This window comes from Ambystoma mexicanum, chromosome 3q (genome assembly GCF_040938575.1).
Source record: "Ambystoma mexicanum isolate Mex_15411 chromosome 3q, UKY_AmexF1_1, whole genome shotgun sequence".
Lineage (NCBI taxonomy): Eukaryota > Metazoa > Chordata > Amphibia > Caudata > Ambystomatidae > Ambystoma > Ambystoma mexicanum.
The window spans coordinates 432,485,946-432,558,034 of NC_090926.1; positions in this window are offsets into that span (position 1 = coordinate 432,485,946).

Here is a 72,089-nt window from a genome sequence, read left to right on the forward strand (position 1 = left end):
TACATGGTTATTCACAGTGAAATTCTATGGCAGGATTTCTATACAGAATATGTAGACAGTGGCAATAAAAACATTCAGTAATGACATCAAAGAAGCCTGTACAGTATATACAAGTTATAGCTATGTCTAGCTTAATGTTAGTTTTTTGTCAGTAACCATCCAATGGCAAGTTTCCTGAAGGATTGGAAGGATTTGGATGACTTGATGTTCAGAGGCAGGGAGTTCCAGAGTAGGGATGCGAGGATAGTGAAGCTCGAGCCTCCGACTCTTTTAAAAGTGAATCTGGGCACTGTGAGACATAGGGTATTAGAGGATCTAGTAGTTCTAATGGACTGTTTCATGGTGAGTTTGTTGATGAGGTAAGGGGGGGCTAGGTGGTTGAGAGCTTTGTAGGTGAGGCAGAGGGTTTTTAGGTCGATTTTTTGTTGAATGGTAAGCCATTTACATGTGATTCTGGTAGCAGAGATATGCTCTTGCCTATGAATGTTTAGAGCTACTCGTAACGCATTATTTTGAAGGACTTGGAGTTTATTAATTAAAGCTTGGTTGGCACCTAGGTAGAGGCTGTTGCAGTAGTCTAACTTAGATTGTATGAGAGCTCTAGCTAGCGTGAGGCAGCTGTTGGTGGAGAGAAATGGTCTGCAAGCTCGAATTAGCTTTCCTGTATAAGCGGTGGCTGATGCGGTCGAATTTGCTTGCTTAGTAAGGTTGGTGTTGGCATCAAGATAGAAGCGAAGTGTTTTCACATATTTGGCGACAGGGATGGTGTTGCCATTGATAATGATTTTGGAATAGTTGGGGCTCAATTTTTGTAAGTTCAGTGAACCAACAATGAGCAATTCAGTCTTCTCGTCATTCAGACAGAGGCCATGTGTGGCCATCCATGCCTGAATGACGGAGAAGATTTCATTGATCCTGGAAACATCAGTATTGTAGTTGCCAGAGATAGTGAGGAGTATCTGGGTGTCATCCGCGTAGTTTGTATAGGTGACACCCAGGCGATCCAATTTATCAAAGAGAGGCTTTGTAAAGATATTATATAGGGAGGGGGAAACGCAAGAGCCCTGTGGGACACCGCAGGTGATGGGGATAGGGTCTGCTGCTGCCACAGGGGAGAAGACTCTCATAGTTCTGTTGGCTAAGAAGGACTGTATTCACGTTACAGCAGAGGGGGAGAAATGGGCGGCAGAAGAGAGGTGGTTACAAAGTATTTTGTGGTCGACCAGGTCGAAGGCTGCAGAAAGGTCTAGGAGGAGTAGAATGGCAGCCTTACCCTTGTCTTTGATGTCGTCGATCTGACTCTTGAGATGAATAAGGGCGGTCGAAAGCCAGATTGACGCAATCCAAGTAATTGGTTGGACTCCAAGTGATTCTGGATTTTCAAGTAGGCAACTCTGTCCAGGATTTTTAGCAGGAAGGGAACAGTGGTGATGGGCCTGTAATTAGTAGGAATGGCTGGGTCCAGGGTCTGTTTTTTTAGAAGAGGGAGGACCCATGACTGTTTCAGATTATTAGGTACTGAGTTGGTAGAGAATGAGGCGTTTATAAGTTTAGAAATGAATGGGGAGTGGTCTCTTGCTGCATCTTTTACAATCTGTGCGGGGCAACTGTCCCCTTTGCAGTTTGACGGTTTGAGAGAAGTTATAATTTTTTGTACTTCTAGTGCAGTTACCTTTTTGAAGGTGAAGCCAAGGTTGGTATTGGAGATGATGGGTGGACTGGAGGTGGGGGGGTTACTATTGAAAAGTTGTAATCTTTTGTGTTCAATTTCGTTTGTAGGCCAGTGATTTTGTTCGCAAGGGCATTTTGGATGTTTGTGCACCATAATTGGTCCTTCACGGACATGTCCTTCGGTGGATTGGGGTTTTCTCGCTCCTTCAGGATAGTGAATAGTTCTTTAGCATTGGAGCTAGCATTATTTATTCTTACATTGTAAGCTTCCTTTTTGGTACGGATTATTTCTTTCTTATAGAGAGAAGAAGCCATGGTAAGATTGATTTTATGTTCCTCAGAGGGATTCATTTTCCAAAGGGTTTCCATTTTAGTTTTCTTCTTTCTTAGTATTTTAAGTTCTGGTGTGTACCAGGAGTTAAGATGGGCTCTAGGTTTGCCTTTACGTAATTTTAGGGGGGCAATGGTGTCGATAGCTTTAGTCATGGCGTCATTGTAGGTGTCTACTAGTAAGTTATGGTCCAGAGTGTCTGGGATCGTGTTTAGTGTAGGTAGAACCAATGGGATGAGGGCTTCTGCTGTAATATTACTCTTATTTCTAGTCAGACATGCTGGAGCAGGGGGGCACTGAATGTGGTATGGGTTGTTAGTGCTAATGTCAAATAACAGTAGGAGATGATCGGTCCATATGAGTGGTTGGGGATCCTTGCAGACGATGTTACAATTATGGGCAGCGAGCCAGTCTAGGGTTCTGCCTTTCTGATGCGTAGGTGGGGTGATAAGTTGAGTGTAGTTGTGTTCACTGAAGGCATTGGCAAGGGAAGATGCATGGGTGTCGTTAGGATCATTGGTTCCCAGGTTAAAGTCACCCAGGATAATGTTTTGTGAGAGAAGTTTAGCTTTCTCTACTATGAGGGAGGTTATATCGTCCTCAAAGGTATCTGTAGGTCCAAGGGGTCTGTATATTAGTTCCAGGGTGATGGTGGTCTTAGGAGTGGTTTGTATTTTAATGGACAGGTGTTCGCAAGAATTTAGTAGGGGGGAGGTAACAGATCTGATGTCAAGCAAAGATTTGAATATGAGAGCTACTCCTCCTCCGTTAGCATTAGGTCTGTCTGCCCTGAGAATGGAGTAGTTATCTGGAATTGCAAGGGTTAGATAGGGGCCAGCTGCAGCTTGAAGCCAGGTTTCTGTGGTGGCAAGGAAGTCCAGGTCTTCTGAATGGATGAGGTTGGCGATTTCAGTGGGGTGAGCAACAAGGGATCTGACGTTAAGTAAGGCTCCTTTGAGTGATCCGGTGTTAGCCTTGATATTTTTGTTGGGGTCTTTGGTCGTGGGAGTAGTGTGTATTTTACTCTGTAAGGTGAGAAGTCTACAACCTAGTCTATTATTGCGGGTGGTGATGTTGGGGTAGGCTGTGGGGCGGTGTTCTGTTGATTTGAGTGAGTTCTGGTTGGTGTCAGAGTGGGCATCTTTGGTGCGGTCAGTGAAGTTGGGTAGAGTGTTACCTAGTGTGGAACTAATTTTAGCAGTGTGGTCTGTAGGTGCCCTATAGGGGAAGGGAGGTGTTCTTGTTAATGAGAGTAAATTTATTGACAAGTAAAGGAACACTCTTTAGTTCTTGTTCAGATTCTTGATATATACAACTTGTGTTCTATAACTCCTAATACAAAAAATTATGTACAGGGTATAGTTCTCAACATGTTTCTTTTCACAGTTTTTAGTCTGGAACATTTGTCAGGAGAAAGAATAATGGTCACATAGGCTATCAGGAATGTAGCTGTAATAGTCCCTTCCTTCAGCTATATCTGTGTTGACTCTTTGAAGTGTTAATAAAAACAAACAATAGGGAGAGCTATTAGTGCTCAGATTGCTAATGTAGTCAATAATGACTGAAAAACGAATATGAAAGGTACAGTTGCCTGATATAATCAGTGGGTGCAGGTAACTCCTAGTTGGTTGGAGTTTCTTCAAAAGAACTTTTAATTAGTATCATTCATCAATAGCATCTATGGAAAGATACATTTTAATGTGTTTGAATCGCAAATTACTCTTGTTGGCCCCTCATTTTTCCTCTCGCGTGTGCACAGTAGTTTAAATATCTGTAACCTACTAACATCTGATTAGGTTCTAAAGACCTGCATCAGCGGTAATCTGAACATGATGTGTGTTATCTCATGGATAGACTGGCCTACATTGGTGCAGCTAGTCTAGATATATTTTCTAAAAGAGGCATGGCCTTTTCTACATGCAAAACCAATGAGTGCATGTTCTTTTATGGTCATTTTGGCATGTATTAGTGCAGCCTGCATGGGCATCTATAGACACAGCCAGCATTTCAAATTTCTCTATACTGGGATATTTTTTGGGCAAAGCCATTATACAAATTAGTTGTAATATGCTCTTTTCACTGTTGGTGACTTGCATTTGATGGATGTTTTTAATTTGTTACCCAACAAAACCAAATGTAAACTGTGTGGCTTTTAAACCAATTTCTGACAGGAAGTATGATGCAAAATGGACCATTTTAACCCAAAATTTTAAAACATTTCTTGGGGGAGAACCCCTTGAACCACCCTTGGTTGGATCGGGTTCCATTACTATGTTCCATCGCTTACAAACTTTCCTGTGAACTATTTATACCCTCCAACTAAAATATTCACTAGCTACCACTGAACTTTTCAGTTATCTAGGACATCACTTAGAGTGCATATGTGCAATATATCTCTGTGTTTATAGCAAGCCAGCAATAATTCAACATGTAATCTACAAAAAATGTAATGCTGTCATGTTGTGCTTTTCTGGACCATGTCACCTGACCCCCTACGCCTCAGTTGCTTTCCCAATGGACCAATATTGCATGGGATGGGGAGGGGAGGAATGATAGTTGTTATTGACCAGAATATTCTCCCTTTCCAATCCTATCAGGTAAACCAACACCTGGCATCCTGCCCCCACCACCATAATTATGTATTTCCCAACCAGGCGAAATTATAACTGGCATTTTGTTCGTACCCACATCAACATACTGCCATATTACCTTATTTTTTTGTAAGTGCTCCCCTATCGCGCCATTATGAAAACAAACAAAACAATTTCCTGGGGACCTGCCACGCTCACCCACTACTCACACCCCCACAACCACTCTGTGATGCCTGTGGACCTGACGGTTTGTCGCAACTGTGGTTACCCAACTGACAAGGACAGTGTGGAAGCCATATATCTCACAAATGGTCCTCCACAGTATCAGGGAACAGCTGATTGAAAGGTTTGGCCAATTGGCTTCCTCTTATTTGTTATGATCTCAGGAAACCTATTGGCAGGACAGTAAAGGATAATAACATATTCCCTTGCCAGCAATGCATTAAAAATAATGTCATCCTCTGCTGTCACCTGACAGTAAAAGAATACAGCATTGTAAAACATGATTTGCTTCTGGTAGCTTCCAATGGAAGGAACACATATTGTGAGCATATGTAGAATGACGGTAAATGCATATCTGATCCAACTAAACAACATACTGAAGATCCATTCAAATTATAATACCTTAAATCCCCCACCTTCTCATGATTTGATCAGATAGGAATCTGTTTAAAGTCTTAACAATGTGGTAGATTTGTTTTTAATGTGGATCAGGAGATGCAGTTCAGGGGGAGTTGCACGCAGAAAGAGGTACTCGCGATGAGGATTGAGGCTTGTTTGCATCAATCACCAACAGTTCTTAACTGGAAGCATAGGGCACGTACAGTGTGGATGGTCAGTAGTCAAAGGGTGGGGATGGTGAAACAGTCTGGGGACATCTCAACCCACTCTCTCTGGCCGACAAGACAGGGTGTAAGGTGGCATGATTCAAATCCCTGATCTGCCCCAAGCTGCTAAAAGAAGCCAAATAACTTGGAGGTAGGGGCTTTCTGTTCTATTCTTTACCTCTCATTCTCACAGGGTGGGAATGTATTTACTGCAATATTACAAGATTAAATTAAATGAGTTTCGAAGTAGGTCATTGCTCCCATCTCACATACGTGTTTGGGATAAGCATATTTATGTATGTATTTATTATTGATTTATTATGTATGAATTATGTATTTGAATTTGATTTATTCATTGATTAGTTTATGTATTTATTTATTTATTTTTGTATATTCCTTTTTATAAGGCCCAAAGGCGAGCAATGTCATTTCTTAGCATCCTTGGAGCAAAAAGGGAAGGAGTCTGGGAATATGATCATTTGCAATCTCAAGGAATATTCCGATCAGTGTCAGTCAGAATGCATTATCAATCTTTCATTGACTCTGTACCACATCCACAGGCCTGAATAAAGCACACATAGTATACATAAAATATAAAATGGCTCACGATGAGTACATATCTGAATGCACAGACAAATCTTCGTATGTCAATGCGACATGGACAGACATACTGCAAAGCTGTACGGGTCAGGTTGCCACTCCTAAACAAAACAATCCTAGACATTTTCAAAACAAAGGTGTAGACTGACAGTTGTAAGATGCCGAAAAGCCTATTTGTATTTTTTTTAATTTTCTTTATTGATATGGTTGACTTGCAACCTTTCAACATTTACAGTTTAAATATACACATTTAATTATCTATATAAAGGAAGGTAAAACAATCTTCTAAAATTAATGTTGAGAGAATTACACATTAGCACATAAGACACTTAAAAAACTTGTTAAAATTAATATCTTCAGTTATGTTAAACTAGTATGAGACAGCTTGTTCATCACTCAAGGATTTAGTATACAGTCAAATAAGAATTTAAAAAAGTGCAGATGATATTTCAACCATATGTCTAAATTTTGATCTTTAACACTTGTTCAAGAGGAAAATGTCTATTATCGATTTGGTCAAGTTGCAGAGAATTCAAAAAAGTAATTGCTGCTATGAATATTGAACTGTAATTTCCTTTGAAAATACTGACCTATATTGTGTTATGTGTGATAAATGAGTACTTCCGATATAAATGCTCTAGGTCGAACCTTCTTTTGTGGCGCAAAGCAGGACAATGTACTCTAAGTGTTTCAGGTTCCATAGGGTTTTTACAAAAGCAACATACTCTTCATCCTTTAACCTCATGAGTTGGGCATATATTAAGCTTAAAGCAATGAAACATGGTTCTTAATTTAGGGTCTGGAAATTGTATTAAATATAGCTCAGGATTATTCATATTCTTAATTCACAGTATACAACCTTTTAAATCTGCATATTGCATACATTGTTGTTCACTTAAAATCCAATCATAGAGCCATAGCTATCTCTTTGCCCGATCTGGATTTGTCGTCAACAATTCTAATGTAATACCTGCTGCTAGCATGACAGCTGATCTATGATTCTTCCATGGAGTCAACTTTTTTACTGTAGCTGTTTTGTAATAAACCGATAACATCGATAGGAGGAAACCCCTAATGTTATTGTTAAAACATGTCTTGTATAAATTAAGCATTTTCCAAGTGCATATTTCTCTAAGAGAGAGCAGTCCCAGTTCATATCGAATTATGCACATTGGCTGACTTGTAGGAAGCAATAACACCTTTTTCCAAAAACAACCTTCTAGCCGAGTCCAGTACTTTGTATCTTTGAAGGCTCTAGTTTCTGTGACATACATTAGGCTGCAACTGACTTTTGCCTATAAAACATATAGGCCCTCATTACGACCCTGGCGGAAAGTGACTGACATGACCGCCATAGCGTAAATAGCGTTTCCGCCACGGCACGACGGAGGAAAGTGCGGCCAATTCCGACCCATCGGGCACGAGCATCACGCCATGGCGGAAGTGCAAAGTCTGCGATGGCGGAAATGACCCCAAAACGCCCCTTACCGCCGTCGTACTTCGCCCTAGGTGCAATTCCGCCACCCATCCAAGCGGACACCGTAATGAGCAGTCAGCGCAAAATACGGTCACCGTAAATATACGGAAACGGAAGTAAAAACATGGGGCCGGAACGGGAAACTGCACGCCGTACACCTATAAATAGAGAATCCCAACACAACCATTAAAAATCCGACCCTGAGACACATCCCAACCCGTTAGCCACCCCAGGTAAAATAATAAATATGGGCAAAGTTGCAAAAAAAGCGTGCGACCGCAAGCGGCAGGTCCACTTCTCCCACGAGGAACTCACCGTGCTCACTGAGACCCTCCAGGAGAATGCTGCCGTCGTCTTCTCCACGCAAATGACCAGGACGTCACTTGCGAACAAGAAGGCTATATGGGCCCTGGTGGCACAGCGGGTAAGTGCGGTGGGGACCGCACCCCGCAACCCACAGCAATGCAGAAAGCGATGGGACGACCTACGGATACGCGTCCGGAGCATACTCTATGCCAACCGGAACATTGCCACAGCTACCGGGGGAGGATCGGAATCACCCATCAAGTTGACCCCTGGGACGAAATCTGTGCCTCCACCATTGGAATGGAGAGCATAGAGGGAGTCGGAGGGATGGAGAAAGGAGTGCAGACATCAGAAGAATCAGGTAGGTGGCCCAAATTAAACTATGCCAAATCCACATTCACCAACCATGTGAAGTACCACGTGTCCCCATAGTGCAACAGAAACACATGTCCAGGAGAACGACCACATACATTGCCATGACAGCGACCCTTAAAAGCCAGATTAAAGAAATAAATAATTAAAAATCCCACAAACACACTCTACATGTGCACCATGCAGACCCTAACTGCAGACTGCAAAATAACTGCATCCCCAATCCACACAGAAATGAGACCACCCCCAAGGCCCTGACCCAAATCACCCCCAGGTACCACCCCAATGCATGTGATGCAATTGCCATTCCAATACCACAGACCCATGAATAACGCTCGCCCTCCTTTACTCCACCACAGGGTCCGATTCCAACGACGAGCTCCAGGACACCCCTACCAGCACACCTGCAAAGAGGGCCAAGACCAACGGCCAAAGACCCTCCACCTCAGCTGCACGGATCAAGACACGGCAGCTGCACAAATCGAGTGGCAGCACACTGGAGGGGACTCCAACAGGCACCCCAGCAGCCAGCATGTCCACAACATCAGCACCACAGGTACCCCCAATGGATGCCACAGAAGGCACTGCTTCTGGTGGCAGCAGCACCCCAGGTGACACTGCATACATGCCAGCATGCTCCGACACAGAAAACGGTGCTGTCGAAGCAGGACACAGCCATGACCTGTCACAATCCCCCTGTTTGTTCCATCCCGTACACCATGAGGAAACCACGCAGGGGCACCCGCAAGACGACGACTGGCCAACCCCCACAAGGCCTGTTGCAAGGCAACATGAGGCGTCCAGCCCCTCTGTGACACCACCGCAAATGGGCATGGCCCAGCAGAGGCAACAGTCACTCGAGCAGATGGTAGAGCAACAGCAGCAACTGGCCACGCTCCTCAAGGAGCATGCTGCTGAATGTGGGGGTACCAAGGCAGCCATTGAAACCTCTACTGAGACACTTAGGGCAGAAATGGAGAGAAGTACCGAGAGCCTGAGGGCAGAAATGCAGGGAAGCACCGAGAGCCTGAGGGGGGAACTGCATGCGACGTCCAAAGACGTATGTGGTGAACTTGCCGCTGTGCGCCGTGTGCTCACTGAGCTCTCACAAACCCTCAGGGACATGCATGGACGTGAGCAGGCAGAGACATCATCCGTAGCAAGTTCCGTCCAGGGCAGCCCCCAACGTAGATCTGGGAGGACCCGCCGCTCCACAGGCAGGGGTGCCCCTGATACCCGGAAAGGGGGCTTGCAATAGCGTCAGCCCTCTGACATTGAGCGCCATTGGACACTGGTGTGTGTGGGGGGGGGTAGGAGGGTGGAGGGGGTGTGTTGTGCTTCATCGGGTGGCGGGACGATTGGGTGTGTAATGTCATTTCACATCTGCAATACAAATCTTCACATCCATCAAATGAGTAGCGTGGACATTGATCTCTGTGTACGAGGCCTATCTTGGCGTACAGTCCACATTGTGCATGTTCCAGACACACACAGCGCCACAAGTCCCGTGTCCATGTAACAGCCACCAGGCGTGAGTGCTAGAAGCATACATCTATGAGATTTTGACGGATCTCACGGGCCTCCTGTGCCTCGTGGACCCCTTGAGGTGCTGCCACATCCCCACCCTCATCATGACCATCTTCAGGTGCTAGCAGTTCTGCGTCGGGGGGCATGGCCACATTCCTACGTACGCACATGTTGTGTAGCATGACACATGCCATGACCATCTTTGCCACCTTCTCATGGCGGTACAGGAGTGCCCCACCAGACCTGCTGAGGCAGCGGAAACGACCCTTCAGTAGGCCGAATGCCTGTTCTATGACCACACGGGTACGTGAGTGGGCATGGTTGTAGTCCTCCTCATGCTGGTCCCGTGGGTTCCGGATTGGTGTAAGGAGCCATCTCTTCAGTGGATCGGCGCCCTGCGTGTCGCTCCATGTAGCGTGGTATTCTAGAGTTCCGCAAGACCATAGAATCATGTGTTGATCCTGGAAATCGGGCAGAACAATGTGTGAAGATCCTGTTGGAGTCACACACCATTTGTACATTGATAGAATGATATTGCTTCCGGTTGCGGTACTGGGCCTCCATGGCATGTGGGACAACCAATTCCACATGGGTGCAGTCGATGGCACCAATGCAACCCGGTATGCCGCCAAGTGCATGGAATCCCACTTTTGTGTTTGTAAGCTCTTGCTCCGTGCGTGGTAAAGTAATGTAGTCGTCTGAGTGCTTCAGGAGGGCATCAAGTACTTGGAATAGTGTCCGTGAGAATAGTGGCTGTGAAATGCCATGCAACTGTCCGACTGTGTGCTGGTAGGTGCCTGTGGCCAGGAAGTGTAGTACAGACACCACCTTCAGTAGGGGTGGGATGGCGGTTGGGCTATCTATCATGCTGACAAGGTCAGCGTGTGTCATGTCGACAATGGCGGTTATGGTGTCCCGGTCCAAACGGTAGAGGGTGTGGATCTGCTCAGCTGTGAGGTTGAACGGATTAGCTCGGAGGCGTGGGATTGTGGGCTGCCTGCGTGGTGGTAGTGGCTGTGCTGGTGGGGCTTGCTGGCCATGCCTTGCCCTCCTCCTTCTCCTCCTCCTCCTGCGTCTCCTCTGTGCGGCCGCTTGTTGTAGTAGTTGGCGTTCGTCTTCTTCTTCAAGTTGGAGTACTTGCAGTGCAATCAGGTTCCCCAGGCCCAAAATCGCTAGTCCTGCCGGTAGCATTCTGGAGTGGGTGTGGTTGTGGGAGGGGGTTGGGTGTGCAATTTATGTGTTTACAGGCTGTATTGCCTTCACCTGTGGTGATTCATTCCACCTGTGTCAGCTGCAATGCCTTTCGTGCGAGCACGTCCCGCACACGACGCTGCAATTAGACGCATGGCATCTTGCTTTTGCATTCATGTTCTTAATCCCGATGGCAGTGGAATATTGGTTTATACGCTAATTCTGCTATGGTCACATTGTTGCACATACTACATTTGCATTTGCGAGCAGACTTCTGAAGGGTCGGTGGAATGTAGTGCCCGATCAGCGGTGGACCCTCATGCAGCACTGCACCGACGTTAACCGACGGCGGGGAGTCCCATCAGTGATTGTGGCCAGTTACCATTTTCACACACAGCCGCACTGCATAGATGTATTTGTGGATGCAAGCGTTCACAGCTGCCTTTTGAACGTGATGTTGCAAATTAGGAATTCGAAGGGCAGCGCTTTCGGTTTTCGACTAGTGGCGTGGAGACGCCCACAGGTCTGACTGGAAAAGTAACGTTCTATTGTTGAATGTCCTTGGGACAGGGCCCATGACGGGAATGCAATGAATGATATGATTTGAATGGGATGCGCTATAGCGTAGTGGACGATAAGGCAGGACGTTCCCAAATACATGTGACTTCACTACACAAGGAATCCGGCCAGGAGCACAGTGGATTTTGAAGGCTGCATTACGCACAGACTCAATGGAAATTTCGAATGTAATGTGAGTGAATATTCAGGCGTCTTCATAACGGGATGAGGGAATGATGAATGGATGCATGGACAGTTAATTTAATTGGGAGTCTGCCATGTACATGACTATTTGGAATCTATCCCCTTCCCCTGCGCTATGTGATGCAAGGCTGCCATGGTGGGACGATCGTCTGTCTGCCCTTGTTGTACCCTCCCTGTCTCGACGCGCCTTCAATCACTTGTGTCTATGCACGTTGATGATCCCATCTGATGCATCCTGTTCTGACAGGCGCATGCACACAGACACTCGTTTGTAATGGAGTATTCACATCGATTTGGGTCGTTATGATTCGCTAGTGGTTTTTGGGTGCAATTGGTCCTTATGAGTGGGCTAACATGCATGTGGTTGTAGGTTTGGTGTGTTGAATGATGTGAGTGATACATAAGAAGTTCGGATGCCCATTCTATCTTCTTTTTTCTTTTGGGTGACAGGTATCTCCTCCCCTTCTGCCGCTGCCATCTGTACGCCACTCCTGCAGATGGCTTCTACAGTCGACACCTGCATCTTCGAGTTAATCAGTGGAGCACCAGTACGATCTTATGGGACGATCGCCAATGGCCCACATGCCCTTACGCAGTACTTGTGGCTAGGTGCAGCATACCTAGCTTCCAGCTGGACTAGTGCCTACCTCATGGGACGGCCCTGCGGTCCTAGGCGCTTCCATGTTGCCTTTTTGGAGGTTGATGTTGCCCCTGTGTGCCATGAGGGTACAGGGCGTCACACTTGGGGTAGCTGGTCATTTATTGCGGATGCAGCCCACAGTAATGCTGATCATTTGTGAGTTCATGTTCTAATGGCTGTATGGCCTTGGTGATTTCGATGTGCATTAAATTTGTATTCAGATGTTAACCGTGTAGCGTTATTCTTTGCTAGTAATGTGGCATATTCCGTTTTGTGGCGCGATGTTTTGTGAGGTGTTCTGCATTGGGTTCCGGCTCCTGGGTACAGTTGTGTGGTACCTGCTTATGCTGATGGTCGGTTTGACTACTGGCATGTGTACAGGGCTGGTGCAGTCTCCCTCAGGTTGCTGCTTTGGATGTTGATTTGCACTGGTGGCAGGAGATGGGGGACAGTTGTTGTTTTGTGTCATGATGGTATCTTCAGTTCATTTTGGTGTACTTGCACCTTCAGATGCCTGTGCTGCATCGGTACGGCAATGGTGTGTTGCCAATTGTGGGTGGCCACTCACAGGGCACTTGGGGCCCCTGCATGCATTTGTTCGTTGGCATGCTTGGGTGACTTGTGCATTTCACTGGTTGCATGGTGTGACTGCATTGCGCCTACGAGGAGTTGTGCAATGTGGGCAGGGAGTGGAGTACAGGCACTCAGTAGGGCCATTTACGGTTGGTTCGCGATGCCGTATTTCTCACCATGGCGGAATGGTACTTTCCGCCATGCTTGATGGCGTAAGGTACATGTACGCTAGGGTCGGAATTCGCGTACCGTTGCGCCATGGAGGTAATTACGGTTTTGCAAGGCGCCGCGTGCGCGTACTTGATGCAGTTAGCGTTGGCGTTCACTGCGGTGTCGCTAATGGCATCGTACTTTACGGTGACGGGTCATGATCGCAACGGGCGCTATTCGATGGCGGTATTACATTTCCGCCATCGTTTTTCCTATTCCGCCAGGGTCGTAATGAGGGCCATAATAGGTTGCAGCGAGAATTTTCTGTATTTTTGAGAATTACTGTTGCTTGGGCTGCTGCAATACAGACTTTTCTTAGTCTCTCCAGCTTTTATGGCACGTTGCAGGAATGATCATTGGTGCTGATGCCTAAGTAGCATTATTCTTATATGGTCTCTATCTGATTGCCATTTAAATGCCATTTATAATTGGAATATGCACTTTTATTAGTTTTACCGCAGGTCAGAATCTTAGTCTTGCTCAAGTTAATTGATTCTAAAGTTGTGAGTATATTTTTCAAACCTTTCAGTTTAAAAAAGGAGCATCAAGTCATCTGCATACAAAAGCCACGGAAGCTCATATGCTCCGATTTTCGGTGGATCTGCCAATAATGTTCTAAATTGATGCCCTATGTCAGATATGAAGAAATTAAATAAAGAAGCACCATTATACAACCCTGTTTGAGGCCACAATTAGTCATTATGGGCTCTGAAAGTTTGGCATCAATAGTTAGGTTAAATTTGAATCAAGATGTTTGTATGCATTTGGTAGATCTAGGCTAGTATGTAGGATGGACAATCAGCTCTTTCCAATTTCTCTACAATATACTCTAGATATCGAGTCAAAACCTGCTTTAAAATCAATAAAGGCCATGAAGATTGGATGCCTAGTCTGTTGTCCATTGCTCTTACATACCCATAGTGCAAACCTATATAGCAGTTCGCAAACCTGGGACCAATCCAGTTTGATGAATATCGAGACCGTTAGTTTATTTGACCCACTTTGAGAAATCTCTCAGCAGCGATCTCGCAATAGTCTTACCCGGAATATCTAGGAGGGCAATGGGACGGTAATTCCCAGGTAGTTCCCAATCTCCCTTTTCGAAAATTGGTAGAATGATTGACTTTTTCCAAGACGGAGGAATAGACCATTGGTTTATGACCCTTGAAAAGATGGCATATAGCACTGCAGCCCACTCCCTTGGGTGAGCTTTCAGCATGTAATTATTAAGTCCTTCAGGACCAGGTGCACAGGAGGTGCTTAGCTTTGTTACTTGACAAAGTATATCCGCTTTATCAAACATCCAATTACAAATGTTCGTCCAAATGGCTCGATCGCGAGAACTCGATATCGTATGTGAAACATAAGTCCTCAAAGTGTTTCATCCACATCTGTTTAGGCACACAATTCACGTGGTAAGGAGACTGAGATAAATGATTTGCAGCATTTAAAATCTTAAAAATATCTGCACTATTTTTGGATGCTGTAGTGGACAACATTAGCTCAGAGTTTTTTGATAGATATTTTCTCAATATGCTTTCTGCCAGTTTTTGTGTTTCATTTTGAGTACTCGATGCTTTCTAGTCATTCATTTTAATGGGAGCAGCCTTGCTCCTCCTATGGAGGCTTGTAGTTCAGTTTTCTTCACGGCCGGTTCCTGGTTATATACATGCTTATTTCTATATTTTGGTTTTTGATTAAGCGAAGCACATAACTTAAAGAGCTTCATGACTGCTACAAAATGACTGTCAGACAAACTCAAATCTGGATTAAGGTCTCTGTGGTTTATTAAAAGGGCCCGCGCAAACATACGAAGTTCATCCGAAGACCACCAAAATCTGTTACCACCATTTCAGATGTCTGATGCAGGCATGTAACATTCACAGCTAGTTTGTTGGATTGCCCAGTACCATGACATTTCTAATAAATCATGATCACTATGTGGATGTGGGAGTACTTGAAAATCTTGGGTAATATTAAACATGCTTCGGTCCACACATATATAATCAATAATGGAAGATTGTTTGGCCCTCTTCCAAGTGGGTTTTGGAGGATTATCTTCTTTCCGACACCATTGTCAGCCATGTGTGTGTTGTACGATCCATCTTAGAGGGGCAATCTGGAAAGCAGTGTATATTTAAATCCCCTGCAGGATCGTGAAGGACATGGAAGGATCTAAGACATTAAGTTTGAATATTTGTTCCAGATCTTGCATAAAGACGTACTCAGTAATGCCAACATGGTTCCAATAGAGATTCAATATTACAAAATTGCCAGCTGGAACCTTTATTTTAACCAATTGTACATAAATGTTGGGGGTAACCCAGGGCTCCTGAATATAATTCTGATTTGCTTTGACAGCTACCAATAGACCAGCAGATGGTCGACATTGGCTCAGAGTTTTCACTGGCAGTATGGATATGTCATATCCATGCCACAGCTGGGTGCTAACAAGCCACGTTTCTTGTAGTAAGATAATGTCAAAGTTGTTAAGAGAATAATTTACCGGATAGAATAAGTGCTTAAATCCTCGTGGATACCAGCTGGCTAGCTTGCAATTGGACAATTGCACAATATTTGATTGCTATGATATGATATGATATGATATGTCATTTATAATGCTCCAATACACAAGTGTTTCAAAGCACGACGAAGCAAGGGAGGAGGAACAGAGGGAATACAGAGACAAGGATCTTACTAGCCCAGGTGACATTGAGATTGTGCAATTGAAGGAGATGGGGGAGGAGAAAAGAGCAGGGGAAAAGGGTGAGTTGACAGTGCAGTACATGGGATGAACAGTAAAATAATAAATAAAAATAAATAAAAACAATAAGTAAATAGTGCGGCCAGTTGGTGGCAAGGGTAAGGGCAGACATCAAGTGTGAAGTGCTGGTAGGGGACTGTAGGGATACAGAAACAGCCCCCGAGTGAAATGGTTGCAAGGGGGCAGTGCAGGTGTGCAACTGGTGGGGAGGGGACCTGGGCCAGAGATCAGAGGGTGGCCAGATGTCCAGTACAGTTTTAGTTTCAGCCAGGAGTTCAGCAGGGGAGAGGATGAGAGAAAGCAGAAGCAAAGAAGAAGGTCTTGAAGTTATTCTGGAACCGGAGATGGTTCTCCTCAACTTTCAGAGAGGCAGGGAGTCTGTTCCAGAGGGAGGCCCCAACCGAAGAAAGAGATCTACCACCAACTTGTTGCTTGGAGAAGCGAATGACCCTGAGGTAGTTGGAGGCAGATGAGCGAAGAGCTTGGATGAGTTGCAGAGGGCAGAGCGTAGAGGAAGGCAGATTTAGAAAGACCCTGTTGCAGTAGCTTCTGGGGGAAGGAGGGGAAAGGAAGAATACCTTGGAGGAGGTGCAGCTGGTAGTGTGGCTTCTTAGAGACGTCAGAGATGTGATGAGAGAAGGAGAGTGTGGAGTGGAAGATGCCCTGGGGTTTGTAGCCTCACAGGTGGGAGCAGGACGAGGGCTAAGAGAGGCCAGCCAGAGAGCACCAGGAAAGGAGGGAGCAGATTTGCCAATGAGAAGAATCTCAGTCTTGCTGGCATTAAGGCAGAGATCATTGGTGGCACACCACTCCTGGATAGCAGACAGACAGTCAGAAATGAGAGAAGGAGAAGAGGTGGAGGAAGAGAGCCCGAAAATGAGCTGAGTGTCATCTGCATAGCACTGAAAGTTGGGGCAGAGAGTGGCAATGCGGTGGGCAAGAAGTGACAGGTATTGGTTGAAGAACCAGGGAGAGAGTGTAGACCTCTTGGGACCACCACAGGTAGAGAGAAAGATGTAGGAGAGGAAGGACCCAAGTTGCACCTGGGATGGTCTATCAGAGAGGAAAGAGGTCAGCCAGGCCAGGGCCTGATCGGTGATACTCAGGTTATCACGAAGACAGTTGAGCAGGATGGCATGGTTGACCCTGTCAAATACAGAAGAGAGATCAAGTAAGATGAGGACACAGGGGGTATTGGAATCGAGGGTGGAGAGCAGGTCTTCATGGATGTTCAGGAGAGCAGTTTCTGTGCTTCTGGCAGCTCTGAAGCCAGAACGATGGTCATGGAGACAACCAACAGATTCAGTGTGAAGATTAAGCTGAAAGATGGCCAGCTTTTCCAGGAGTCTTCCCAGTAAACGAGCGATAGAGATTGGGCGATAGTTAGCCGGGCAGGAGGGGTCGGCTGAGGTTTTCCTAAGAAGAGGGTGGACAAGGGAGTGCTTCAGGGGGAAGGAAAGACTCCAATGGCAAAGGAGTGGTTGCAAAAGTCAGCCGGAGCAAGAGCCAGGGTGTCAATGTGGTCCTTGATGGTTTGGGAGGAACAAGGGAGAATCTGTTTTGACAAGACTTTCATAGATCAGACTTATCTAGAAACCTTGCCTGGGGAGAACAGGGGAAATGCAGAGAAAGAGGTTTGAGAGGTGGCCAAAGAAGGGCCAGAGGAAAAGAGGGGAGTAGAGGGAGGAGTTGGAGAGGAAAAGAGAGAGGACAGGATGTCGTGAGTTTAAGAGATGAAATGAGAAGCCAGGACCATGCAGAGGGTCTGGGAGGGGACATGAGAGGTAGAGACTTCAGCAGGATTGGTCAGCTCCTTGCAGATTTTAAAGAGTGTGGCCAAGTTGTTAGATGCTGCAGAGACACAGGCTTAGATGTGGGCTCTCTTCTTGGTGTGGACAGAGAGCCGGTATTGCTTTTGGATCAGGCGGCAGCCAGTTTGTCAGAGGATGTACCGAAGCATGACATTTCCTCATACATCAGTTATATCATTGATTGGGTAGGAAGTTCTATTATGTTTTGAATTGGCATGAATAAATAATGAGCCTAGAGTAATTCTTAACATCAGCTCTAGGCATTTTTCTGGAGTGTCTATATTTTGTAATTCTAATTGATCATCTGCCACTCATACTTTGCTCTTGTCGTCTTGTTTTTAAAATAAAGCCCATACGAAAAAGATCAGCGTTTTCTTTCCATATGGTATTTAATACTATGCCAGACGTGATCCATAATCTAGTTTATGTTAGGTCATCATCGTAAATAAAGAAAATTTGAAATTTATCAGAAGAGCCTTGGTCTTCAAGTGTTTCTATATCACAAAAAATTGATAATATACTAGTTCTGTTTAGAGTTAATGTTTGATAGCATCCTCCCCTGCATATCAGTAGTAAAGAGTGATGGTTTTTATATTGATTCAGATGTTGATTCAGATGGGCTACCGGGTTGTCTGTAGGGCTTTTCATAGAGGTTTTCAACTGAGTATAATTGTATTTAGCACCTCCAATCTTTGTATTTTGAGCTATTTCTTGCGACAATTTGGGCTGGATGAATAATTGTGTGTTTAAACTATCTGAAGGATTGCAGGCAGTAAGAAATGTAACAGTCTTTGTTCTTTGCTGCTCTAATGAAAGGTATGGATAGATAGGTGTTAATACATCGTTTGGTGGATTAACATATAAGTTCAACACCACTTATGCTATTTCTGCAGCACACATCTCAGTGTCAGGAGAAGGTTCTGATAAGAATTTGTTGTTATCCAAAGTTCAGCTTCCTGTACTAAATTATCAAGTGGTTTATATGTCAATATTTTTGGCAATATATTAGAACTAGCTTTTGTCATAGCTTTTTGTGCTTTAACCATTTTGAGGTACTTTTCTTAATGTTGTTACTAGTTGTCTGTGTTTGAGTAACTGGAAGTGTTAAAGACTGGATAAAGTTTTCAGATCTACTCCAGGACTATTTAGGAGGTGCTTTCTGATTTTTGGGATTTTTCACCATTGGGGATTCGAGGTAGAGGTTTTACTATTGGTACATTTCTTGAATGGAAAGCACAAGGCTTTAATATTAGATGAGTTTAGCTTAAATAGAAAATATTAGCCCCAACCGGGCTATACCAATTCTATTTAAATCAATTGGTATAGCCCGGTTGGGGCTAATATTTTCTATTTGGCTGCCCAGGTTTGATGTTTTAACAGAGTTTGGTTTTGCCTCATGAGACATGAGTAATTTGGACAGTAACTCATTGTTTATATTTACCTTCTCATGTAAGGTTTTGTAATGTTTTGTTAGCAACATCAATGCTGTATTCATAGCTCCTAGTGTAATCTTGAGAAAAGGAGCAGAACCTTGGCTTGGTAGAGAAATTCTAAGTGGCATTTGATTGCCAAATGAAATTGAGAGAGGAGAGGACGTGTCGGAGGATGACGATTTGGAAAACATAATAGGTGATTGCGACAACTATGGAGATAAGTGTGGCAAATTCACAATGTCCTCGGTATGCATCTGAAATTTTGATGTTCTCTTTGCAACTGCTCCACCGATAGCAGCTGATGTTATTTGAGGTGATGTTAAGACATTTGCATACATAGTGGCAGAGTGTGAATTGGGCAAATTAACAGATGTCATCTGTTGTGCCGGGTTGTCTAACTGTGAGTGTAATGGGGACAAATGAGCATGTTGTTCAGAGATGATGATATCATCTGCATTGGGAATCGCAAATCTAAGAGCAGGCTGTAATATCGGAATGGAAACCAAAGAGGGGAGGTTAAAAACAAGGTTGGATTATAGAACAACGGACCCCACAAGATCAATCAGCACTTGATCTGGAATTTCAACAGTCAGACAGTCAAACAGTCACACCGGTCACACCGGCTAATTGGTTGGTTAAGAAAGGCTGTACCGACTTAGGAATATAAAGCTCTCGTATATCTGGTTGCTGGGATTTGGTTCAACAGTCGTGTTGGCAATGATTTAGTAGCAGATTTAGGGTTGATTTTTTTGAGCTTCTTAGATTCTTTAATTTTGCTTTAGATACATTAGTAGCAGAGTTCAGCATAGCTGTTTTCAAGGTGTATGAGTAACTCATACTAAAGAGGCCTCATCCTCACACAAGGCTGTGTTGCAATCCACTTGCCGTACCAATAGGAAGATATAGAGACAAGAAACAATGTATCAAGTAATCCAAGTAACAATCACAGCAGCAAAACAAAACTAAGGTAGGATTGTACTCACTGCCACTCCGCCTCCCTACCTAACTTCCCAACACCACTTGACTGAAGCAACTGTTCTTGTAGGAGGCAGGAAATCGGGAGCAGAGCCAGTGAATTGTAATTTTAAAAGGTTAGAGTGCGAGATTTGCATAAGTCCACAATAGTCCACAGTGGTAGGTGATAACTCTATTATGGTATGCGGAAAAGAAAAAGAGTAAATATGAGTTGTTAGTCCACGGTTCCTGGGATTTAGAAGATGTAGGAAGTAAATCTTCAATATGATGTACCAATTGGGTTTCAAGAGGCTCCTGCCCAACTGGACTCGACCAAAACACTCTCACGAATGCACGTGCTTGAATGAGCGCGGCTGGCTGTTCTTGTATGAGGCAGGAAGTCGGGGAAGGAGCCAGTGAGTAGTAATTTTAAAAAAGTTACAGTGCAAGATTTGCACAAGTCCGCAATAGTCTACAGAGGTAGGAGATAACTCATTTGGGTTTCAAGAGGCTCCTGCCCAACCGCACACGTCCGAAGCACTCTCACGAATGCGTGCCTATTCGATCTGCAAGAAATATAAGAAATATCAGTATCAGCATCATTGGGACTAGTAGCTAGAATGGTTTTTCATATAATCTATTTGGATTGAAAATAATAATAATAATAATAATAATAATAATAATAATAATAATAATAATAATAATAATAATACAAATATGTAGCTTGTAATGGGATTGCAGAAACATAGTTTAAGGGTTTAATAAAATGCATCATTCATATTTCGTTTCTTGACCATATTACCACACGCACATGTTTCTTCCTTTTCAGATCTATCCTAATTTGGAATAACTTTACCACAAAGCCAGTCCCAGGTGGACATGGTGGACATGGCTGCTTTAATCCTATGTTTTGTCCCTTGTGGTCATGGCCAGTAGCCAGATTGTCCGGATTATGATCTTATTCCATGACCCGGACAATCTGGCCACTGCCCATGGCCACAGGCTACCCAAAGCCACTAAAGGTATACCGCAATTATTTTTAGCTACATTATGACACTTGTCAAATAATAAAACACTGGCACATTTGCAAAATCATGCTTGTAGATCCTTGCCAATGCTCCTTACGCAAGTTTGCTGGAGATCCACCCATTTTATTTCTTCAAAAGTGTCAAATGTATGCACAAACAATCGTCATATAACCTAGCCCCCACTTGACAAAATCCATTCAGAGTTTAAGAAAACCCTCTATATCTAGATCTATAATTTTTTTTGCAAACCTTTGTGTAGATTTGTCAAATGGCACCACATTTATGAGCCTTTACAATATTTTGGGACCCCCCCTCTAATTTTGCGCGCTCTTGACAGAATCCCACCAACTTTGTATACTCACTCAGAATCAGGGCAGGAATATACATGCAAAACATCATACAGTTTCATTAAGTGGTGCCAAAGTTATAAGCCATCCAAGAACTGCATTTCACCAACCCTGCAATGCTGAGGTGCCTGCAAACTTTTCAGGACTGTTCATGAACATCCGAACTGTTTGCAGACTTTTGTGGCAAAAACATCCATTTCTTTTTTATTCTTGCATCCATATCCCATCCCATCATCATCACCCCTCACCTCCCTAAAGATTATTTGATAAGATGCAAGTGCAATGTTGTGTTTTTTAATATGTTTTCACTGCGATGTCCCTGGACACTGGCAGCTGTCTGTGAATCCAAGATGGTTGGCATTTCCAAAAATCTGATGCACTTCACGCTCTTCACCATCCAATCAGCGAACACGTTGCATGTCCGCGGACATGACGCAAGCCGATTAACCAATCGGTATCCTGTCCGCGGAGCGAACAGCGAAGTGTGTCCGCGGAGCGGAAATAGATATCACAAATTTTTTGTGACCTACATTTTGGTCATTTAAAAAAATAATTACTGGATGGATTTTCACCAAATCTACAAAAGCATGCTTTTGGGACCAATCCGCTGCTCCTGCCGCAAATTTTGTGTGAATCCGTCCAGCGGATTGGACTGTAGGCGTGAGAAAAGTTTTTTCCCCATTCAGTCTATGGGAAAAAAAACAATTTTGGGACCCCCCTATAACTTTGCCCCCCCTGGACCAGACCTCACCAAACTTTGCCAAAAAAAATTCAGAGTGGGCCATATACATTTTTGCAAAGTTTGGTGTGAATTCGTCCAGGGGGAGCGAGGGGAGCGAAGTTATTAACCGCCCAAAAAGTGCTCTTCCTTTGGGTTTAGCAACTAAACCATAACTACACGGCCACTACCATGGGTCATGTAATATATATATATATATATCATTTATTTATTTATTTATTTATGTGTTTATATAGCGCTGCATCCCGCGGGCATCAGAGCGCATTACATATAGACAGACGTGGATGTTCAGGTAACAGGACAATGGCATGTGCCACTTACAACATATCGTTTTATTAATGATGCATTAAGATTACTGGTGTATCTAGGTGTTGGTATGTTATTTGAACAGGAGTGTCTTTAATTTTTTTCTGAAGCATAAATGATTGGTTTCCAGTCTCAGTGCGGGAGGAAGTTCGTTCCATTTTAGGACTACTTTTGTCGTGAAAGCCCTGCTTAGTCCCTTAGCTTTTTCAACTGGTACTACTTGGAGAAGGCCTATGTTGTTTGATCTTAGGTTACGACATGATTCATGCCACTTCAACAGTTTTTTTAGGTATATTGGCGCTTTACCAAATAAACATCGATGTACCAGAGTGATAGTTTTGAATGTGATGTGTTCCTCGATAGCTAGCCAGTGTAGATCATTTCTGTCATTTGTGACATGCTCTCTTTTAGATTTGCCGGTGATTGTTCTTATAGTGTTGTTCTGGATAACTTGGCATTGTTTGAGGCATTTGCTGTTGGCGCCCAGAAATAGGGAGTTACCATAGTCTAACCGAGAGAGGATTGTGACTCTAGCTATGATTGTGCTATTTTGCTGACTTAGCAGGGGTCTGATTTTTTTTCAATAACTTCTGGTATTGGCAGTTCCTTTTAAGATGTATAGGCTTCTGCTCCCAAAGATGCCTGCAAGCATATGCCTAGTGTTTTGACTTTTTCTGATGTTTTAATTTGTGTCTCTTTGTTATTGAATGTAGTGTATAGTGGGCTTAGTTTTTTCCTGGCATAGGGTGATCCGAAGATCATAAGCTCTGTTTTGGTGGCATTTAGGCACATCCAATTTGCCTTCATCCAGCTTTCGATGGTGTTGTATATTATCGAGAGTTTTCCGCTATCCTGTTCATAGTCCCCACTTAGTTCAAACACCAATTGGGTGTCGTCGGCAAAGTTAGGTCAGCAGTGTGCATAGGCAACACATGTATAGTTTGAACAATAGGGGGGAGAAACTAGCGCCTTGTGGGACTCCACAATACACTGGTTACAAGTAAAACCAAAAAAAACTGAAATTCGCCAGTTATGGTAAGCTAAGCAACTACAACTTGCGCCACCATCGTGCACTGCTAAGTCTAACAACCAGGACATGAACAATTACATCACAAATAGCATTGATGCCATCCTTCTCTTAAATAGAAGTATGTTTTGTACTACAAATGTTTTCTTTATTGTTGTGTGGTATTCTCTTGCTTTTGAAAAGTCTCATTATGAGTTCATGGGCCATGCGACAGTCGGGCACATTCGCACTTAAAATGGAGGTGCCCTCGGCCAGGCGAGTTGTCCGGACATGTCCGTGTTCACATGACACACTTATAATTAGTCCATGGGCACCGTGCATGTCCTACAGACATCCAGCACATGCGCAATGAAATTTCCCACCCGAAGGGTGCCCGTTGACAGACATCAGGGCCGTGGACATCCGGGGACATCATCATCTAGGGTGTTTCAAGCTCAATCTGTACACTTGCACTGCTTGCAGGCCCATTCTACGTTGATCTGGCAGCTTTTTACAACTTTCCAATGGCTATTTGCAGTAGTCGCCAAACAGCAGGACTGTCTGCGAACGGTTCCTCTATGGAGCCCACCCATTACTTTTCCTTATTCGCAATCTGGATGTCCATGAGAGAGCATCTGGAGAACACCTTCTTTCCAAATCTCTGAAAACCTGCTGCAAAGGCATCTCCTATGGCCATCTTTGCTTCCAAAGCACCCCCACCACCACCACCACCTCAACAACATAGAGGGCCTCAAGAGGGGAACACCTGGTGATACAGTGGAGGATCAAGAAGAAGATGAGGATGAAGTAGAGGAAATCCCTGTCACCAGTACTCAGAGTGGGTCCTGGTGAGGCAATTTATCACCACTGTTGGAAATGTTCCAAAGGCACATGTGAGCAAGGTTTGATGCACTCAGTGCAAAGTTGGACTCAGTCACAGGAAACCTGGCTTATACTCCTATGGGATAACTTCCATGAGGCACCACACCAAATGGTTCCACCAGAGTGCTCTGACCTTTGTCAGGTAAGAGCAGGTTGACTTTCTCCACCCCATCATCTTCATCTGCTCCTCTCACGCCAAAGGATACTACTTCGGGGTAGAGGAGCCCAGCGGTGGATTTGCAGGCCATAAAACATGCTGTGGACCCTTACCTTTCAAAGGATGCAGTGCTATGCATGTACTGTGAAGCACCGATCTGTAGGGGGGATCAGTTTCACAGAGCTTTAGAGGCTGCCGTCAAGGAGCATGAGAAACACTGCCCCCCTAACTGATTAAAGCCCGCCGGCATCTTCCTTTCTCCACCTGCTCCTTTGTCTCTGTGTTTGGTGCCGCTTCCGCCTGTCCCTACCTACCTTGCCCTCCCTAAGAAAAGATGCCAAAAAAATACAAAATTGAAAGAAAAAAAGGTTCAGCTCACAGTTAAAAAATAGAAGTGCGGAAAATGACACACGTTGCCGCACAACCTGCATAGTCCGTGGACAGTGCGGTAGGCCGTGGACATCTAAACAATTCTGGGAGTGGTACACTTGCAATCATTACAATTGTTTTGATGCTCAAAAAAGGTGGCTCTTAAAAGAACTGTTTTTTAGGGTTTTACGCTTTTTTGTGTTTGCTTTTACAAAGTGAAGTAATAAAACATTTCACTGATTTTCATTATTTCTTCTCACTTCCACAAAAACTGCTTCAAAACATTTTGAATGTTTTCAAAACCAATCTGATTACCCTCATCAATGAGATGGACTCCATCTTGTCAAAAAATGTTGGCCTATCAAATGTAATGTTCTCATTGTTGAACAATGTCATGCCAACATCGCAAACAAAAGCACACACAGCTTTATTGACTTTGCAATTTGCTTTTTCCATGTGTGGACCAAATGAACTGGAACACATCCACATCTGTCTCTGGGCAATTCATGAAAAATTTATTTTGGAATTGGGAACATTTCCTTCAACTTTCCCAATGTCTCCTTCATTGCAAACTGCAATGAGATTCCAGTTACGTTGCCCAAACTGTTAGGGGCCAATTCATGGAACAAACATGCGCCGAAAATCTCAGCGCAAGCTGGCGCAAGGTGGCGCAAGAATGAAAAAGCAAGCGATTGCGATTCAAGGAAGGGCCTGTGCGTGTTTTCCACTGGTTGTGCGCCAAATCCGTGCGTGGCGCACACAGGCGCACACGCCATTGCAACAACCCAAACACTGTGCGTGACGCGCACAGGGTAAGCATACAATGTCGGCGCACACACCAAAAAGGGGCTGGGTCACGAGGCGTAACACGCGGAATGGGGAACAACACGTGAAAAAGAAGGCATAACTGGGGAAGTACTGCAGGGAAATACATGGAACGCCCACACGCACGCGAACAACTCGTATTCATGGATTTGAATACGGGAAACAAGCGCACGCTAAAAGACGCGCAGAGGCGTCAACACGTCCGCCACAGGAAGGCAGGCATAAGCGTCCCCGCGTACAGTATAAAAGTGCGCTCAAACAACAAACACGCATATACAGCTACGATGAATGCCCCATTTGTCGCAGCACTGATCGTGGGACACCACAGGAGGAGGAGAATAGCCAGGGCCCGCATTTTTCCCCCCGGGCTAGCCTTTTTGGGAAGTCTGACGATCAGGTCTATGGCAGGTATAGGTTTCCACCTCGTATCATCCTAGACCTGGTCAAGGAGTGGGAAGATGACCTTACATCCCCCACCCTCTGCTCCCAAGCATTGAGCCCCTTGGAGAAGGTGCTCAATGTCCTGCATTGTTTGGCCACTGGGTCATTTCAGCGGGCTACTGCCATAGTAGGGGGGTCTCACAGGCCACGCAGTCATGCTGCTTACACCAGGTGTTGGCAATCATGACTGCACGCCCCTCAGTCCGTAGGCACATATACATGCCCAGAACACCTGCAGAAAGGCAGGCCGTAGTCCAGGACTTTTACAGGGTGGCACACTTCCCCAAAGTGCTCGGTGCCATAGATTGCACCCATGTGGCCCTACGTCCACCTAGGGCCACTGAGCACATCTATCGAAACCGAAAGCACTGGCATTCCATCAACATGCAGGTGGTATGCAATGCAAAGGGAATCATCACCTCTGTATATGCAAACTACCCAGGCTCCACCCATGACAGTTTCATATACAGAATGTCCACTCTGAGCCGGACCCTGGAAGCTGGGCAGTATGGCAACACATGACTCCTAGGTGAGTACAAATGCCTGTGCACATGCATGCATGTCACACACAGACAAATACACAAACCCCAATAATCACAACCAATATCACCTCTCCAGGGGACAGTGCCTACCCTCTGAGCAACCACATGATGATGCCAATCCGGAACCCCACCACACCACCCCAGGTAAGATACAATGCTGCCCATATTGCAACCAGGGGCATAGTGGAGCGCACATTCGGAATGCTAAAGTCAATCTTCCGCTCCGTTGACCGCTCTGGCAGGCAGCTACTCTATGCACCACCAGTAGTGTGCAGGATCATTGTGGCAGCATGTGTCCTGCACAATGTTGCAACACAGCAGGGCGAACCGGTGGACATGGTGGTGCCCCCACATCCCCAACCACAGGCACAGGCGCTGCTCATGGGAGGGGATAGGGCACGTGGCGAGGCAGCCCGGGCCCAGCTTGTGGCTACATTTTTCACCTAAACTCCCATCCCTGCGGAGTGCACACAGGCCTGGCACATACCAGGTGACAATCGATGATGACAAAGAGACAGTCAACTGTCACAACCTTACCACCCTGAGAATGTTGCCATGGAAGTGCTACATTGTGTGCATCCCTAGCTACTAAAACATGAACAATCGTGTGTGACCAAAAGGAACACATGCAAGGTGTGCATCACACACCCCTGCAGAACAGGCCATCACAATCCCTTGTATGTCATCCAAACCCTCCTAAACCACATCACCCTTGTTTGACACACCATCACATGGCAAGCAACAGCAAAAGGCCAACACATTACCAATAATATACAAAGTGACATGTGATAAATGGAAATTGCCTTCACACGATGATGCCTGTCATGGAATCTGATGAAATGACTGACCAACAACCTCCCACACAAAACAAGTCATACCCAAATGCATTCCAACAGTAGTAGCATGAACATATCAATCAATGCCTGTTCACATGCAAATTGGCCAAGGCATAATCCCTACTCCTGAATACGTGTGCTGTGTGCATCTCCTCCAACACACTGCTCAGCACAACAGCATAGTGACCAGCCAATGTGACAGAGACACACGTTGAGCAACACATGAAAAGGACAAAATAAACAAATAAATAAACAATTGACACATGTACAGGATCCACAAATGGTCATAGATCATGTGCTGCAGGGACACAGTGGTCCCCAGAAGGCAAACTGTGTGCACATTTGGACATGGAAGGGTGGATGTGCATGTGGTGGAGCATAGTGCGACTGTGTGTGTCAGTAGGGACATGCACTCAATACATGCATGTCCAATCAAGTGACCATCAGTGTCCTCTACACATCACATGCAATCATTGCCCATGTGCACAAGCCAGCATGGCAAAACACACCAATCCCCTCACACCTGAAAGGTAAACACAACACGGGAACAGGCATTCACCAGCAGAACACATCATGTACATAGGACACCACAATAACAATGTCAGGGTGCCAATCACACTGCAGGCCACGACAACTGTCCAACAACCAAACACCCTCCCTCATTCACATATCACCATGACCTACAGAACAACCGTGTCTGGGGTATGTAGCCTTCTTCCTTGAAGTCTACCTGGCCACAGGATCACCCTACCCCTTTGTCTCCATCTACCACCTTGCGTGTAAATAGTGTCCAGCACCCTCAGAGGCCACCCTTACTGGCAAAAATACCAAATTGAAGAGCACTCAAAGGAGCCAAACACACAAGCCAGCCAAAAAGCCTGTAGGCAGCAAAAACACTTGAAGAGTCTCAAGTAGATGACTTGAAGTAGCAGTACATTTCAAAGCACATGTACAAGCAAAATGATGGAAAAACCAAGTTAGCACACTTAAACAATGCTACAACAGGATGTGTACCATGTTTGCTACATAATATACAATGATGCAGCACCAACTGATGGGTAGTGTCACTGCTCCGGTGTCCACTCGCAGGAGTGACACGAACCAACCACCCCCTCCGTGGTCTGGGCACCTGCAAGGTCAAATTTACACAGGCCTTTGAGATCACGGTGGGGAAGGAGGGTCAGGGATATGTTGACTGGACAGGCATTGGTATTCCGGATAACCAGAAAGAGGGGCAGGAGAGGGGCGTTGGATTGTCAAGGGGAAGTAGGGAAAAGACAAAAATCTACTATTGACAATAACACATACTCAATCCGAAAAAACATGTACATCATGCACATTGTACCAAATGACTCAAATGGAAGTCAAAGAGAGACTTATCCCTGGGGTGAGTGCTGGCCTCCTGCCTGCGCACTCTCAGGTCCGGTAACATGAGCAGTTCAATGCTGCAAAGATAGTAAGAGTTACTAATCTGTGTGTGTCCATAACACACACACACCACCACCATACATGCCCCAAAGCAAGTAACTCCTCCACAAACAAACACTCTTGTCTGCTGCTTCGTACCCATACATAAGACTCCCCCTGTGATGGTTTATACACTGTCAATGCAGTAAGTCAGGCGCACGTGGGCGCATGGTAAATGGAAGAGCAATGTGTCAAGATTCACACATCATGCAATGGTCCCTGGGTAAGCAGCTACATGCATATAGCGAGGTATGACTTCTGTACAAGTAGTGTTCTGGCATCCCCCAAATAAAAGAGGTAGTGCATGTGTCAATTTGAACATGCAAATGATATGCACTGCACACCAGTCTGTCTCTCGCTGGGTGTCCCTGTGCGCAGCTCAATTTTTCCAGGCTTTGAACACTAATGGGCTTATAGATCTGCTTCAATGGAGCATGCTGGACTGGAGGATGTGTCCGACAGCCCCTGCATGTGCCCCTGACAACTTGGAAAGCAACTTGCCATGTGTCCACCAACTAATCATAGCTGTACTGTGTGCTTCAACACCAATAACTGTCCAAGCTCAGCCTCAGTGGTGCTACTTAGCATCCATGTGCAACAGGCCTAGTGGAAGGTTGGCTGTCGTGTGTGCCCCTTGTGCTGCTCACCTTGCATGGAGTTCCTGAAAACACGTCTGCTTCTGTTGGATTTATGAGCGCAAGCTCTGAGGCACTGCTAGCGCACACATGTGCATGTCTGCACCACCGAACGTGGCCAGCTGCCAGACGTACACTGGCCCATGTCTGCCAGCAAAGGTGGTCTGGAGGCTCATTCTCCTGCAGAATGGGCATAAAACACAAAATTAATGCAGGAAAGTCACCTGTGTGTGTCTCTTCATGCTGGTTGTGACTGGACCATGTCAGAGACCTACATCAGATTCCATCCCACCATCAGTGTGACTTTGACAGGCAAAGGGTGGTGGACACGCTCTACAGCATGAAGTGCATCAAGCATGTGTACATTAAAGAATATCAACATACACCACAATGCATAGCAATTAATGGACACCTGATTCCTGAAACCACCCATTTCTAATGCTGAAATGCCGTCGATAAGACACCAACAATCCCCACTAGGGCTGTTAACACAAGTAGTACAGCAGAGGGACAGGCCACAGATATGTAAGTCCAAAGCCCTTGTGAAATAGACTGTAACACCGAACCATCCTTGCGAGCCCATAGATAAGGGAAGCAGGAGTGGCCTATGTGAGTCAGGACCCCAAGCTGCAAACACATACACGAGACAAGCTTGAAGGGCCCAGCTGGAACAGACAGTGGTTGCTTTCAAAAGCCACAAAGCACCACACCATAACATGAAAGCACAATAGACAAGCAATTTTAAACTATATTAACTAATTACACTAACTATAAAAAACCTACATTACCTAATTAAACTAACTATCAAATTGAATGTTAACTAACTAAACTAAAATTAAAAATCCAAAAAGGCCACATACGACCCGGAGGGGAGGCACCCAGGAGGGGGGTGGTACAGGGTGCAGCTCAACACCCACATGCGATGACGTTGAGGAAAAAAAAACCTCCATGGGCTCAACGCCTGCACAGCCCGACCTGTGTGGGAGATACCTTGTCGTCCGAGTATGGCTCTTCCTTAAAAGGAGGACGTGGCACAGGAGCCTGACCATCCCTAGCCACAGCTTGCCCCTCGTTGGCAGCAAGTCTGTAGGACGGGTGAGCCTGGTTCTGTGCGGCGATGACACGTAGGTCTGCATGCAGAACCTCCCATGATACGTGTGCTTCCTCTCGCAAGGTAACACATGTAACACAGAGTTCTTCCTGCAAGGCCTGGCTGGACAACTGATGCACCTCCCGGCAAGCATGTAGCTCAGCCGAGATGATACGCTCAAGCTGCGCAAACCTCTCCTCTGACTGCGCCCTCTGGGACATCAAGAGGACACCCAGAGAGGATCTGAGGGACTCATACTCAGCCCTCAGGCCCTCCATGTGTGCCTCTGCGTGAGCAGCAATTGCTTGACGCAAAGACATTTCAGCCCGGCGTGCTCTGTCTGAGCCCGCCAAGACCAGCCTGAGAGAGTGGGCCATGAACTGTGCCGCCCGCTGCTGGAGAAGCACCTGCCTGGAAGGGGGGGCACGGATTGGGCCACACGCTCCATGCTCACAGTGATGTTTTCCATTGCTGCCCCCTGGCATTCTGAATTGGCAGTCATGTCTTGCTCCCACTCAGTATACCTCGGTGGCGCGCAGCCACTACGCTGCTGGGCTTGACACCTGCGGGACCCAAGGACTGGCCGTCCTCGTTGGGTTGGCACCGCATGCGGCTGCACGACTACTTGCCCCATCGACGTGATGGCCCAGGCCCATCAGCGACTGGTGTGGAGGGTGACCCTGCATCCCGATCCACCACAGGCGGAGGTCCCACCACTGTCTGACCCCTCAGTTCAGGTGTTGCAGACGGAGGAGTGTCCACATCAGAATCACTCACCCCTGACGTACGGACCTGATGCACATCCAACTCGACATGGACATCAGAGTGGTCATCTGGGCCGGACTCATTGCCAGCCAAAGACAAGATGTACTGTAGCACATGTGGGTTCTCGTGGTCTACCACTCCATGACCCCCACTTGTGCCAGGTTGCTGTAGTGATAACAACCCTGTGCCTGGCATGACAACACCATCCTCCGGTTCCATTGTGTCATCATCTGAAAAGTAGAGAAAAAAAAAGATCAATACACATGTAAGAAGAACACAACACACACACACATAGACATCACACAGACAGCCAACACATGAAGCAGACATGTCACACACAAAAGAGAACCTGCCATGCATGCCGGGTGAACTTCACATTGCTACTGTGCTTAGGCATGTAGAAGGGTGTTATGCCACTCAGAAGTGGCTCAATGCAGTGCAGAACATTTGTACATTACTCACTATTTACATGTACAAGTACTTCATGATGTGTATCAGAAAACGTGAAGGCAGTGCAAGGTCAAGTTCAGGCATCACGTGCAATGTGCATGAAATGGGTTGCATGGCTACAAGCAAAGCACCCCTCCCCTAACTGGAAATGCAGGGATGCCTTGCATGGTATCAAAAGAATGACCAGAGACCTGTGTATCGGCAGACAGTGTTGACTAGCATCAATTGCATCATCTGAGTCAACTTACAACACAGCAGATGATAATGGGACAGTAAGCAGGCCACATAATGAGCCCTCAGTAGTACACCAACGTGTGCAGAAGACACTATACCAGTTGGACAGAGTCATTGTGCCTGAAACAGGCTGAGGCCTGTGACCCACACAGACTGTCACACCCTAAACGTGCGGGATGCAGGACTGAGCCACAGTGGCCATGGGAAGGCTGATAAAATGCCATGAAATGTAGGTCACCCTGGACACGTACTACAATGATCATCCAGTCAAGGACACATAGGGGCATGCATTGAATGCACATGGGGCATGAATGGGCACTCATGTCCCTGCGGAGCATCTGACATCTGCAAAGTCCAAGTGAGACACCCTGCATCAAGTACAAAGGATGTACCCCACTGCATGTGTCTGGCAGGTTGGCTGGTGGAAGTTATCTTGTACACAGGATGCATGAACAGGCCATTGTATTACGGCAAAATGATGCAGACCAGTGAAAAGGTGATATTGGGGTGCAGGGGAGGTGGAGGGGCAAGGGAGCATGCCTACGTGTAGTACCCACATGCAGGCAGAGGACACATGCACGTCAGTCATGCTATGACATAGTCCCAGTGCTGAGAGGAAGGACACCCCAGGCTACATGTAGAAGGGCCAGTGAGCTGGAACATGAACCGGAGGGGCATCCAGGTGACCAGCATGTGAGTAGGGTGCAAGTGTGGTGATGCGGACAGTCCCCGTCTGCTCCACATGTCCACCATCCTGCAGAGCAGCCATGCATCAGTGAAGCATTGCATTACTTGCACATCTGAACAATGTACACATGACATGTAGTGGAAGTCATGCACAACACATCACACAAGTAAAACACACATGGCCTCGACAAACACGCAGCAACACTCACTGGATTGGGCATCAAAGTCTAGCATCTCTCTCACTCTTTCGACCGATTCAGGTGGTATGACCTCCGCAACAAGTGACTCGTGCGGAGTGAGGTCATCCTCCTCAGGTGCCGGCCCACTGCCAGTCACAAGAGTCATGTTGTAATTTGAGGCACGCTTTGCCTTAGCGCTGCATTTGAGGTCATTCCAACGCTTTTTGCACTCTTGCGCCGTGCGCACCTCATGGCCAGATGCACTCACATGTTCTGCAACTTGCTTCCAGTGGATACCACGGTGGGCAGCTCTAGTTTGACTATTAGGCCCCACTAGCATGTCACAGTTGTGGTCCCGCACACAAGGAAGTCAAGTTCCTGCGCACAGAAAGGCTTCTTCCTCGACGTGCAGGAGGTTGTGGCTGTGTGTGGGGTCCCAGCCTGTGCTGCAGGTGCAACCTTCCTCCTCTTGGATAGTGGCGCGGACCCTGGCTGGCAAATGCCGCCCTGATCAGTAATGCCAGTGGCAGCAGTGGATTGAGCCAAGGGAGTGGCAGTTGGAAGGACGACCAAAGGCCTGACTTGCATCAGAGGCTGCTGGGTGCCTTCGAATGGACCCTGCGCACCAACATCCGCTGTGCCAGGGGCATTGACTGTGACTGTCCTGGTTGGTAGACTCACACGTGTTGTTGGCTGCATCTGCCCCTGCACTTGCCAACACCTGGCTGGTCGGGGCAGCCCTGCGTGCACCTACGGTGTACCTCCTGCCCTGTTTGAAATCTTCCATGGACTCTTCAAGTGCCAACGCAGCCTGCGCTGGCAGACCCTGAGCCTGGGCGGTGGTGTCCACAGCTGCACCTGCAGATACCACTACCCTTGGGCCCATGGCAGTCAATGAAACGGACTGCCGGGTGACATGGGTGCCAGTGCCAGATGCAGAAGCTGCATCTCCCGGAACCACAGAGGGTGGTGGCATGACTGCACCAACACATGACACAACATTGTGCCGGAGTGGTGCACCCCTGCCTCTTCCCCCTCTTCCCCCTCTGCGGCCAGCCTGGACACCCTGGAGTCCCCCTACTCCCTGGTCACCCTGGCCACGTCCCTGACCACGCCCACCATGAGGAGTATGCCCAGCTGAGGTGCCCCTCACCTTTGGTGGCCTCCCAACCATGGCACAGACGGAGTAGTGCGTCACAGAGGGAGAAGTGCCAATGGGAGGTGTACACGACAATTTCCCTGGGCAATTGGGGTGAAGCGGGTGGGAGGCAAGATGTTATCAGCACCCCTGCACATGCAAGGCTGTATGTGACCCCGGTGATTAAGTGACGGGTCAAGCAACGTTCATGAACCCCAAAACTTCAGTAAAACCGTTCAGGCAACCCCTGCAGCCTACGTGCGTGGAATTAACCTCCCGAGGTATGCGATGGCACCCAGGAAAATGAAAAACGCATATGCATGGGACACGCAGGCTACTATGACCTCGAAAATGGGTACGCGATACACAGGGGCACCGCAGTGGGAAAAATAGCATGCGCGACTTACCGTCAGACTAGCGTGCTGATGAAAAACACGCGTAGCCAGTACCCCCGCCAAAAGAAGAGAGACATCCTTGATCCGCTGTGAAATTGTGATGGCACGCGTAACAACACGAAGTAGCAACACACATGTCGGTCTCCATGAAAGGCACATACAGCGACCTGCTGGCCCCGCTCACCTTTAACCCGTGCTGAGGGAAACACCCGCATGCATCACGTCACTTATGCGCTTAGGCCCTTTCCTCAAATTACAAGCATTCACACACGGACGTGTTTTTTTCATGTGCTGATCCACTATGAACCCGTGTTGAGGGAAACGCCTGTGCGTGTTACGTCACAAATGCGCTTACACGCTAAGGGCCTTTCCTCGAATTACACGCTGACGTGCACTTTTTTCACGTGCCAAATAACTCTGTATCAAGCTGGCCAATCGACAACACATGGAAGACCATGCTCCTGCCCAAAAGGCCATTTTCCTGCCCCCAAGAGCCCCAAGCACGCTCCCACCTGCCATCTGCTGCTGCCTGCTGCCCACGTGCCCTGCTATTTGGTGCCTGCACATAAGCCATCTGCAGGGGTCCAGTTGCTGTGTCCACCCCTGCTGGAACAGAACACTCCCGACTGGCATACCATCGCTTCACAGACCAGCCCCAGGACCCAGTTGCCCACCCACACCTGCCTCGGGCTCGCCATGGCGGGCCAAACACCATCCGAGACCACTGGCGACCCCCAGCCAGAGAGGCAGAGGGCCACCAGCTTCAGTGAGAGGGAAGTTGGTGTCCTGGTGGAGCAAGTTCTGGGGCATTATGATGCCCTCTTCACACCATCGTGCGCCGACAAGGAAGGACGGGAGAGGATCTGGGAGGACGTAGTGGTTGCCATCAACGCGTAGGGGGTGGCAACCCACAACATCAAGCACGTCCGCAAGCGCTGGGAGGACTTCAGGTCCAGAACCCTCAACAAGGCCCGGCGCCTCATGAAGGCAGAGGATGCAGAGGGGTGCCGGGTCAGCCTGACCAACATCCAGATGAGGGTCCTGGAACGCATAAGCCCAGCGCTCCACGCCCAGATCCTTCAGCGGAAGATCCGTCTAGAGTTGAGTGGTAAGTGGCCATGCATTGCTCTGTGAAAGAGGCCACGTTGCAGTGTGCTGGTAGTCAGCTACTTGCCTGTATGTGTAACATAGGCTATGTATGGATGTGTGTGTTCAGGGACATCATGGTAATGCATGTGAGACCAGTAATGCGTGAACCACATGGATGGTGCATGTGTTCCAATGCAACATGGGGAGCAGCATGCGGAATGCACACATGAATGCATGCCTGTCCCTGTTCTTGGACATGGATGGGGGGTGAGAGATGAGTGCTGCTCTCATGTACATGTATAGTGTACATGTCTGTGTGTCTGAGAAGTGTGTGTGTGACTTTGAAATGCCATGGATGCATGACACATGTCAGTGACAATGTGTAGATTCACTTATGCAGTCTAGTCACCCTTGTATCCACTGGGGGTCATTACGACCCAGGCGCTAATTGCGCCAACTTTACCACCATGGTGTAAACTATGTTTACACCATGGTGGATCGTGGATTTACCGCCCCATTCCAAGGTGAGTGGGGCGGTAAATCCCCATTTCCCATTTTCCCTTCCCCATTCCCATTTTTGCCCCATAGGGCATAATGGGAGTGGGGAAGGTGCTAATTACGCCACCGTAAATTACGGTGGCGTAATTAGCATCATGGCAGGTTAGCGCCATGGATTTTAACGGCTGCTAAGAGCAGCCGTTAAAATCAGAATAGGCGTTAAGGGTTAACAACGGCGTTAACCCTTAACGCCTGGGTCGTAATGAGGCCCACTGTGTCTGTGGTGTACGAGCCATGAGGCATGACCCTCCGGTGATGTGTGTGCATGGGATCAGTATGAGCCATGTTGCACGTGAGTTTTAAGGCAACATTTATGTCAATAGAGGCCCTTGTACATGGATGCTGATGTTGATTGCATGTGCCGTGCCTGTTTCTGCATGTGTGTTGCCTGCATTGACACATGTGTTGTGGAGGGACAGGATGGAAGTGACGTTTAACTGTGCCACTCATGTGTTATTGCTTCCTGTCTAGGGGACTATTGTACAGTACTCTGATGCTTGTGTTCTATGTCTCCCTCTACGCAGCGTCGAGTGAAGAAGATGGTCGAGACGGCGCTGTGAGCTAAGCAGCGGGGATGCCTCCCCTGGGCGGCGACGCAAGGTCCAGCCGCCCTCCCAAGAATTGCCATCATCCGGGAGCTAGGGGACTGGTGCTGCATCTGCCACTACGGCTGTAGCGGAAGGGCCAGGTGAGCCCCCACAGGGGCTTGCAATGGCGGATGATGGTGTGGAGACATCCAGGTTGGTGGTCTCCACAGAGGAGGAGGAGCCCGCTACTGAGCCACACATGGGGCCTAGTGAGGGTAGTACCATTGGTGCAAGTGGTGCAGTCCAGGGCCAGGGTCAGGAGACAGCACAGGTCGCTGTGGAGGGGCTTATGCATTTCTCTGTCCCTGACCCTGTGACTGCACCACCATGCACCAGCAGGGATGCCCCGTCCCAGGCCCGTCCGCAGGTAGGGGGGAGGCCCATGTCATCTGGCTCTCCACGACCTGCGGAGAGGAGTCCCATGACCCTATGGACTCCGTCCTGATTGGTGTTGCGTTGTGCACGCGTGTCATTCGTGATGACGTGCGTGCTCCCTGGGGGGACCCTGCACACCATCACGAAGAGCTGCGTGGCAACATGGCACAGTTGGGAGGGGACATGGTCGGTGGGTTCCTACATATGTTGCACACTCTGGCGGACCTCTCCTCCTCAGTGGAGACTATGCGCCAGTCATTCTCCCTGCCGTCTTCTGGCCCAGATTCCACCAGGGCCCCCTGCGGACCTGGCCTGACCAACACAGCCAGCTTGGTGGAGATCCCATCCCTGCCACAGTCAGGAGTCAGCGGTCCAGCAGGGGTGGACACCCCAACAACTGGAGACCAGCAGATGGCGGATGTGCAGGCATCATCGGACAGGGCACATGGACAGCAGCAGCAGCAGGCTCTAGGTGGGAGCGATGATGGCTCAGGGCCATCAACATCAGAGGGGCAGGCATCGGCCAGAGGGCAGGAGGACCCTGGAATTGGAGTGTCTTCCATGTGCTGCGGTTGGGCCAGCGGATAGATGCGGAGCGGCGGCGATTTGAAGAGGCGTGGCTCACCATGGTCAGGGTGGAGTTCTCCATGCGCCAGGCGTTGAGGTGGGCTGAGTGCCTCAAGGCAACTCGCAGGGAGTTGGAACAGGCCATAACTGCATCCCTGCGAGAGCTCGGGGCCAGGGCAGAGGCCCGCCTCCAGGAGATTGACATGGAGTTCGATGATACCCTGGCCCACAACATCACAGAGTGAGCTTTAGGACTTGCCCGCCGCCATTGTATATAGTTAGTCAGTGTTAGGTTTCCTTTCTCTTTTTTTTTTCTTTTGGGACGCTTGGACAATGCCCAACGTTTTTGTATATAGTTCTTAATTAGGTAGGTTTTTTTTATAGGTTTAATTTCATTTGTTGGGCTCATGGACCCTGGTTTCAATCTTTGTACATAGTTGAACTGTGGATTTCTGAGAAAATATTATTTTACATCACCATGGATCAATGGATTTTCAAATTTAGGTTTCCTTTGGATTTGCTTTGGTGAATGGAGAGTTTGGACTAACTTTATTTTGGATTACTTTGGATTGTGACTTCATTTTTTTTTTAAATTTTTGGACATGCGTTTTTTTCTTGTTTAAAATTATTTTCGTGCTGTGATTCCATTTGCTTCATTTTGTGCACAATACATTTTGATTTATTACTTCCATCTGTGGTATTCACTCATTGAATTACTGCATGTCACAATGTGGGTTTACACAATCACTGGCACCCAGTGTGTGCGTGTGACGGACATGTGTTGATGTGAATAGTTGAATTTTGGTTTGTGTCATGAAATAGGCCTTTCAGTGTGGGGTGGATGGGAAACTTGATTGTGTCTCAAGACTGGGGTGGAGTACAGTGGGATTTTGGTGGACATGAGGCCCATGAATGTGCATCTTTGTGACATGTTGGGTGGGGACATGAGTCGGGGCCTGCTGGCAGTTGCCCGTCAATGCTGGATGGGTGGGAGTGCAGGGGGACATGAGTCAGGGCCTGCTGGCAGGTGCCCGTCAATGGTGGACGAGTGGGGCTGCAGGGGGACATGAGTCGGGGCCTGCTGGCAGGTGCCTGTCAATGCCGGGGGGTGGGGGTGCAGGGGGACATGAGTCGGGGCCTGCTGGCAGGTGCACATCAATGCTGGGTGGGTGGGGGTGCAGGGGGACATGACTCGGTGCTCACTGGTGCATGGTGACATGTGGGCTGGTTGGGGGGCATGACCAGGGTAGATGGGCTGCCTACGGGACATGAGCAGGGGTGCAGGGTAGTCCCCTGTGGTGTTAGCTGGCTGCAGGGGCTGGGGAAGGGGTACAGGGCATACCTGAGAGGACCCACACTGCCAATTCACATGTGGAACTCCCTGCACATCCCTCAGAATACACGTACCACGCTCACCCAGCTAAATCGCATGTGATTCTCCCTGCGCACTGTGAAATACATGTACCCCATCGCACAGGGCCTATCGTGTGTGATTCTCCACGTGCACCCCCGAAATACATGTACCCGCTCGCACAAGGCCTATCGCGTGTGATTCTCCATGCGCACCCCTGAAATACATGTACTTGCTCGCACAGGGCGTATCGCGTGTGATTCTCCATGCGCACCCCCGAAATACACATACCCCACTCGCACAAGGCCTATCGCGTGTGATTCTCCACGCACACCCCCGAAATACAGGTACCTGCGCGCACAGAGCCTATCACGTGTGATTCTCCACATGTACCACTGAAATACACGTACCCCGCTCGCACAAGGCCTATCACGTGTGATTCTACCCGTGCACCCCTGAAATACATGTACCCGTTCGCACAAGGCCTGTCGCGTATGATTCTCCATGCGCACCCCCGAAATACATGTACCCGCTCGCACATGGCCTATCGCGTGTGATTCTCCCCGCGCACCCCTCAGAATACATGTACCCCACTCGCAGAAGGCCTATCGCATGTGATTCTCCATCCGCACCCCGAAATATACGTACCCTCTCGCGCAGGGCCTATCGCGTGTGATTCTCCAAGTGCACCCCCGAAATACACGTACCCTGCTCGCACAAGGCCTATCGCGTGTGATTCTCCACACGCACCCCTGAAATACACGTACCCCGCTCGCACAGGGCCTATTGCATGTGATTCTCCCCGCACACCCCTCAGAATACACGTACCCCGCACACAATGCTTATCGCATGTGATTCTCCACGTGCACCCCCGAAATACACATACCTGCTCGCACAAGGCCTGTCGCGTGTGATTCTCCATGTGCATGCCCGAAATACACGTATCCCGTTCGCACAAGCCCTTTCGCGTGTGATTCTCCAAGCGCACCCCTCAGAATACACCTATCCCACTCGCACAAGGCCTATCACGTGTGATTCTCCACACGCACCCCGCTGCAACCTGGGTACGTGTATTCGGAGGGGTGGGCGGGGAGTTTTACTGATGTTTTTGTGGTTGGGGGGCTGTATGCTGGTCCACTGGCCTGTGCACTATGTACGGGATTTGTGTGCTGTTCATGGCACACAGGGCGGGTTGGGTGCGTAACTGGCACTGCTGCAGGGTTGCTGCGCCACTCTGTGCCACAGCTGGTTAGGATTGTTAAAATCCAAGAATACGCTGTGCGCGGAAATGGATTTTGCCGCACGCGGCTGGCGCAGACTGCCGCACGCGCTCACTGTGCGCCAGCCGTGTGCACCACTTGTGCGCCGGATTCTATGAATTACCCCCTTAATGTATTGTATTTATTTATTTTTCGCTTGTTAGGTGCTTATGCAGCAAGTACATACTGTATCAAAGTGCCCACGGGGCAAGGGAGGGAACAAGGGAGTGAAACATATTGAATACACAAACAGTGGAGGAGAAAGAAAAAAGGACAAACCTACTATGCCTTGTGAGTTATTCAGAATGTGCAAGTGCAGCAGGCAAAAGGGCAGAGGGGGTAGGTGCTGGAGTGTCTATGCTCATGAGTGAACGACAGATGAAGTGCATAGTGAGGTAAGTGCTACACGGCCAGGAGCCATGTTCGGTATAAGTGCAAGCCTCCAGGCATAAGGAGTGCCAAGGCAATTGCTGAGAGTAGACAGAAGCTGGGGTGATTGGGTGTGGGAGGTCAGGTGCCCTGAGGATGCAAAAGTGCCCAGGATACCAATCACAGCAACTGTGAGATTAACAGAGGTGAGGAGATGGGAACGAGGAGGTAAAGAGCAAGGTCTTAAGGAGCTTCCAGAATTTAAGGAGGTCCTGCTCAAGGTGTAGAGGGAGGGGGAGGCTGTTCCATAGTAGAAATCCAGCTGAGGAAGGGATCAACCTCCTGCTCTCTGTTAGTAAAGCATTTTACACGTAGAGAGTTTGTGCCAGAGGAAAATAAATATCTGGAGTTGGAGTATTTAGTGAGATAAAGTTGAAGATAGTAAGGTCCCCGGGCCCAGACAGTGTTGTGGATGATGCTGAGGGATTTGAATTTAATCTGTGCATCAACTGGGAGCCAGTGAAAACATTTTAGGGCAGGAGAGATGCGGTCCTTGAGTTTAAGGCAAAGGATAATTCTCGCTGCCCTAGTCTGGATTAGCTGGAGAGGTTGCAGAGTGGAAGAAGGTAGAATTGTAGTTCACACCACAATCAATAACAATAATGTCTGGATGCTTCAATTGAACCACATTTGCAAAAAATGGGAGCAAGTGCACCCACTTCATGCCACACACTCTGTACCAGAACACTTCTAATTCAGGAAATCCAAGATTTTTGGATATTCCACAATGCTCAGTATACACGTTCACCCAGTATACCCAAGAGTCCCCCAAAATCCAAACACTCTGCCTGCTGAAAGACATTACCATTGCCATTTTCAGCCCTCTCACAACTCCTACACAACACTTATGCTACCCTCTCTTTCTGTACACCACACCCAGAAAACATAATTTGCTGATCCCCTAGTGTCCAGGGACACGCCAACTGTCCATGGCCTCTGCCGTCCCCTTTCCATGCCAGGCAGCATCAAAAGACCCAGATGAGCCATCCATGAACTACCGCAGTTTCCACTGACAGATGGTCCATTTGAACGAGGCGGGAAGGGAAATTAAACACAATAAGTTATTTAATATTTAGTGGTGGCTGTGAAAAGAATTTTTTTTGGGTTGTTTGTAAACATCCACCTTTTTTTGTTTTTATTTTTGCTTTCATGTTTTTTAACTACAGGACCCTCTTCAATGCATCCCTTACATCATAAAGGAAAATTGCATTTCCGATATCTGTGAAGTGAATTCCATCTGGACAAAGAAAATTCACACCCTGAGAATTGATATTATCATTCTCAAAAGATGACATTCCTGAAGCATACAAATAAGCAGATACACCTTTATTGACAATCTGCCTTGATTGTTAAATTTGAGGACTACAAATGTTTGTTGGACATCTCCTTGTGTGTCTCTGATTTATTTCCGAAAAAATATTGTCAGCAATAGGAAACAGTTGCATTAGGCTTTTAAAAAAATTGTTCATTGTTACATTGTTCGAGATGTGAAAAAGATAGTGAATTATAATGTAGATAGAATAATCGAGGTTCTCCAAACAGATATTATGAAGTGGGGGCATATTACTTTAGCCATTTGGGGGGAAATAATGCAATTAAAATGCTTCTGTTGCCAAAGATTTTGTATATTATTCAATCATTGCCCCTACTCTTCACAAAGAGAGCTCTTGGGCGTATAGATAGGCTGTTTCAAGATTTTTTATGGGGAATAGGGAAGAGGGCGAGAATTCCTCGATACATTATGGTCCAGAGGGTTAAGGATGGAGGTTTTGGGTACCAGATACTAAGGATTATACCAACGGCTAATGTGTTGAAAAAGGTGTCTAACTACTCTAGCGGGGATCAGAATCAGTTGCCATGGTGGGTACAAATTGAGATGCAGAAGTTTTCACCATATGACTTTAAATGCCTGTATTCTTTTGGGAAGCTACATGGGAGGATGCAGAGTTTAAACACATTCTTGGTGACAAAAGATGCTTTGACTTCTTTGATAGTGGGAAGCAGGCAATGATTATTTATTTATAAAGATGCCTCTCTTTGGCATAATCCAGGTCTACAGATCAATAATAAGGTATTGAGTTGGAGGAGTGGGATTTGGAGAGGCATCTTAACGATTGGTGATGTCTGGAGTGATGAAGGGGTGGTACCCTTTGAGAGTCTGGTAGAGAAATGTGGGTTACAAAATAGGGAGTTGAGAAGATACGTAGATTTGATCTCTGAAAGGAGACAGAAGATGGATGCACCACTCTTGCAGAAACCATAGCTTTTTAAAGTACTGACCAGTGGACTGCAGAAAGTATCAAGTATTTTGAAAATTATGCAACCAGATGTGAAATGGTTGGATTCATGGGAGAAGTTGCGATTGTCGTGGTCGGAGGAGCTCGGTAGAGAACTTGCACAAGAAGAGTGGGAAAGGGTTTGGAAAGTCCCGGTAAATGCTAAGGCAGAATTACAGCTGAGATATACTCATCAGAGAATACTGGGAAGAATCTATTGGACTCCGGTGTGTATGTGTGCTTTGGAGATGATTGATGGTGACTGTTGTTGGGGTTGTGGGAAGGAGAGGGGTAGTTTGCTTCATATGTTGTGGAGTTGTGAAAGGGTGGTGAATTTTTGGAGGGGTGTTGTGGAGAGGATCGGCCAAATCTGGCACATTACTTATCCACGCAATCCCTTAGCAGTCATCCTGCAGCTACCAAAAAGTGGTCACAAAGATAGCTTGGTAACATCGCATTGGATTAACAAAGTTTTGTTGGTGGCGACTAAACAGATATTAAAGGACTGGAAAACAAGGAAGAAACCAACAGTGGAGGAATGGATTTGAGATGTGTAAGTTCTATCAAGATATGAGAAGACCATGTATTATGAACAACACAGGGAAGCATTTTATGATGAACTGTGGGAAGTTTGACTGAACTTTATGGGTTATCCTGGATTGATCTGTGAAATGGAGTGGGTTTGCTTTTAAAACTAATGGGTGTGTTGGGGGTGGGAGGGTGGTTGTGTCTGTTATGTATTTTGTTTTGTGTTTTCCTATTTGTTTGTGGATGTGAGATTATTGCTCATGGTTCTGTGTTAAGTTAGGTCTGGGTCTTTTTGTAGATGGTAGGGCAACAGTTTACTATTTACTTCAAATTCTGTTTTGACCTATGGTATTGTTTATAGTTCAACGACCTAAGCTATAATTACCTTTTGTGTGTGAGGAGCCTATTTTGTTGGGTTCCCTTCCAGGTGGACCCAAGCGCCCTTTCCTGAATAATTGCTGACTGACAAGTCACGGTCGCATGACTGTGTAACAATGGAGTTTCCTTGGCTCCCTTACTCCGTTTGAATTCAGAATACAACAAACTATGTTACTTATACTAGTGTCATGCGCCCTTGTCGTGGAGAAGAAAAAGAAGACCAAACAAAGCCTCTTATTCTCCAAATTGTAAGCTTTGAATTTTTAATTGTACATGGATTCAAGGCGTGCCCTTTGTGATTACACGTGTTTCGACATATGCGTCTTTTTCAAATCAGGGCTAGTAGGGTTGATTCAAGGTTCATGAGTTGGTAGTTTGGGTTAGATAGTCATGGGTTAAATCCCTGTGTCAGCGTGTTCCGTATCAAAGACTCTTTGATACGGAACACGCTGACACAGGGATTTAACCCATGACTATCTAACCCAAACTACCAACTCATGAACCTTGAAATGTAATCTTGAAAGCTTGGAGTGCACAGCGAGTAATCTGCAGTTCTCAAGCAAGTGCCAAGTGAGACTGGACATGCCTCACAGCAGCTCAGCCAAAGCGATCTCTTAATTACACTAGTTAATGGTGTGCCAACAAAAGACAATAAGATTTGGCATCAACCAGTTGACTTAAACAAAGTTAGACAAGCCCTACAATATCTAAAAGAATACAATGAGTATTACAAAGATATAAACATGAAGGAACACGTAATAGAAACCACCCATATTATATAAGAGTCACCAGAAACTGGCCAATTGCAATGTGTAGATCCTGTTACAGCAGCCAACATTTTAGAACAGTATACCATTCACCCACTGCACTCCAAAGACACAATTGATGATGCATTAGAAACATATCAAATGCATCAAGTCAAAGGATCCTCAGTGAGCATATGGGGAAACAGTGTAGAAGCATGTTCTTTTCCTATACTCTTTCCTACAAGAAAAGGAGTAGATATGATGAAAGGTCCACACAAATAAATGCATCAGAATATCAGTCTTTAAGAATTTTCTTAAGACCCCAGATTTAGGCAAAATATCAAAAACAATTTCCTCCTCCTATTCGAAAGTGAAAAAGCAACTCTATGTTAAAACAGGATCTAACTTTTTAAACATATCCGCTACCCAACTGCTTCAAAATATAAAAGAAAAAGATGAAGGTTATAGTCAAGTATCACAAATCTCTTGGCAAACATGCATGGTACAAAAGAATACTGGTTTCGGACGTCCCACGGATGTACATTGTATGCTAAGGAACCTAGGCCCACCCACATGGTGTGCTACTTTAATTTGTGCAGAAAACACATGGGATGACTTGCACGGCTTCTTACATACTGCAAACCAAAATAACAAGGGAATAGACACAAAACCCCAGGAGAACACTTTTCTCTTGACCCTGTATATATATCAAGGTACTTACACAATCTCTTCATAGCCATGCTTCATTTTAACTGCAATACATCTACCCCTGTGCTCGGAAAAGTACAACTCTTTGGAGAAAAGAATATGAATACAGAGGAGCACCACACATCCACATGCTTTTGTGGATAAAAAATACTCCAAAATGTGGCCATGATTCTGACAGCACTGTTTTGCAATTTATTGAAAAAAATACATTACCTGTGACATCCTTTCAAAAACCACGCAAAGTGACCTAAATACATAAGTGTTATGCTTCCAAAAACATATATGTGACAAATGTGACAAATACTGCTGATGAAGAAACACTATACCAAATGTCGCTTTGGCTTCCCTAGACCAGTGTACTAAAAAGGACAAGTAAATAGCTTGATGTCTTCTGTTAGACACAGCATGAAAGGCAAATCGCCTAAAAATATATACAACATTAGAAGGGAGGAAGCATCCAAGAACATTGTTCATTACAATGCAATCATTGACCTCTTGTGGAATGCAAACATAGACATACAATACATTGCAGACAATTCCACTGCAGTTGCAAGATATGTCACAGCCTATCTCACCAACACAGAGCTGAAGGACCTCTGGGATGACATATAATCTGACAGAACACTATAACATACATTGTACAGCTTCGGTATAAACATTCTCTCCCATAGAGAATGTGGATCCTACGTAGCCTTATATGGGAAATCTGGGCACATTGTTTGGCTGAACCTTGGACCAGCCTCATCCTGAAAAAGAGTACTAAAATCCTACCAAGAGATATAAAACATAGCCACAAATGATCCCAACAGCAAGGACATTAAAAAAATAAAAAAAAAGAAAAAAAAACAATTTGCTTGATACTTACTACCCAAACAGAAATACTACTTTGGAAAGCATGTGTCTCTATGACATCACCCAAAACTACACCTACAAAAACAATGTTACAATAAATGAGACTACTGGCAAATATTCAGTTTCAACGTGTGAAGGAGGCCTAGTGAAACTAACTAAACCCAGTCTAATTGATCATGCAAAGTTTAAAACTCCACAAACAGAGACCTGTATTACATGGCGCTACTCCAACTTTTTTAAACCTTGGAGAAAAGAAAAATAATTATTAGGTGAGTATGACTCATTTGAAGCTGCATTTAAAGCAAATGAAAGCAGTATAACAAATGACCATTTCAAACAATACAAAGACATGTTGGACAATGAATGCCAACAAGAGAAAGAAATCGAAGCTCAACTACACAAAGGCACTCATGAGGCCAGTCAGCCTTCCCTTACAGGAAGCCAAGACCCACTTGGAGCAACACTCATTCTAATTGAAGCAGAAATAGCCATGGCTGAGGTAGAAAATACCATGTATCAATATAAACAATCTGAGGAAAACTTGTCAGTCCTGGAATCTCAGCTAAATGACAAACAACTCGACTTTCATCTAGAAATCACTCAAGAAATGGATTAAGGTTTTAAACATGCAAGTAAAACGTGTACATGTACAATTTATAAACCTCTGCTCCTGTATGTAAGTGGGAATCTGGTTCTGCCAAAACATTCCTGATTAAAATAATCAGCACATTTCTACAAAACTTAACAAACAACAACCTTTCAGCTGCAGTAAGAGACCACACAGCTTTAGCTGCTTACAACATAGGTGGTGTTACATTACACCGATGACTACTCCTCCCTGTAGAATACCAAAACAAATTAGAAAACTACAAATTGTCAGCAGATTCTGCAACGGAGGTACACATAATTCTAAAACACATGAAAGTGCTCCTGATAGATGAAGTAAGCATGGTGTCAACCTCAGACTGGCTTTAATTCATCTCAGCATGCAAGACGTCCTAAAAACCAACTATGAGGAATTATTTCAAGGAAAACATGCAAATTCTTTCGGAGACCTCCTACAGTTGACGCCAGTGAAAGGGAAACCTATTTTCAAAAAATTAGGGCACAAAGAATGCTTTAATTCTCTTGGCAGCATTGGACATATAAATCTGTGGCAACATTTTCACTACAAAGAACTAACTCAAAAGATGTGCCAGTCTGCAGTCCTCACACATGCTAACATTTGAAAAAGCATTAGAACTTGGCTGCTTACTAAAGATGCAAAATACATCTTAAATAGTAGACTAATCCATGAGCTGTATTGGTGAAACATTCTGTTCCTGATGTCTTGCAACAATTAACGTAACACAATGTAAAATGTATGTCCTTAATGCCAACACTTGCAAGCTGTATTCAATTCAACAACAAAAATGTTTAAAAAAGAAATGCAACTTATACTGCATATCAGCTCCACAGACAAACTAGAAGTGCACAGCATGACACCTCCTATGTGTCAACATGCAACAGCACGACTAAATAGCTTAGAAAAATGTATCTCCAACGCAGCTGGATTGGAGGAAATATTAACTTTGTCTCTAAACTGCAGAGTAATTCTAAAACGTAACCTTAACATAGAACAGGGCTTAGTCAATGGAGTAATTGGTACAGTTGTTGGCTTCCAGACATATCCGCATGACAACAAAATTCAGTTTGTCAATGTCCACTTTGACAAACTTGCAGAAGTTAAACAAATTGGCCAAACAATAGGACATTTCCTTCTTGGACATACGCAGAGAACAATTTTATCTGTCACTTGCATGTGCTGTCACTATTTACAGATCACATGGTCTAACCCTAGATCAAGCATTGATTGGCATTGGCAGAACAGTCTTTAAAGAAGGTATGAATAACGCAGCACTTTCAAGTCTGCGTACACTCAATAGTCTATTCCTAGTTATCTTTGATGCAAACAAAGTCAATGCTGACATTCTTTGCATTCTGGAATAAAACAGGCTATGGACACTATACCCCCACCATCTAAATGTGTACCCTGTACCTCAAAAAAAGAATCATTTTAAAAGACAAATAATAGAAGCAGACACTAACGCAGATATCCCAACAATACCACAAAAAAAAAAACAACCATCTCCTGCATCAAACAATACATCCACAACACTAGCTAGTACAAAGTCAAGGTCACATCCATCAGAAAAGAAATACACAAATATTTATTTTCCACAAACATCTGCAGGCCCATCTAACAATCCACAAACATAACTCTCTGGCCCATTTGAATTCACAAACACAACTGTAGAAAATTGTTATGCTAATGTGACAATGAATCTTCGCTTTCAATTGCCACCAATTGTTCACAACATTTACTTAAATGGCTCAGACCAGTAGTGTTTTCAAATGCTCGTCCTTCACAGAAATGCCACAAATAATCCTGACATTGCTTACAGTTTCTCAGGTACAAGGCAGGAATCAGACTACTGTGCAGGAATGGTAAAATGTACCTGTGACAACCTGACAGAAGCTCCAGGCACGGAGAACCCAAAAGAGGGTTGGTGGGGACAAGAGACAGAAAATAAAACAGTGCTGGATCATGGAACCGAAACACACACAGGCCCTGATATTCACGGCCGCGGCCGTACAAGTACAGATTTCATAAAAGCACCGGCTCAAGCAGCCGCGGGAAAAGACATGACTCATGTAAATAGTTTACACATCAAAGGCAACACGTTCCCTCTGAAGTCAGCGCCGGCTCAGGCAGCCGAGGGAAAAACTTGTTTTCAGATTAAGGGCAGCAACTTCCTTTCGAAGTCAAACCGCAGTTATAATGACCGGAACAGAAAACCATATGAGCGTGTTAATAAACAAAAGAATGCGCCACAGAAAACTGTAGAAAACAGCATTATTGTATTACAGAACTTACCGTGTACTTTTACAATGAAAACCAACGTTCTCCATGAGGCACCAGTGCAGGCTCCATTATGGCGACCAGGAGCCTCTAGGGAAGGGGGCGGGGCTTGGAGGGGCTTTTCAAGCTTTCGGGCGGGGAAGCATCCTGATTGGGTGGAATTGTCCAAGCCCCTATATAAGGGAGGAGATAAGGAAAAACTGACGGATTGGTTGCCTTTCTGTTGCAGAGGTCAGCAGAGAGTGAGGAAGCAGCCGAGAGGTTCCAGTGGGCATACAAAGACTAAACTACGTTTTATTCCTTATACTCTAACCAAACCTGCTGATAACGAATTTTGGAGTCCAAACAGGGGTTCTTACCCAACTTAATTTTCTTTTGTTACCATTTTTGAAGTCAATAAAGACACATTTTTGTTAACCTAAATCCTGCTCATAGTGATCCCTTACATCAGTGGTGGCAGCGGTGGGATCGAGAACGCTATGGGCGCCATAATCAAAGCACTTACAGATGGTCAGCAACAGCTGCAACAGGCAATGCAGGTGCAGTCGCATCAAGCGCAAACGGACCGACAGGCATTACAGCAGGCTCTACAGATACAGGCAGCCACGCAAGATGCCATCAAGCACATCACAGAGAAAGGGGTAACTCCATAGCCCCAACCAATGTACTTCAAAAATATCAGCAAGGTGAAGATCCAGGATATTTTTTTACCAACTTCGAGAGAGTGGCAAGAAATTTGCAGTGGCCGGTGGAGAAATGGGGCCACTTCATTGCTCCATTATTTACTGGTCCCTTACAAGGAGCATATCAGGCAGCTAATCCAAAAGGAGATGTTACTTATGCGGATATCAAGAAAACCATATTAGAACGAATGGGGGTAGATGACGAGGCCTACAGAGCCAGACTAAGGGATACCCGCCTAGGAACCGGTGAGACCCCCAGGCAACAATATTACCGAATACACAATCTCAGTGACAAATGGTTAAAGCCAGCCTCCGGATCAGTACAGGAAATAATGGAGAAAGTTAAACTCGAACAATTCATAGAGGCTTTACCCTCTGCGATACAAAGATGGGTACGGCAACTGGTGCCCAAAAGAACAGCCATACCCGAGGTAAAGAGCAGTCAACCAGGCCAAGGAAATGGATGGAACACGATGACCAGACAACCACAATGTTTTAACTGTGGTGAATGGGGACATATTGCCCGGTATTGCCCACGAAAACCAAAGCCAGAGCCAATGGAAATCGGATATGCCCAAAAACAAGAATACCAAAGAAGGAAGGATCCGTACTTGTTGGAAGTACGACTGGATGGAAAACCGAGACAAGCCCTGCTGGATTCAGGAAGTGAGCAGACCGCCATAATACCGGAAGTAAGTGGATTGGCGGGGAAGGGTAGAGAAACTATTCCTATTACCTGTGTGCATGGGGACATCAAGGCATATCCCCCCCAGGAAGTAGATTTTCAGTTAAAGGGGGTTAGCACGAGGATGAAGGTCGCCATAATGCCCCATTTTCCAGCACAAGTGCTAGTAGGTAAAGACCTACCTTTATTTGAGGAATGTCTACGCGATCAAGAGTGGCTGCATACCGCGCCCTATGCTCAAACTGAGATCGAAGATAAGTCACATCCCAGACCTAAGAAGACAAAAAGAGAAGTCAGAGAAAAACAAAAATTGTGGCATGAAAGTCTAGATATGTAGGAATAATTGACTGGTTACCAGAATCAGAGACCAGGTCCTTCCAGAGTGAACTGTTGTTAGACCTGACTTTAAAACATGCTCGAGATCAAGCAACATCAGATAACAAGGAAGGAGTCTATCCGTGGTTCAAGTCAAAGAATGATCTGGTATATCGAGTAACTTTGAAACAAAAGAAGGAAGAATTGCAACAGTTACTAGTACTGTTGGTCTTTAGAGAGACGCTACTACGAATAGCACATGTTGATGCTGTAGGAGGACACTTGGGGAAGGAGAAAACACAGGAGAAATTACTAAAAAGATTCTTTTGGCCCGGAATATACCGAGAAGTGGCCAAATATTGCAAAGAGTGTCCTATATGTCAAAAAACCAACCCACAAAAACCAAAACAAGCTCCCTTACAACCCATGCCACTTATAAAGGAGTCTTTTTCCAGAATTGGGATAGGTATGGTTGGACCATTCAAACCCGGTAGTCATGGATATTCCTACATCATGGTGATAGTAGACTATGCCACAAGATACCCGGAGGCATTTCCTATGAAGGGCATTAGCGCTACACAGGTATGCAACCAATTAGTTACATTTTTTTCAAGAGTTGGCTTGCCCACAGAAATAGTAATGGTCCAGGGATGCAACTTTATCTCAGGAGTGATGAAGAAAGTTTGCCAACAGCTAACTATCTGACAGAAAGTTACTTCAATATACCATCCTCAAACCGATGAGTTGGTGGAGCGATATAATAAAACCCTCCAAATGATGCTCAAAAGAGTCACGGCACCAACAGGAAAAAATTTGGACATAGTCTTACCATGGGTATTAATGATACTGAGGGACACACCTCAATCGTCTACGGGATTTTCTCCCTTTGAGTTGTTATTTGGTCATAAACCCAAAACAGTCCTGGATATAGCCAAGAAAGAATGGGAAGAACAAGAGAAGGAAACTCACCTTACTGACTATGTTCTGGATATGAGAGAACATCTAAACAAACTAAGGGAGATGGCCAGAGAAAATCTGGGGAGAGCCCCAACCTCCCAAGCTCATTACTACAACAATAGTTCAAGAGCAAGGAAGTTCCAAGAGGGTGATATGGTGTTGGTTTTGCTGCCCACGTCATCCAATAAGATGTTGGCACAGTGGAGGGGACCTTACAAAATCATACGAGTTCGGGGTCCCGTGAATTATTTGGTGGAGCAACCAGACAGAAGAGTGAAACAGCAAAACTATCATGTAAACCTCTTGAAAGAATGGAAGGGGGGCAATACAGCCAACATGAACACCCTAAAAATAACTGGAACAGACTCAGCCATGCAGGCAGTTCAATGGGGACCCCATATCAGTCTGAAGCAGAAGAAAGAACTGGAGGACCAGCTACAACCATTAGAAAACGTTTTCTCATTCTTTCCAGGAAAAACACATCTAGTAGAACATGTCATCAACACTGACCCCTCTCAAACTGTGAGAGTCAGACCTTATAGACTACCTGAAGCAAGGAGGGCAGCAGTTCAAAAGGAGGTAGAAGAGATGTTACGATTGGGTGTAATCGAACCCTCAGACAGTCACTGGTCATCACCCATCATCTTGGTGCCTAAGCCGGATGGAAGCATCCGGTTCTGCATGGATTAAGAAAATTGAATGCAATTTCAACCTATCAAGCTTATCCCATGCCCAGAATCGATGAACTAATAGACCAACTAAGCAGAACCCACTACATCAGTACCATTGACTTAACCAAAGGTCACTGGCAGATCCCACTATGCGAAGAGGACAAAATTAAAACCGCCTTTTCTACACCTTCAGGATTGTACCAATTTACGGTATTACCTTTTGGGTTACACAGGGCCCCTGCTACCTTCCAAGCCTTGATGAACCCGATCTTAGCTCCCCACAAAGAATTCAGTTCAGCATACCTGGATGACATCATTGTATTTAGCAAAACATGGGAAGAACATCTGAGTCACCTAACTGCAGTGATCACCGCTTTGGGAAAAGCAGGATTACATATAAATCCAAAGAAAACCATTTTGGCGGCCAAGGAAACTAAATACTTGGGGTACCTTGTTGGACAAGGGTTCATCAAACCACAAATCGAAAAAGTGAAGGCCATCATAAGACTACCCATGCCCTGCAACCGAAAGCAGATAAGGGCCTACTTGGGTTTCGTGAGTTATTATCGAAGGCGATCCCATTATTCTCCAGCATCGCCAGTCCATTGACAGAGGCCCTGAAGTCTTCCTATAAAGAAGATGTATCACAGAATTCGTCCGCAAAAATGGCCTTCTTGAACTTAAAAAAACACATAGCCTCACTCCCGGTCTTGAGATGTCCTGATTTTGCGAAGGAATTCTACGTACAAACAGATGCATCAGAAACAGGTTTGGGGGCCATGCTCTCACAAGGGACCGAAGATGATTTGTTTCCGGCAGCGTTTATTAGTCGTAAACTGTTACCACACGAAATGGCCTATTCAACACTCGAAAAAGAATGTCTAGCCATAAAATGGGAAATTGAAAGTCTACGCTATTATCTACTGGGAACACACAGTGTTCACAGACCATGCCGCCTTGCAATGGCTAGCCGTACATAAGGATTCAAATCAGAGGGTTCTGAGATGGTTTCTGACACGGCAAGCTTACTGTTTCAAAACTGTACACAAACCGGCTCCATTCCAGGTTGTCCCTGACTATTTGTCAGGGAGTCTAGAGCAGCCTGATCGGCTTTATACCGGAGGGGGTGTATGTGACAACCTGACAGAAGCTCCAGGCACTGAAAACCCAAAGGAGGGTTGGTGGGGACAAGAGACAGAAAATAAAACAGTGCTGGATCATGGAAAAGAAACACACACAGGCCGCCGCCGTACAAGTACAGATTTCATAAAAGCACCGGCTCAGGCAGCTGCGGCAAAAGACATGACTCATGTAAATAGTTTACACATCAAAGGCAACACGTTCTCTCTGAAGTCAGCGCCGGCTCAGGCAGCCGAGGGAAACACTTTTTTTCACATTAAGGGCAGCAACTTCCTTTCGAAGTCAAACCACAGTTATAATGACCGTAACAGAAAACCATACGAGCGTGTTAATAAACAAAAGAATGTGCCACAGAAAACTGTAGAAAAACAGCATTATTGTATCACAGAACTTACCGTGTACTTTTACAATGAAAACCAGCGTTCTCCACGGGGCACCAGTGCGGGCTCCATTATGGCGACCAAGATCCTCCAGGGAAGGGGGCGGGGCTTGGAGTGGCTTTTCAAGCTTTCGGGCCAGGAAGCATCCTGATTGGGTGGAATTGTCCAAGCCCCTATATAAGGGAGGAGATAAGGAAAAACTGACGGAATTGTTTCCTTTCTGTTGCAGAGGTCAGCAGAGAGTGAGGAAGCAGCCGAGAGGTTCCAGTGAGCATACGAAGACTAAACTACGTTTTTTTCCTTATACTCTAACCAAACCTGCTGATAACAAATTTTGGACTCTAAACAGGGTTTCTTACCCAACTTAATTTTCTTTTGTTACCATTTTTGAAGGCAATAAAGACAAATATTTGTTAACCTAAATCCTGCTCATAGTGATCCCTTACAGTACCATAAACACACAAGAAGATCCACAAGAATTCCTAATGTACTTACTACAAGTACTGGAAACCAAAAGCATCCCTATAAATGAAATCTTCCAGATTACATAAACATGGAAACATACATTGACTCTCTGCAACCATGTTTCACAAGACCACATCCCTAATGAAAGATTTCTATATGTATCCACACCAAATTGTGAATCCATTCCATTTTGCCAGCTTCTTTAGAATGCAAATCATTGCATATTATGCCGTTTTGCAATTCAGACAATCGTTCCACTATACAAAAAAACTGATATAGCCAATATGTCACACTAATGCTTCTAAGGTACAATGCAGATGGTACCAAACATAACTTTAAGCTTACAGGCTTGGAAAGAAAACCTTCACAATAGAAGGTACAATATACCACGCTGGTGCCACAACTACCTCAGGGCACTACAATGTATATGTGGGAAAAAAGTATTTGGTTTGAAAGTAGCGATACCTCCGTTACCCCAAAACATACGTTACCAGCAAATTCAACAAATGCCTACTTCATATTTCTTCAACCCAAATTTAGCCACTAAACTATAGCATAATTAACAGTTAGAATATGCCAGCAGGTATCTAAATACATCCATAATACTGCAAGAACACTTTTCAAAGTCAATCTAGTTAGAATACGCCAACAGGTACATAACTACTGCAAAAACATACAAAAACATACAAAGCACTTCAAATACGCTATTTGATTTGTTATATGACCAAATATCTTCTAACGTCTAATGAAATTAGAATACACCAACAGGTATTTAACTATTGTATGCATTCTCTCAATTACAACACACTTCAAACAAACATACTATAACCCTTACACTCATGTAACAGTGACCAGTTTTTTTTTATCCAGTACGGATTTTTTTTTCCATATGGCCCAATGATTATATAAAGTAAAAACAACAGAGGTGTGTCATGCACTAATGTTGTAGCAAACATAGTACTTACAATATAGTGTTTATGAGGGTCTAAACAAGAAAATGTATATTGAAAACTGTATAATATTGCAGCTTTTAAACTAGCATGCTAAACCAATTGTACTTTTTTTCCTACAGAAAGAAAAACACAGAAGGCAGCTGCATGATGCTACAACACTAAGTAGCCACAACAATCATAATAAACTGCGTATTCTGTGAGCAGTATCCTCAATTGTACTACACTCATAGGTTCCGTGTACAATTCAATTACATCATTTCTCCATATTACAAACATTTTCTTCTCCCACTACCTTACATACAATTACTTTACACTTATTGCTAGTATAGTGATTCTGGCCACACTCTTAATACATTACTTTAATTACAATAGACATATTACTACAGTGGTGATTTTACTCAGTGCACATATTCTGGGTGCATGGCCTATGGCCATGCACCCAGAATCTGCCCACTGACCACAACACAATTAATAGTATAACAAGTACGTATCAGACACGGTCAACCAATACAACTCACCCCCACCCCCTTGCAATCAAAATGATATCCGTGGCAACTGAAATTCATAGCTGGCCCCGCAGCATTTCCAAACCCCTTGCTCACCTATGAAACCAGCTCTACATTACCTTAATCCCACGTCCCTACTATTTCTACACCCTCTTCCCGCCATTAAATAACCACAAATGTCTTTTCAAAGCCTCCCGTTCACTGCGATGTTTGCAAACTAATATGTTGTCTGCAGGCAGCTAGGGCACCTGTCAGGCATTTTCCAACCTACAAAAACAGCCCCATATCATGTTTTTCCAATCTCCCACCGTTCCCAACCCTTCTTTCCACCATCAAATGACCAAAGATGTGTTTCCAGACTTTTTCCTTACCAGGCTGTCTATGGTCTGCTGCATCTGTCCGTGGATCCAACATGGCAGGCGTTCCCAGAAATCTTACGCACCTCATGCTCTTCACCATCCAATGAGTGCGCACGTCTGATCTCCGCAGACATCACGTTGGCGCTTGGGTCAATCGGAGGCCTGTCCGCTAACCGAACAGGGAAGTGAGTCCCCGGATCAAAACCCAGATATCACTAATTCGTTTTGGCCTACTTTTTGGTCGTTTAAAAAAAATACTATTCTATACAGATTTACACATGGCCGTGTGACAGTAGTCATCCCCCACCAACATACCCAACCAACATTTGCAACATGTTACCACAATGTGCCATCTCGTTAGTTGCATCAGTGATGTCAGTGACTCTGCTCTGCTAGACATGTGCTTGTATCTGAAGCACGAGTTACGCTTCATGCACTGCATGCTGTAGATTGTCTATTCACACATGTACGTAGGTGGTTCCATGCAACAGACAACTTCCAAGAAGACTACCACATGCCTCACAACGTGCCATGAGTGACATTGCATTTTCTTAGACTGTGCACATCCCCGCTGCAGTTATGGCAATGACCCCGTTGTGAAATTGTTGTGAGGTCTGATCGCTGTTGCCCTCGCACACTCAGCACACACTCCATGAGTCCATGATCCTCTTGTGTGTCACTATCCCTTCTTCCTATCTCAAAGTGCATGTAATTACTCTCTCCACATCACAGACCTTGTCTAGGTGTTACTCTTACCCTCTTTCTTCAACTTGGACTGTTTCCTTTTTTCCACACTTAGGGCCTGTCCACATTGTGCCAGTCCCTGTGCCAGTTAAACAGTGTTGTGGCATGTGATGGATGTGTACTTGGATGTGAATATGTGTGTGTACCTGTTCACATGTAATGTAATAGCATGTTACTGAGCCACATATCCATGCCCATTTCGCATGTATTTGTCAGTACCTTCCTGTGCCATGTGCCATAAAATGTGTGGTGAGAACAATGTTTGTTGACAGTGTGTCCACTGGCTACATGGGCCAGAACATGGAATGTTGTTGCCAGTCGGCATAGGCCATGATCAGATGTATTCTTGTACATAGTGTGTGTATGCTATTTCTCTCATGGTGACATACCCTGCAATGTGTTGCATGACATTAATGTGATACAGATGTTTACTGTATACATGTTTCATATGAATCCTCATGTATTTTTATGTCCTTGTGCAGGCGAGGAGGCACCGGATGCAGAGGAGGAGGAAAAGGTGGAACAAGAGTCTGTGCCAGTCCAGTACACTATTGGAGGATGTGGTGTGGCAGGCCAGGAGAATCCACTGGTGCTACAGACCATCCTGGGACTTTCCACATATGACACTGACTCTTGGGAATCCAGTGGCTCTGGTGCTGAACTGGAGGTGCAATCCTAAATGCTGGTGGAGGTGAGTGCACCAAGTATTGGAGCCATTGGGGCCTGTGAGTTAGCAGGGGGTCAGGTGTCTTCACTAGACCAGTCAGTGATGTCAGGGCTGTCTGTGGTGGTTACGGATGCAAGGCCACACTCCCAAGTATTGGTTTCTGGTCCTGGTCCAGATGTACACAGTAGGGATGCAGTCATGCAGCCAGAAACAGAGGCATCACAGCAAGGGCCATGCTCCATTGGGTCAGGCAGGCATGGGCCATGCACACAAGGGGGAATTGTGCAGGCTGGGCAGACAGTGTAGGAGCAGCAGATGATGTGTGCCGTGCACAGAAAGGGTGCTGCCTATGATAGTTTGGCTGAGGCCATGGATAGGGTGGCCAGTTTCATGATCCTACCAGCAACACAGGTGGAGCACCAGCTGCAGGTAATGCACTCCACATGCCACTCACCCAGGCTGCACATGGAGGCCAACTGCAGGAGCCGACGGGCAGATCTGAGGTCTCGGCAGGCATCCCTGTTTGCAGAGGGTTGGCCCACAGAGCTGCAATCAAAGAGGAAGAGGCAGCCACCCGGACACTGCTTCAACAAGAGGTGCTACAATTGAGGCAGAATATCTTGGAGGAACTATGTGCATACCTTGGGGTTATGCATGGTGACCTCCAAGCCCTCAATCTGCTGGTAAATTCATCAGTGTCACGCATGGCCATTGCCACTGAGGAACAGGCCATGGCATTGCGTGGTGAGCCTCCTGCACCACTACCACCTTCTGATTAAACCCAGGAAGGTGGTGCAAGCAGAGACATGCCTCCCGGTCCACCATAGCCATGTGGTCTATCCATGAGCCCATGCAGAAGTTGACATGCACCCTGGTCCTCCCCCCTGCAAGGAAGACCACCCCCCCAGTCATTGGTGGACATTTTCGATTTTGATTTTGTTTTATTTTTTGGATACTTTTGTTTACCCAAGACCCGGACGTTGGCATTGTATTATTGTATTTTTTTATTTGCCCTTTCCTTTTTTTTTTCTTGAGGTGTGCTGTTAACATCGCAAGGCCTTGATGTGTGAAGAGGTGTACAAGCAGGCATGCATAGTGATGTCAACTTTCATGCTTGCATGGTGGTTCACAGGATGGCATGTGCAGGTAATTATGGTTTCTGTGTGCGTTGCACATGTGTTCTGTGTCTATGGTACTTCACTATGACTTTTTTAATGTCTTCTCCCATGTTGTTATAGTAATCTGTGATCTAGCAGTGACTGTTGTCCTGGGAGAGACACCTTGCACCCTTTGACGTCCAAGCTCTCCATGCCCTCCACCAGGCACTGTCCCTCCTGTACCTTATTAGGAGACACAGTTCCAGGTGAAGTTGATGCAGGATTGATACCATGTCTTTGCAGTCAGTGGGTAAGCTTGAGCACTGTCTTGCATGTTGAGCATGCATCATTGGTGTGCATGTTTGCTGCATGTGTTGCTTGTCTTATATGTGCTTTGCATGCTAACATTCTGTTTTGGTTATTTAAGTGGTGCTCATGTCACTGTGTTACCTACCTATGTGTATTCCTCTATGACCGCACCTATTGTGCTGTACAGCATGTCATTGTCCATCTCCAATCTAGACAGTGTACTCCTTGATCTGGCATTTCCTTGGCCTGCCCTCTATGTGTCACTCTCTCTCCCTCTCTCTGTTGTGGTAATCTGCACTCCTGGGCTGATCACAATCTGTTTTCAGTCACCCTCTGGCACCCTGTGTTGCTCCTGCAGTGGGTGGTGTCTGCATATTTTTGGTATCAAATCAATGCTGTCATGGATGTGCATGTTGTTTCTGGTGTTACTATACATGTTATTTCATTTAGGTGAAGCATCCCCCGATTGTGTGCTTCGTATGCAAGGGAGGTGGATTCCCTGGACAGGTAAGTGAATGCCATTTGCTGACACTTGTGTTGTTTTTGCATGGGAGTCTCGCACTGTGTGTGTTCACTTGGGATTAACTTGTCTTGTGATCCAACAATACTTCTTAAGGACTGCATGCTTCACAGGGTGTGCTTCTGATGATGGGTATGGGCATGTAGTTCTGATGGATTGCTGAGGCCACTGTTTACTAATTCTAAAATGTGAGCATTCTAATTGGGTGGGGTTTTCTTGGTTGTTTGGAAGAGGGCAGCATGGGCAACCTGTGATAGGTGTTTATGGTTGTGCTGCTGTGTGCCTCGTGGCACTTTTATCATGTGTAATGAGTGACACTTCAGATCCTTAGCAGGGCGTGTTGGTTTATGGGTCTATGTCACATTTGGCCTATCTTGATTATGAATCAACCATTATAGTGTGCAGCACCAGTTTAAAGCCACAAACGTGTGGATATGTATGCATTATTGTGGAATGATATGCTGTGTGCCAGCACACAGGTTAGTGGTATTGGTGCTTTCGCATACATTTAACATGCACGCTGCACCATGGTGTTTGCAGCTACTAGTTAAACGCAGCTGGGTGCATGGTACTGCTGCATTTGATTGAATACAGTATTTCACCATTTGTATGCAGTGACAATGAAATCTGCATTGAAGCTGGTCTTGTGGTTAACATTGCACTTTTAGCATGCTTTTATCATTGCTTTTATCATTGATTGCTGTATCACATTGTTTGTGTTGTCTGCTTATGTCTTTCATAGCAGTCCGCTCATTGGGCAGCATTACATTGTGACATCAAGCATGGTCAGGGGTGAGAGTGCAAGAGGTGAGTATTTCTGTAATTGCCAACCGATCCACTGTATATTCAGCACCTACTCCTTCACAGTACCTTTGCAATGCACTTGCATCTCATATGTTTTTTAAATACCCAGGACATACTGAATCTAGTTGTGCCAGGCTATTCAAAAACACCCTCCACACCTCTGCACCCCCTACCACTCACCCTCATCATTCCTCATTCCTTTCCTTCACTCATGTCTCCCTTGAAGAAGTCACCAGAGTTGTCAACCTCATGCAGGTCTCTTCCAGACAGGTGTGCCAATGCTCATACAGAACCAACAAGGGCATCATCTCCTCTCTGGAACCTGCTCTTACTGATCTCTGCAACCACTCCTTTTGTGCTGTTTAGTTTCAATCTTCCATGAAGCACTCCCTTGTGCTCACCATCCTTACAATGTCATACACAGAGCCTTCCTGCCCAGCAAACTACCGCCACATTTCTAACACCACCTTCCTGGGGAAACTGCTTGACAAGTTTGCCCTTCCACAAATGGACGCCCATGACTTTGGTCTTGGCAGTGTTCATGTACAGCAGTGTGGATTGAAACCATCCTTAGCAACAGACACTGCTCTCCAAAGCACCCATGAAGAAAAGGTAGCATCCCTCAATTCATAATCCCCTGCTGTACTCATCCTCCTTGAGATCTCATCTGCTTTTCACAAAATGAACCTCATTCAGAAACAAACATTCCTAGTTAACCATTCTGTGCACTTTCTTCTCCCCTACTTCATCCTCTACCTGTGGCGTCCCACAGAAATCCATTCTTTTGCCATGTATCTTTGATATATACATTTCCCTGCTGAAACACTTCTTTGCCTCATTCTCCAAAACATTCCAGTGCTATGCTGACAACACACTACTCTTTAGCAATGTTCCCACTGACACACTTGGACCCTCATTCCCCATGACTGCCTCTCAGCCATCCTGGCCTGGTGCACTGCAAGTGACCTCGGCTTGTACGCCATACAAAAATGAGAGTGTCTCTATTGGATCACCTACAGCCTACTTCTGGCATTCGCTCTGTCCTTCCTCCATGGGCTCACTCCCTGCCACCTCATCTGAAGCCAGGAATCTTGGAGTCTTCTTCGACTAGCCCCTTTCCTTCATGCCTCATATTCGGGAGATTGTCAAGAAGTCTGACTTTCAGCTTTTGATGCTCAAAGTAACTGTACCCTTCCACACCTTCACACAGAGGTGCAATGTTACACGTGCTGTGGTTCTCTCCAGGCTACACTACTGCAACAGAATACTCCTTAGTGTTCCTTGGCCCACACTGCAAACCCTACAGCTTACCCAGTTTAGGCCTGCACGTCTCATCATGTGCCTCAGTCCCAGGGACCACATCTCTCATGCAATATAAAGCCTTCAGGGGCTCACAGACTACTCACAGATTACATTGTAATCCAAAGGGATATCTGGGTCTGTGTACCATCTTCAATGCTTACTGATCAAATACTCCACTTATATACTCTTGCATTCCTCTGGCAACTACTCCCTGCGTGTGAAGCACTTTGGTATAGAAAGGGCTGTTGACGGGTCAATTTCCTATGCGTGCTGCCTTCCATTTAATAGACTCACTCTCCCTCTGTGTCTTGAGCAGGACCTCCTTAAGTTCCAAATAATCATCGAGTCATTTCTCTTCTCCACTTCCTTCTCCCACTCTCGTCCGTGCTATTGATACAGTAGCATGCCTGATGTCCATGGACCTTATGTTTCCTAAGTGCCCTGACCCCCGACATGTATCATCTAATCTACTGTGTATATACTGAACTTGCTCATGCTCAGCCTCACCAAGTGATGTTGCACTTATATTTATCCATTATTTTCTAGACATTTCACCCGAGATGTACTCCATGAACTAATCAGAACTTTTCCCCTTACCACTCTCACCTGCACATTTGCATGTTGTGAACACTCACAGGGCATTGTGGGTTTGTCTCCCCTCCCAGTTATTGTCATGATTTCTTTATAGTATTGATTGTATTATTAATCTGTGTTAGTAACTTGGACACATTTGGGCTTATTGGACGAGTGCCTAAGAAATGAACAACACATTTTTATTGATAATGTGCTTCCATGATTGAGTGCAGTGCATTGTCCCAATACTACGCAGGCGATGGCCAGCCTTGTCATGGCATTGGTAGTCTTCCAGGGGTAGGCCATGTTTTTGTTATCATCAATTATATGCATATGTGCTGTCTTCACATTTTCATACAGCATGTTGACTGATGTGTGCATTGCGTAGGTGGAATTGTGAAATGAATGGGGATATGTTTCATGCACATTTGCTGCATGTCATTGAGGGGGACAGGCAGTGTGGGCGATGTTGTTAGATGTCAGTGTGTGTGTATTGTGTGTTTGATTTGCATGCAGTGTGCAGGTGTTTATGCATGTATGCTGGGCACACATGTTGATGGTTGTGTTGTGACGTGTTGTTTGCATGTGTTTGGCTCTTCATTTTTTAGTCATGTATGTGGTAGATGAACTAGGTATAATTTAATTCTTTGGCTGCAGATCCTTATATTAGGTAATGATGGCTATTTCATCGAATGAAATGTGACTGTCAACTGCATACAAAGGGGACAGGTAAGATCTTCTTTAATATTGATTGTTATGGAATGTTAGTTATTCAGATCCACCACAGCAAAAGGGGACCACTACAGTGGGTATGGTGCAAGATCTGGCTCTGGTGTGGTTAACCTCCTTTCTTTCTGACCACCCATACCAGGTGGAACTCAAAGCCTTTACTTCTTCGTTGGCTCCTTCGTCCTGTGGCGTTTCCCATTGATGTAAGTTACCCCCTGCCCCCCCTGGTTCTTCTATGTGTATACGGCTGCCTTAGCACATGTTATTGGCACTTTCACTTCTAACTTCCAGTGTTATGTGGGTGACACTGAACTTTCTTTCAGCTACCCTCATCCGCCTCCTCTTCATCACTCATATCTGACTGTCCACAATTCAGTCATGGTGTGCAGCAAACAACCTCTGCCTTAACGCCAGCAGGACTGACATTGTTTGCAGAAAACAAGGACAACTGGCTAGGTTCTGCCCGGAGAAGCTCAAGGGGGGGACTGATGTAAATCAACCTGATGTGGACCCAGACCCTAGGTATCTTGTCAACTTGTATCCAGAAGAGGAAGAGGAGCCAGAACCAGGTGCCTGGACTGTGCATACCATGGGGGAAACAGATCAAAAATTGCATCTACCTGTTAAGGTTCAAGAGCTCCATGCAAAAGCCCTATTAGATTTTGGGAGTAGGAAAACTGCTGTACGATCTGACCTGATTGTCTGTGTCCATGGCAATGTTGACCTTAAGCCCAAACTACTCTGACTTACAAGTGCTGGGTCACGAAGTCCAGATGCCGATGATGGTAATGCTGACCAAGGTCACTGGCTTTGATCTCCAAAAGCACCTCTGAATTTCATGAAAGTTACAAGTGTTCATTAGAAAAATATCACAAAAGTTCCTTTATCGGTTCTAGGCAAAAATGTCATCAACTTCCATCCAGACCCTGTTGCTGCTCAAACTCCTCATGAGCTGTATCTATTCTTGATAATGGTTTAACCTTTAAGTTCTGTTTATTTGTGGGTTTCTTCTCATCTTCATTTTCTTTCCAACAGTACTGTTCTCCATATGCTTGTGTTTCATGTATTTGAACCCTCCTGGTTCATTGCCACTAGTTCCATCAATGGGTCCTCCAGACACTGTTGTTGCAGATATCTATGTACTAGTGTTTCATATATTTGAACCCCCCTCTGTGCATTCCCATTTGTTACTTCAAAGCGGTCCTCCAGAACCTGTAGTTGTTTTATTTCTAATACTGTTTGCCTCTGGTTTTTTTGGGTTTCCGCAACCAAACTTCTACTTTACTTCTATTCAATCCAGTCTTCTGCCCCTTCCCCGAAAAGCACTGCTACCTTTTTATGTGTCAGGTTTGCGTCTTGTGGTTGCCGTCTCCACATGGCAGCTCTCTTATGTCTGCTCCTCTCTTTGGCTAGTAAGGGCCTCTCCAATGGCTCCTCTGTTACTCTCTGGTTCTGTTTTCCATGTGGGTACCGCTCTGACGGGCCCGGTGCTGTTATCAGCTCTGGTAGTTGCCGGGTCTCGGCACAGAATCGAGGCTTCATTCATTAACAGGATTCTGGTGTTGCCGTACATTAGCAGGCTCCCAGCCCACCACAGCCTCAGTGTGGTCACGCCACCAGTGGAGACAGCTTTTTTGCCTCCACCTCTACGGCGGCTTGTTCACCATACATATGTCTTCTTCTTCTCCTTCCTATTCTTCTGTGTCTTTCCATCCCACCTAAATGGGTTTGGAAATGGCCCTTCTCGACATAGGAGCAACATGTGGATATGGCGAAGTAGTGCATGACACCACCCCTCCTAGATATCGTGTCATGAGAGGCTCGCCTCTGTGCTGGATTATCTCTTTCTCTATTTTTGCTATGTTGTACTAGGTAAGGGTTGTGTTTTTCCTCTGTGCATTTAGAATACACTCCAGCATTGTCCAAAGCCAATCAGAAGGGTATAGTGTCACTGCTTGTTATAGGCAATACAGTGTTACATTTATGTTCCTCAGTTAAATTATAGACACATACTGGGCCTCATTACACGTTACACGGTAGGCGGTAGCCATGGCGCTATTAGCGCCATTGATACCCCCTACTGCCGTCGGAGTCCGGGCTCCTGGAATAGGGACTTACCGGTCTATTCCGACCTTTGCGGGACCAGTAAGTCCCCATTCCGGAAACCATTCCCCATTCCCATTGAGCCCCGAGAGGGCTCAATGGGAATGGGGAAGGAGCTAATAACGGTACTGCAATTTGCAGTACCGTTATTAGCTCTGAGGTCCCTCAGCGGGAACCGTCCATAACGCCTGGCAGACCACACGTTAAGGACGGGACCCGCTGAGGGACCTCGTAGTAGGGCGGTAGGGGATTACTGGCACCGGTGCCCTTACCAGTGCCGGTAATCCCCTACCGCCTACCGTGTAATGAGGCCCACTGTCTTCATCGAAGGGAGGTCCTTATGGGAATGGGAGTCCTTGTCCTCTAGAGGTGGAATCACTCCCACTGAGTTACTACTTGCCCAGACTCTTAGGGGGGGTCTTGTTTAGCAGCTTCATGTCCCTAGCCTCAATGGGGCGGCTCCCCGCTTGGGAAGAAGGGATGAATACTGCATATTTATCACATCCCCATCTCGTTGAGTGAGTCCCTCCCCTTTGCAGAGTAAGAGTGAAGCAACTTATGAAGTCCATGAATCCTTGTTTTGTTCTGTTTCAATGTCCCATCGAGAGGCTGCACACTTCTGAGTTCATGGCATCCTTAAGGTGATTGTACTCCCAACTCCATACCAATGAATCTTCCTCTCATATAAAGGCATTCCAAGAAGATAAGGGCCAATATCTCTTTAAGGAACATTTTACAGCTGGATAGCTTAAGAGATCTTGAAAGGTCTGAAAGCCCATTCCTATGATGACCACGTCTCTTATTTTAGTGGGACGACCCCTGACCTCCAAAACTAAAGAGATTTTCAGATATGTCTCCACATCTCAATGAAAAAAAAATATTGACTGCTCTTTCCCATTTTAAGTCTTCAGGACATACTAGATTGAAGTGTATGGTGGTCTGTCTACTCCCTGAGTCAATAAGGTCTTTTGCCCAGATATTATTAACTCAAAGCTTTTCTTGGATTTGGAAGGGTCGAGGTGTACAATAATAGACTTCGGCACTTCCCGACTCTCTTCGCCCTCTTCCTATTCTCCTACCCATACTTTTGTGTCTTTCCATCCCACCTCAATGGGTTCAGAAATGTCCCTTTAAGATATAAGAGAAAAATGAGGATAGGGTGTCCTCTGTGGGAGGTGTTTTTTTATTGGTATGGGGAGGGATAGAGTTCTCTGAATATTCTCTTCCTTCTTGATTGATTCATCAAACCAGAACATTCTGGCTTTCTATCGTTCACAATTCCAGGGATTCCAGGGCGGGGGTTACATTCCTTTCTTGGTTCTAACAGCGTTACTGTGGCTCTAAAGTACTTAAAGGCCTCAGAGTGGGCCTGGGATATTAGGATGTTGGTCTCTATGGAAGGTTGGGGTTGGTGAAGCGCAGCTCTTGGAGGAAAGGAGGTAGGGCATTAATACATTGCTCCAAAGTGATGGCTTCTAACATTTCAGTTTTTTTTTCTTTTTCCGAGGCATTGGGTGAGAAGATTCTGAATTAGTCTGGCTAATTCCATTGGACTTTCATTAGGAAGTAATTGGGTGTTTCTGAACTTTAGACAGAAAAAGGTCTCAGTTTGTCTCCATGCACTAACAGGGCCGTTTTTACATCAGAGATGGAGGTATGTCATTAGGGATTGATATTTTGGAAGGACACCTGTAATTTTCCCCTAAGTAGAGGCGCTAAATAGCAAACCTTAAGTGTGTTAGCCCATTGAAACTGGGTATCTAATCTTTCAAAGTTTGCAAAGAAGGCACTGTGATATTCTCCCTCATGGTATGGTTGTAAGGCGGTGGAGAATTTCTTGGTGGAATTCATCAGCTCTGGCCTGGTTGTCAATAATTTTCTCCAGGAGAGTCTCAAGTGATGCCATTTTAGTTCTTAATTCAGGGTTCTCTTGGGATAAGAACATTTCTGAGGGAGGGGACTTAAATTCCTGTTTGTCCCCTGAATCAACTGGGATTTTGTAGTAGAGGGCCATAGGTTCTTGTTTCTCTGAAATTGGACATTTGGGAGGTGCCCCTAAAGATATTGTTATATCCTACTGCCCTATTGGCAGGAGACAATCCATAGGTTTAGCCATACAATGTGTGTGAGGGGATATCTTTCTATTGGGTCACTATGATCTCAGTTATGACTCCATATGTGGAAGACCAGAAGAAGGAGGCAGAACAAAAGAGGACATTTCAAGGATGCTTATTTTGAAATGATAAAGTCTTCATCATCCCTATTGCTACGAGACTATTCCCTACCGACAAATCTAAAATAAAGGGTGCTTATCTGTCCTCTAAAGAAAAAAAGAATTGTCCTCCATCAAAACCTAGTTTCTATCTAGGCCTACCACTGTTGAATAAAACCTAAATAACCATAGAGTTCTGCTACTTGTTGATCTCCAAAAGCCGCTCTCAGTCAATGAAAGGAAAACATTGTTCATTAGAAAAATATCTCAAAGGTTCCTTTATCAATTCTTGGAAAAACAGTCTTAATCTGAAATCTCACAACAACGTTCTATAATTCATCCCCTTCACACTCCCCATGATCTGTATCAATGCTTCATGACATTTGGTTCTCTGCATACTTGTGTTTCATATATTTGAACCCTCCTGGTTGGTACCGACTTGTTACTTCAGCTGCTCGCATTCCTCATGAGCTGTATCAACTCTTGATAATGGTTTAAACTTAACGTTTTGTTTAGTCAAGGGATTCTTTTCACCTCCCTTTCTGTCCAATTGTATGGTTCTCTGCATAATTGTGTTTCATATATTAGAACCCTCTTGGTTCATTCCCACATGTTACTTCAAAGGATTCCTGCCAATACTGTTGGATATTGATATCTAATGCTGTTCACTTTAGGTTTTCTGTATTCCCATAACCATACTTATATTTTACTTCTCTTTGTTCCATTTTTCTTCCCCTTCTCTGAGCAACCCTTCTACATGTATCTGTGCCATGTCTGGACCCTGGAGTTGGCATCTCCACGGGGCAACTCTTCCTTGTCTGCTTCTCTATTTGGCTTGGGTGAAGCTGCTCCAACAGCTCCTCCCTTAACCTCTACTTCTCTTCTCCATGTGAGTAACACTCTAACGGAACCTTCATTTCTTCCATCACTGTGTCTCAGCATGTACTCAAGTCTTCATTCGTTAACAGGATTCTGGTTTTGGCATTTGTGAGTGTGCTCCCAGCCCACCACTTCCCCAGCGTGGTCACGCCACCAGTGGAGATGGCTTTTCTGTCTCTCTCTCTCTCTCTGGTCACTCTTCCACCACTCGTATTGATTGTCGTCGGGCGTCCTTCGTTCCCTGGTCTTTGTGCTCTCTCTACCCCCAGCTCTGTGGTACTGCGTGACTCCTGGACGTCATATTGTCAGAGGCTTGCCTCTGTGCAGGATCTCTCTTTCTCTCTGGGTTCTTAATCCTTTCATATTTGCTATGTTGTTTCATGCAAGGGCCGTTTCGTTCCGCTGTGAATTTAGTATATGCTCCAGCATTGTCCAAAGCCAACAGGAAGGGTACAATGTCACTGCCTATTCTAGGCAATATAGTCTTACGAGTATGTTTCTCAGTTCCCATATAAGCACTGTCTTCATGGAAGGGAGTTCCTTATGGGAATGGGAGTATGTGTCCCAATGGTGGGAGTCACTCCCGGTGTGGTACCACTTTCAAAGACCCATAGGCACAGTCTAGTTTAGTGGGCTCACCTCACTAACCTCAAAGGGATTTTTCACACCTGCCACATCCTGCTTTCATTAAGGTTTCTCCTTCCCCTACAGATATGCCTCAATTCGTTGCCTGGAAATTGCCATGGGATTGTCCCTGTCAAATTGCTTGGGTTGTCTGCTTGCAGAAGTACATGGTCTGCTTCATTCCTCCCATAGGGTTTGCTTTTTATCCAGGGGATGGCTAATGTAGTGCAATTCCATTTGATAAGCTCTAGTTTGGTGCACATTTCTGATGAATGTCAGCAAAGTCTACCTCTCAAACTCTAGTTGGCTGGAGAGGGGAGATAATTATTCTTTCCAACTCCTATATTCCGCTACCCTCTTTGATATTTTGATTTTTTATGTGTACGTAAATACACATTTGTTTAAGAAACCTCTTTGTGTATGCATTGTGTTGAGCTAATAACACCAGTGTATTTGTAAAAATGGGTTGTTTACAACACACCATCTCTGGGTTCTCTGAGTCACAGACAACAAGCCCCATCTAGTTTTTATTATTTTTGAAAATATAAACATATTTCTATAAAATAAATGCCATGTGAAAGTGGACATTGATTTCCTTTTGAATATGTGTATCGCAATAATCTAAGAAATAAAATGGGCTTTGTGACATGTGTATTTACAAGACCACTGGCAACTAAAAGGCATATTTTTTTCTGTTCAAACAACCCCAAGATAAAATGCTTTACATGCTTTACTTCACCATGTGGGTCTTTGGAGATCATAGTTTAAATGTCATATGCTGTGAACCACTATTAACACTATTCACTGATGCCTAAGTGGCATGTGTTCTCTGTTTGAGGAAACAATTAATATGACTAATGTTTTTAATTCCATTATACAAGTGAAGAGTTAGCTCATTGCAATATATCCAGATCACTAATACGTGGATTGTCATACAAGTCGTTTGGATGAGATATCTGTCCATCTGTTTGCAAAAGACACTGGGCCTGATTCAAGTAAGTGTTTTATAAAGGGGGCAACCCATAGGAAAACTGTCTGTGAATCAGGCCCATTATGTCAACGTTTAATACATGTATAAATACATATCTATAATCATAAGTAAAAACCAACAGTAGCGTTTAAAAACATAACTAAAACATAAGTATCCTTAACATTTCCCTGATTGCTCTCCAGAGCCTCATACTGTGAAAAATGCATGCTTTGTTATTCCCACTCATCAACATATCCTATATTTCAGAAGGATTCCATTCTTCATGAAAACCCATAGATACTAAGTCCTTACCCCTTATATCAGATAGAGCAGTGCAGCCTAACAGCAAGTGTTTGGCAGATGCAATGGTGTTGACCCCACATAGAAGACAAAATCGATCACCCCATGGGATACCATAATATACTCCAGTATTATCCAGAGTGGGTACCCCGTTGAATTTAATTCTCAAATAGGGCCAGACTGCACAGTTACCAAGGAAATTATTCACATGCATAGGTAACCCTGTGCGTCCCATGTGATATAATCCAAACAATCATGGGGTAGTTTTACTTGCAAGATCTAAAAGGATGTATTCCCTGCTGTGAGTATGTACATTTGTCCGCAAACTACGACAGTAGCCAATGTAGAACAACCCCATGCAATTAGCAGGGGTCCTGCTAAGCCACACACATGAAATCTCTTCGATCCTAAGCACAATGCTATTTTTCATATCATCTTTGTTGGCTGTCAGTGCGTCTGTAAAGTTCCCGCTGTGGCATTCTTGGTTTTCTAGAACGTGCGTAAGCATCCAAAATATATCTTGGCAGAGACGAGCATGATGTCAAATTCTAGCATTATAAACTCAACTGTAGTGTTTTTATTTAAGCAAAGCAGCCTCCTCAGTGGGACCCTCTCCAATCAGATCACAAGCAATGTCAGCTTTAGGCCCCACAGCTCCACCCCAAACAAAATTAGAGTTAAGATTTTCATCATATGCAGCTGATATTTAGCCCAATGTAGTATCCTCCAGCCTTATAGGAAAAGGATTGTATTGCTCCAGTGGCCTGGGCGATATTTAACTGGACCTGTTGTAAATAATCTTATCCAACCTGTTTAGTATCCAATCTAACTCCCATCTATTTATAGGTACCCACCCTCTCTATGTGGTCACCATTCACCTTCCAACCCCAAGCCGCACAAGTTGTGGCAGTGCTTCTATGGGGAGAAAACACCATGATCTTGGTCGTATTGGTGTTAATTTTCAGGGAATTAAAAATAGCATGTTTGTGTAGCCTGTCTAACACAGCTTGCAATCTCCTGGGTGTCAGATCCAAGAGTGGCAAGTCATCGTCATAGGTGAGCCACACACTGGCGATCTTGCCCAGTTTTGGTGGTATGGAGACAGGATTCGTGATTCCCTCGTTCAGGTCTGCCAAATAGAGATTAAAGAGTGTAGGGGCAAGTATGCAGCCCATTTTGAGACCTTTATTAGTGTTAATCTGCTAAGTCACTGCACCTTCGTAGTTTATGCATACTCTTACTTTTGTATCTTCATGTAGAGCAATGATCCTATTTGGCAGACCCTGTGGTATATTCCAGTTTGATAGCTTCAGCCACAGCCTATTCCTGTTAACCATGTCGAAGGCTGCACTGTAATCAACAAAGGCCACATATATAGTTTGTTTCTGTATTAACCAGCCTGCTCAATGATGGTAATAAGTTCTAGCCCATTAACGGTGATGCTAGAGCCCCTTCTCAAGCCTAGCGAAGATTTTAGCCAGGGCATCAAGCATAGCCAGAAGTCTATAGCTACATGGGTCATGACTGGAGCCTTTTTAAAATACCAGTACTATTGTGTTTAGCCTCCAGTTGGAGTGAAGCTGCTGAGCCTTGATAATCAACCAGAAAAGCCAGTGTAGAGCGCCTGCCCAAATTATTCAGTCCTCCTTTATAAGTTGAATTCACAGGCCATCAGGGCCTGGAGGTCTTGATGATTCACACGAACCAATGACTTTGTCAATGTCAGCATACTCTAACTGTGCTCCCATTGTGCACCTAGTAGGTTCAGATCAGGAGCATTTCATGTAGAAGATATTCCTTGCCTAGCCTTATTATGTGCACCAATTGCATTCTGATCAGCAGAGATTCAAAATGCGGATGTGCCCACTGTCAATGATTGAGGTCGCCATTTACCATTGTTAACCTGAAAGAGTGAAAGAGTATACCAATCTAGCCCAACACATGCCTGGTTAACATTTATGTTTTAGTCTCCCAGTTAG